The 72,089-nt window shown below is 44.0% G+C and overlaps 1 long non-coding RNA gene across 2 annotated transcripts; it reads right to left on the reverse strand.

Moving 5' to 3' along the window:
• Window positions 1–28,599: 28,599 nt before the first annotated feature.
• On the reverse strand, window positions 28,600–38,853 carry LOC144370252 (uncharacterized). Of its 2 annotated transcripts, none has more exons than XR_013430143.1 (4): window positions 38,082–38,853; window positions 33,913–34,205; window positions 33,661–33,814; window positions 28,600–33,376 (listed from the first exon to the last, which is right to left on the reverse strand). It is a non-coding gene; the product is annotated as an uncharacterized LOC144370252 (long non-coding RNA). The 2 variants fall into 2 exon arrangements; XR_013430144.1 differs by having other exon boundaries at window positions 33,929–34,205; window positions 38,082–38,851.
• Window positions 38,854–72,089: the final 33,236 nt, after the last annotated feature.

The following is a 72,089-nucleotide window of genomic DNA, read 5'->3' on the forward strand; positions in this document are numbered from 1 at the left end:
GACAGAACTTTCAAAACACCTAGAGGGACATGTAAGGTTTATGTATTGGAAAACCATGGTATAAAGACAGTAAGGACATCCTAATTGATCTATATAATCAATCCAATCTGAATAAAATGTCAACAGAATTATTTTTCATGAATTAAAAAGGTAATTCTAAAATTAATATGAAAATACAAACAGCCAAGAAAAAGCAAAAGTAATCTTGAATAAGAGATTGAAAGCTGGAGGGCTTAAACTACAAAATATCAAAATAATTATAATTATAAAGTTATTGGAACTAAAACAGTATCGTTTTGACAGAAAACAAAAAAAAATGGAGATAGGGAATAGGATCCAATAGTAATCCAAAAAGTATGTATAGCCTCCTGTATTTTGACAAAATTCTCATTGGAAAACACCAGGGGAAAATGTTCTTTTCAACAAATTGTTGTAGAAAAAATGTATATAGAAGAGGAAAAATCAGTTTTTTGTCTACCTCACCCCATATTTTTTAAAAAATCATTTCAGAGGGAGGGGAGTTGAGATATAAATACAAAAGACTGAGCAAATTTTGAATACTACAATTTTCTTCATTAGAATGCAAAAGTACTAAACATTGTTGAAAAATCTAGTATAATGAACAGAACATCTTAAGAACTTCTTTTCATCAAAAGTCAAGCCATATAGGAAAAGGGATAACTTCCTTATCCCTTTTCCTATACAATGCCTGCCAACAAAAGACCTAAAGCCACAAAGCAAATTCCACTGGTTTGTGATTTACCTATCTATTTGTCTGCTAATTTATCTACCCATCTTGTGCATCTAGCCAGCCACCCACCACCTGCCCACTCACTCTCCTACCCAACTATGCCCTTGGCCTTACCTATCTATCCAGCCAACCAACCCTCCACTCACCCACCCACCTGATTATTCATCCAACCATTATTCCAAACATCCAAGAATCCATCCTCCCTGTCTACCTATCACCTATTATCTATCATCTGTCTCTCTATACATCCACCCACCCGTCCTTCTAGCCTTCCATCTGTATGCATAAGTATACACACACACACACACACACACACACACACACGAAAAGAAGTGACTGACAGACCATAAGTACAAACACACACACACACACACACACACACACACGAAAAGAAGTGACAGATCATAAAAAGTAACTGAAATTTTGCTACAAATCCTTTGGTTAATTTCCCTAAGTCACTAAGAGAGTGAGGCTTAAAGTCTGCAAATGCAGACATTAATAGCCGTGCTGTGAGACTTGGGGGAACATGGAGTACCCTGAAGTATTGGGGAGAGGTCAGCATGCTTTCTTGTTATGATATTTTTTGAAGCTCTGGAAGATTGTCACACCATAACTAAATCCAGTGTATTTGCCCTTGTTCTCATGCTTGTCACAAAATAAATTTGACCTTGGGTCAGTGGTGTGATTTTTTTCATATAATTAATTTTCTAGAATTAAAATTATTTCGACCTATCTTAAAGCCAGAAACTTTCTGGGCATCCTCTTAGATGCATAAGCATAAAATTCTTTGTCCTCGAGACACACAGGGGTCACACTTAGGCCAGGTTCAGAGAATCACTCTCCCTGAGCAAGGACTGTTCTGCCTCTCTTCACCTTCTCACATGTTAAATGTATTCTTACAGACAGTATAGTAAGTAAAGAAATAAATATACATGGAGAGAGAAGGAAATAGCTTTGTAGTAGATGTAGTTCTCTATTGTGTGTTCTGGACACTCATTTTCTAAGAAGTACTATTACTTAGAATTAGAAGGAGCCAGTTATAAGTACATTTTTTGATTTTATAACATTTTTCCTTTATCAGATAACAATGCAAATATTTCTAAATTCCCAAAGCTATGTAAGTATTATTATTCTAAACCCTATAAAGACAGAAAAATGGAGAAATACATTACCTTACCTTTAAAAATTGCTTAATAGTCATGTCACAGACTTTTGAGCACATTATCTGACTGATAACTACTACTCCATGTGCTGACAGAAGCAGTCAGTCATAAGGCGGACAGTAAAGTTGACTTTACTGAAACTAGCTGGTAGAGTTGGACTTCTGTGAAAATAGGAAATAATAAGAAACTTTAAGACAGTACTTGTAAGGATTGATTACCATAAATCAGTATGCTAAAAAATTGACCTGGCACATTCTGATTTTCCACTTAGTTATAGAAAATAGAAAATATTTCAGGTAAAACTCATCTCAAGATGCTTGTTTTCTTGGAAAAGGACAACTTCACATTCAATAATGCTGCAGCTAAATGTTATTTTTAAAAAGGAGGTGCTGTAAGAGAGTGATAATCTCAAACTGTACCTCTGGTTCTACCCTCATCAGTACCTCACTTGGTAAGTTTTAAATTGTGCTTTGTTCTGGGTACAGTGACAGTCTCCCTTCCACCTGGACAGGAGTCATTGTTTGGCCAGGGAATCCACAGATACAGAAATCTGTCTCCATTCAGCTGTCCGAGCACCCTAGTAGAGTCTCCTGGTGAAACCACACAGTGACTGTGTCGTCTCTTCCTGAGAACACCCCAGTGCACCCTCACCAGCCTGTGGTAGGACATCCCAAGCCCATTTTCCCTATACTCTGTCTCCCAAGGTCAGGTAGCCACCTTCTTCCATCCTGATCTAAGCTAGTCCTCAGCGACATCCCTGCCCCACATGACACACTCCTGCTTTTACCCTGGCAAAGACTTGGGGTCCCTCGGGTGTGCCACAGTGCACTTTTTTTTCTTTTTTATCTTCATGCCTTCTTACACCTTGTTGTCTTTCCTGCCATCTCCCAGCCCCTCAAGGTGAGCTCCCCCCTGTCCTTCTTGATATCTCCCCTAATTCCCTCCTCTGGTCCACGTCAGCTCTCCATTCCCACTTGGTGGACATCCAGTCATATTAGAAGTGCCTCTGCCAGTGTCTTCCTGACCTGCTGCCCCTCAGGTTCCCACAGCCGGGAACGAGAGCCCTGGGCATTTACATCCCGAGACCAAGCACAATAACCTGCACCCAAGGAGGTCCAACAAAGGCATAACCAAGGAAGGATCTGCACAGGATTTACCTCTGTATCTCATACACGGAGGTTTTAATGTCACTTCACCTTGTGTCTCCAGTAACATCACAAAATTAATACTAGCAAAGAGAGACCAGCCTGTGTATATTAAAACCTTATAAATAGGGGATAGAGATTGAAGCAGACATCAAGAACAAACCAGTATTTCAAAGGAAATGCAGAGAGGGACAACTGGAGATCACTCTGGGTTAATATAGGTTTTCTTCTTTTCTGCAAAGCACATCTCACTGACAATATGTTATTGAAGTTTATTGATTATTCATGACATGTTGCTTTAATTAAAATGTCAATAGGTTTTTCTAATAGAAATTCTTTTTTTTTAATTTTCAAACTATATATGAAAAAACAAAATCTTATTGTTGCAATTTCATAGTAGGATATTTATGCATAACACTTATAACCTGCACTTTGAAGGTATAAACTTTTTAAATAATTCCAATATAAAGTTGCCATATTTGACCAAACACAATTATAAAATAAACAGTTAAATTGAATTTCAGATAGATAATGATTTTTTTAGTGTAAGGATATTCTATGTCATATTTTACAATATATTCATACTTTAAAAATTTGTTATTTATCTAAAATTCAAATTTAACTGATGGTTCTTTCTCTTAGTTAGCAACACTGTTCCAAAATGAACAAATGAAGTCAGAAAGTGCTAAGTTCAGAAGTCACAAAATCCCAGATTCTATCAGCCTGTCCTTATGCATGGAAACAGATGTAGCTGTGAATAGAAATGCACATACAAATGCAGATATCGAGATAAATTCCATGCAGATTCTTCCTTTGTTATGCCATAAAGTTATCACATTCTCAGACATCCTTTCTTTTGATAAATAAAAAACAATAATGATACTGAAATTCTATGCATCTTAAACCAAAACAGCACTTTCCTGACTTGTGGACCTCTGTATCCTGAGGAGCTGTGCCATGGTATTCTAATTATTTATCATAAAGGTTATTCTTTTGTTTTAATATTCATACTGAAGAGTGACCCTGAATCATCTCAGAGCAATTTCCTCAGAATAAATTCTCTTCCTATGTAGCCTGAACTCAAACAGCTCTTTCTGGGCCAATTAGTCTAAGTAAGTATCCAATAAAAGAATCCATGTGTTTTTCACAATTAGATTTTAATTTAATGATAAAAAGATTATGTTCTACTTAGTGCCTCTTGTCACAAGGAAAGGGCAACAAATAATTCATCTGTGTTCAGTGCCGTAGGCATCTCTGTGCACAGCAGACAGCTGAAGGCTTGTAGCAGACCCAGTCCCACCTCCAAGTAGCCTTCCACACAACCCTGAAGTCAGAGCTAGGTCACCAAGGACAGGCGGCAACAGCCCTCGGAAATGACCTGCCCTCCTTCGGTGAAGCCCAAGACCTGGGTAAAGTTAGCATGATTAAAAGATGAGTAAACAGAAACCAAAAGCCCTCGTTAAAAAGATAATCATAATCTCGAAACAAAAGGAGAGGGAAGGAGAACACAGCACAAGAAAAGGAAGGCATTTCCAAAAAGACAAGAAGCGTCTTCCTATGGCTCTGTTCACTATGGCTCTGTTGGAAGCATTTGCAAAACAACCTGTGAAATCCAGTCTTGCAAGAGCCTTAGAAAACTCATGGCAGAACATGGCCACGAGGCCAGCAAGCAGTCAAGGACAGTCCAGTTAAATGAAAAATCAGCAGTCTGTATTTAACAGAAGCAAAGGTGTGATCATGGAAATTTAACCTGCATTAGACTCGGTAATGAACAGAGACCACGACTGCAGAAAACGGAGTCGGTTGAGTGGACAACCAGCCCTAGAAACTGCCCCCATTCATGAATAAGAGAGACAGAGAGCTAAACATAATCTGAGAGCACGTGAAATGGGTGTAATGGACATGAAATGGCATGTAACTCGTGTCCTTGAAAAAGACAGGAGCCACCAGCGGCATAACAGGAAAGCTCCCGGGGGCCTGAATCTGCTCACTGAAGAGCATTCCGGACAGCAGGAGGATCACTGTAAAGACGAACTAAACATCCAGGATCCATCAGATGAAAGTTTTACACTTGAAGGAAACGGGAAAATCTCACAGGCTTTAAAGTAGAAAAATCAGATCAATGACTCAGAAAGAAAAAGTAAATTGAATTCAGATTTCTTCTTTCCAATATCAGATAACCTTCCAGAGTTACAAACAGAAAAGTTTTTGGTGTAAAATTCTATTTTCAGCAATGCATTCAACAAATATTTATTAAAGACCATTTCTTAGCAACCCCTCGACTTGGTAGCTATGCCCTTTGGGTGTTCAGACAGGTTCGAGGTCATAGAAGGGCTTGAGGTGCCCTCTGCACCCACAAGTGTCCTAATCAGAACTCCAAAGAAGGGAGGCTGCTACTGTGGCATGACTAGATTAATCAACACACTTGTCTCCACTGAGGTTGCAGCCTGAGGGCACAGAGCTTCCTTTTCCGCCAGTGTGGGAAAGGCTAATGCCGAGTCCAGATCCCTTTCCTTAGACTGGAAACGGGGAAGGAACTGAAGTAAAAAGATTCAGTTTTCCTTAAATGGCAGGAGAAAAGTTGATGTTGGTGCTGTGGGCGATGCCCTTGCTTAAGATGGGATCCTTCCCTCTCACATATCACCAGAAACCAGCAGAACTGGGCTCTCTTCTCCCAGAGGTCAGCATAAGCATTCCTTAATGGTCCAGGGGCCAGTGTCTTGAAGAGAGGCCTAGCCCCCAGAGCAGTCTCCTTTTGCATGTTTCTGTCACTGTGTCCCTTTTCTCCCTTTCCAAACTCCGTCCTCCATAACCTTCCCAAGGATCCATGCCGTGGGGACAACAGAGTGGGCCATGCTGTGGTAGGACGCACTCCTGAGAGAGCTCTGTCCTCCCCCTGCCCAGTGCCCACTCAGTGCCCTAGGTGCATACCCACCTGCCTGCAGGCACAATGCCTGCCCCCCCAAAACCTCAGACACAGCAGTCAGCCAATCAGCTGCATTCGGCTTTTGAGTTGAAGGACAGAAGAATTGATGAGGAGCAGAAAATACCATTTACACTTAATTTTTTCTGAACAGTTTCTATAATATAGTTATACACCAGAAGGCAAATATCATTTTTATATGTAGATAAAATATGTAATCTAAAGAAGTTTCATCTGAGATTGCAGAGCTATCGATAAAATGAGTACCGGTATAAAAGAAATAAAAGTAACAATTGCTCTGAATTTTTCATAGAGTATATTTCTGATCTTGATCATTAGGAAATATCATCTTGAAAATGTTTTTGAAATAAACTGAAGGTGTCAGAGAAACAGGGGATCCATGCACTTGGGCTTCTTAACAAATCACCACTGACTGTGGTGTGAACAACTGAAATTCATTTTCTCCACTTGAAGGCTGAAGTCCAAAGTGGAGGTTTGAACTAGGTTTGGTTTCTAGGGAAGCCTCTCCTCCTGGACTCCAGGTGGCCACTTCTTATCTGTTCTCATGTGGACTTCCCTTGGTGAAGAGGGAAGGTGAGGGAGGAGGGAGAAGCCGCGAGATGGGGGAGCCTGCTCTCCAGGTCCTCTTCTCTGGGACGGCAGTCGGGTGGGCCAGGACTTCCCTGTCTGCATCTTGGAAGGACGCACCAGTCACAGTTCAGAGCAAGCAGCACTTACAGTTTCCGTACTGGAGACAGAGGGCACAAGAAGAGCAAGCAGGCCGGGATAAAGGACACAAGAAAACAGAAAGAGCGTATCCAAGAATGCCAGAAGGGACAGGAGTTCAACTAGATGAGAGGTTGCACAAAGTGAGGAAATTTCTCTTTCAAGGCTCTGTGCATGGATGGTTTAGTTTCCAAAATAAGATATCAACACCAGCAAAACCCAGAAATCTCCAAGAGTTAAAACAAAGCATCCATGAGCTATGTCAGGCAATGATAACCCAAAGAGACAAGGATTACAGTATAAATAAGAACAATGTAGACTTTGAGAGACAAGGATTATAGTATTAGTAAGAATAATGTAGAATTCAAGTCAAAATAAAATTAAAATGGAGAGTTATAACTATCCACTACGAAGATTTAACAGAAATATGTATCCTTCCGAAAATATATATCATAGCAATACATAAAGAAAAACCTGATTTTCTTCTAACAAAAAGAAGAAATTGATAGGAATAGAAAGGGATTTCATGCACTTGTTTGTTATTTTGCATTTTAAGTAGGCAAAAGATAGAAAACTTCCGTTGAATGCGTTTTAACAAGTTTTCTGCAGAGCTCACAGAATGGTACGATTGCTTGCTCATACCATACCAGAGAAACAAAATGTGTTTGAATTAGTAGAAGAGCTTGCTGAGATACAAGGGTTACAAATTTTTATACAAAAATCCATGACTTCTCCACATACCAGAAATAACAATCAGGAAAACATAGTGGTAAATATCACTTCAAAATATATGTGTGTGACTACAGGAAGAAAGCCAGAGTCACTGAATGTCCTAGAAAATAGTTTGATGAATGGAAAATTCCTAAAGGGCAAGAAATAAATATGGTGAAACTGTCAATTCTAAGCCAATCACAAATTTTATGTTATTACCTTAGAGAATTGCCTTCCTTGGCTAGGGCTGCCATAGCAAATTATACCTGTCCCTCAGTGTCCCCAGGGGATAGATTCCAGGTCTCCCTACTTCCCACCTCCATCAATACCAAATTCAGGGACACTCACGTTCCTCACATGAAACGGCACAGGGTTGTACATAACCTCTGTACCTCTCCCATGTTTTTAAATCATCTCTTACAATATACTTTTAATGCCTAATATAATGTAAATACTATGTAAATAGTTGTTAAGTTGTATTGTTTAGAGACTTAGATTTAAAAAAAAGTCTGTATATTTTTGGTACAAATTTTTTTCCAAGATGGTTTTGATCTTTATTGATCTTTATTTATCCGACCTTTGATTGGACCTACTGTTGGGCAGCCTGTGGGCTCAGAAGGCTGACTCTGCTGCTGAGTGGGTGGCTTAGCAACAGAATCCATCTCCCAATCGTTCTGGAGGCTGGAAGTCCAGGTCAAGGTGTGGACGGGTCAGTGTCCTCTGTGACAGTTCTTCTGGGCTTACAGATGGCATCTTCTTCCTGTGTCCTCACTGGGGCCTCCCTCTGCGCCTGTGTGTCTTGGGTGTCTGTATTTTGGATCCTAATATCTTTTTGAAAAGATGGCAGTCAAACTGGATTAGGGGCCTCATTTAAACCTGATCTCCTTAAAGTCCCCATCTGCAAAGAATCACATTTTGGGGGTCAAGACTCTGCCATAGTGTGGATAAGCGGTGTCTACCACAAGCTCCTGCATCAATGAAGGAATATTCGTTAGTGATTTTATTAGGAGAGCTATAACTAATAAGCCCGTCCTAGTCTGAATGGACTGACCGGGTGGTAAGTGCAGGCAGGTAAGACGTGGTGTGGGGACGTGGGCCACTGGGTGGTGTGAGGAGGGGGGCCACTGGGCAGGTACCGGGAGGGCTCACCTTCCCTCCTGGCCACCAAGAGCAGAGCAGTGCTCTGCCGAAGTCTTGCTTGGCACAAATCAGGAGCCACTTGTCAAAAAGAAACTAACTTTATTTTTAGAACTACAAACGCCAAACAAAACAGCTCCAGGGAAAAACCCTCAGAGCCCAACTGCCACCACCGGCTTCCACAAGCCTCTCTCCCCCACACCAGCCTTTTCCTCCCACAATCCTCCTCCTCTTGAGGCCGATTGGCTGGGTTGCGTGGGCAGAGCCAAAGAAGTCACCCAATGAGCAGCTCCGTGGAGGAGCCAATCAGCTAGATGTTGCTGGGGCAGCTGTGAGCCAATCATCAGCTGGCAGTCTGAAGGGCAGGGAAACAGCCCAATGAACATCACCGCAGAGGAGCCAATCAGCTAGATGTTGCTGGGGCAGTCTGAAGCTTGCTGGCAGCTGGAAGTTTGCTGGGGCCCCTTTGGCTGTGGCTCTCAACATCTCCCCCTCTCTGTTTAAACAACAAGCATGTGGCTTATGGACCGTGTCTGCCTTAGGTTGTCCAATACATATGGTCCTTACCCGTCTTCGGATGAGCTGACCTCAGGGCGTCAGCCTCCTGTCTTAGGTTGGTACCATTGTAATTGGATCTTACCCGTCATTGACTACCGGTCCAGTACAGCCACACCTGTGGAGAGGTCTCAGCGGGGGGGGGGTGAGGTTCTTTGCCTCACCTCTGTTGACCCCCAAATTTTAGCTGAATGATCATGACAAGCAGAAGGGAGGAAGATATACCAAGTCAATTGACGGTTCTGTAAGCAGTTCAGTGTAAGTTCTGTAAGCAGTTCAGTGATGGCTATTGCAGAAACTGTAGATTAGTTTTATCTTTGTCTTCACCGGCACAGGGATGAAGATAGGAATTCTGGCAATAATGACTAAAGAAAAAATTAGGTAACATTCCAGAAGACACTAAAAGAAAACAATTTTCTTAACAATTTATATTATCTTCATCGGCACTGGGATGAAGATAGAAATTCTGGCAATAATGGCTAAAGAAAAAATTAGGTAAAAAATTTTAACTGTTTTGGAATGCCCACAGTGGCAAAATTTTGTAAGCAATGAGCTATAACATCTTTAGTTTTTTCGCCGGCATGAAGGGAGCCCATCAAAAATCCAGAAGAAGTATCAATTGTAACATGCAAATATTTTAATTTTCCAAATTCTGGCAAGTGTGTGACGTCCATCTGCCAAATATGGTTAGGCATCAATCCTCTAGGATTGACTCCAAGATTAACTTGTGGTAAAAAGGTCACACAATTTTGACATTGTTTTATTATTTGTCTAGCTTGTTCCTTAGTTATTTTAAAACGCTTTTGTAAAGTATTAGCATTGACATGGAATCTTTCATGAAAATTTATAGCTTCTTCTAGTACAGAGAAAATATGTATGTCACGTGTAGTTTTATCTGCTAAATCATTGCCTAAACTAAGGGCTCCAGGCAATCCTGTATGTGCCCTGATATGTCCTATAAAGAATGGATCTTTTCTGTCCCAGATTAAACTTTGTATAGTGGAAAACAAAGAGAAAACAGTAGAAGAAGGGGAAATTCTACCAGCATCTTCAAGGGATACTATAGCATTAACTATATACTGGCTATCAGAAAATAAATTAAATACAGAATCTTTAAACATCACAAAAGTTTGTAATACTGCATTAAGCTCTACCTTTTGAGCTGATTGTTTGGGTACTAAAAATGTAAAAGTTTGATCAGGTGTAACTATTGCTGCTGTACCATTATTTGACCCATCAGTGAATATATTTGGAGCATTCATGATAGGTGTTTTTCTTGTCATTTTTGGAAAAATTACAGGATGCAATGACCAAAAAGACAATAAAGGATTAGATGGTAAGTGGTTATCAAATGAAACATTAGATTTGCACATTATTATTGCCCAAGTATTTAACTCATTAGCTAATTCATCAATTTGATTCATAGTATATGGAGTAATAATTTTATGGGGAGAAATTCCAAACACTGCCTTTGCTGTTTTTATTCCTTTGAGTATTAATTGTCCTACAGCCTCAGGATATCTAGTAAGAATAGTGTTAGGAGAATAAGATAAATGTATCCATAATAATGGACCTTCTTGCCAAAATACTCCTGTAGGAATATTTTTTGTTGGTAATACAATAAATAATAAAGGCAAACTTATATCAATTCTATCCAAATGCATATTTTCCATATATGTTTCAATGATTTTTAATGCCTTTCTTGCTTCAGGCGTTAACATTCGGGGTGAATTTGGATCTGATGGACCTTTTAGGATATCAAATAAAGGTCCCAATTCTCCTGTTGGAATACCTAGATAAGGCCTTATCCAATTTATGTCTCCTAATAACTTTTGAAAGTCATTAAGTGATTTGAGTTGATCTACTCGTATTTGAATTTTTGGTGGACGGACCATGGTTGAGGATAATAGAACTCCTAAATAATTAATTGGAAAATTTAATTGCACTTTATCTATTGCTATCTCTAGATTATAATTTTTTAATAAGTTTGTAAGTGTGGCATAACATTCTAGCAATGTGTTTTTAGCTTTGTGTGCCAATAACACATCATCCATATAGTGAAATATTTGTAGTTCAGGATTTTGATTTCTAAGTGGCTGGATTACTTTGTTAACATAAATTTGACACATAGTTGGGCTGTTAGCCATCCCTTGAGGGAGTACTTTCCATTCATATCTCTGATCAGGACCTTCATGATTTAGTGCAGGGATAGTAAATGCAAAACGTGGACTATCCTCAGGATGAATTGGAATTGAAAAAAAACAATCTTTAATATCTATAACTAAAACATACCAAGTTTTTGGCAAAGCAGACAATTGAGGAATCCCCGATTGAGCAGGTCCCATAATGACCATTTCATTGTTAATGGCTCTTAAATCTTGCAGTAATCTCCATTTACCAGATTTCTTTTTGATGACAAAAATGGGAGTATTATGGGGAGATACAGAAGGTTGTATATGTCCTTCCGCTAATTGTTGTTTGACCAGATCATGGGCTACTTGTGTCTTTTCTTTAGTCAAGGGCCACTGAGGAACCCATACTGGTCTTTCTGATTTCCATGTAATTTTTATTGTCTCAGTGGCCCTTTGTGAAAATCCAACCCATGTCTGTCTGTTCCTTGATCTATTTGTATTGGTGCTGCTATACATTGTTCTTGTCTTTCTAATCTTTTTCCTTTCCTAAAACCTTGTCTAGCCATAATAGTGGGTGCATTTTGATTGATATTATTTGTTAATGTCAAACCTAATTGATCTAAGACATCTCGTCCCCATAAATTTACGGGAAGATGATCCAATACATATGGCTGTATAGTTCCTTCACATCCTTCAGGATCCTTCCAATCTAATAGCATTGCACTTCTATCGGGATTAGTCGCCACTCCTAGGCCTCGAAGCGATTGAGTGGCTTGTTGTAATGGCCAATGTTTTGGCCATTCTTGACGAGAGATGATGCTAAGATCTGCACCTGTATCCAGTAGCCCATTAAATTCATGTCCTTGAATATTTAGTTTTAGCATGGGGCGAGAATCTAAATTTAAAGAAAGCATAGCCCAATCTACACCTGTGGAGCCTAATCCCTTGGAACCTCTTTCTACAACATGACTGGAAAATTTATCATGTAGGCTTGGTATTATTAGTAACTGTGCTATTCTATCTCCTGGTGAAATTACTGATATACCCTTTGGAGAACTGGCTATAATTTTTATTTCACCTTCATAATTGGAATCAATTACCCCAGGACTTATCAAAAGTCCTTTTAGAGTAGAAGAGCTGCGTCCCAATAATAAGCCTACTGTTCCTTTGGGAAGAGGTCCTTTTACCCCTGTGGGAATGATTTGAACTCCCATCTCTGGAGTTAGTACTGATTTGGTGGAGGCGCAGATGTCCAACCCTGCGCTCCCTCTGGTTTGTCTGATGAGGGATCTGATGTGCTGGGCACTACCCTGATGGGGTTGCTGGGGTTGCTGGGTTCCTCCAGTGCTCCGTATATTTGTGGTTTGGGGCCCCGGAGCATTGGGGCCCCCTGTCCATTTTTTGGCAACGGAGCCCGATGCCTTTGTCCACGATATTGTGGATAAACACCTTGTCCTTGTTCGTTTTTTGATAATGGAGTAACCTCTATGGTGGTTTGAGGACGGTATTCATTAGCCCAATATAATGGAGTACCCTCTATGGTGGTTTGAGAACGGCATTCATTAGCCCAATGTCTCCCTCTACGGCATCGTGGGCAAATACCCGGTATTCTACTTGTTTGATACCTAGTTTTGTTAAACCCTCCTCCTATGGGGCAATTCCTTTTAAAATGTCCTGTTTGTTGACAATTGTAGCATGTTCTTGGCCTGGCATCTAAAGCCTGTTTTACTGCAGCTGCCACAATTTGCCCTTGTTCATTAATGTCTCTGGCATCTAAAACCTGTTTTACTGCAGCTGCCACAATTTGCCCTTGTTCATTAATGTCTCTGGCATCTAAAGCCTGTTTTACTGCAGCTGCCACAATTTGCCCTTGTTCATTAATGTCTCTGGCATCTAAAGCTTGTTTTACTGCAGCTGCCACAATTTGCCCTTGTTCATTAATGTCTCTACATAATTTAATATATGTGTTTAAATCTTCATGTTTCCATGGTCTAATGATATCTCTACACCAACGATTCGCTTGGTCATAAGCCAGTTGTTTTATAAATGGCATTGCTTGTTCTGTATTCCCAAAAACTCTGGTAGCTGTTTGAATAAGCCTATCTACAAATTCAGCGTAAGGTTCATTAGCTCCTTGTATTATCTTAGATAATTGACCTTGTAAACCTCCAGGTTCTTGTAAAGACTTCCATGCCCTAACTGCATCTACAGCAATTTGTAAATATACACCAGGATCATATGCAAGTTGTTGCTGCCGATCCTCATAAGGTCCCTTTCCTAACAACATATCTAGATTTCTCTGAGGATAACCAGCTGCTGCATTTCGACTAGCCGTCTCCTTGCAAAATTCCTCATTGGCAACCTTCCATAACAGGTATTGTCCTCCATTTAGCACAGCTTTACACAAACTAGCCCAATCTGCTGGCGTCATGCTTAAGTTGGTAATGGATTCAACCAAGCTTACAGTGAAGGGTGCTTGAGGACCATAGGTTGTTACAGCCTCTTTTAGCTCCTTCACTGATTTGAAATTTAAACCCTGGTAAGTTCGCTGCCCTCCTACCTCAAATACAGGGCATACTTGAGATCCTGTCTCAGGATCCAAACTATCAACTGCGGGGGTTGGGAGTCTCTTAGCATATGGAGGTGGTGCTGTTGATTGGACACTTATGCCCTCTGGTGATAGAGTGCTGTTAGTAGCAGTCTCCTGTAGAGGTGGCGCTGTTGGTTGAACACTTACGCCCTCTAACAAAAGGGTCTTATTAGCAGTCACCTGTTTTAACTTTTCCCCTGATAGATTTTTCTGCTCTAAACTTCCTTCCTCTGTCTCACTATCTCGAAAGACCTTCTCTTTTACTTGAATCTTTTCCTCTTTCTGACTAGCTCGAGCTTTTACTTGAATCTTTTCCTCTGTCTGACTAACTTGAGAGACTTCCTCTTCTACTTGAATCAATATGTCTTCTTCTTCCTCTACCTCTGTCTGAACTGAAGGCTTTGGACTAAGCAAACTAGATACCAACGTCCACAATGACAATGTGCCAACTGGCAGAGTCCCTGGGTTGTTCTTTTCTATTCTTTTTAAATCTTCACCATGATGGTTCCATTGTGATATATCTAACAACTCCTCCTTAAAAAGCCATGGGCTATATTCTTGTATTACATCAACGTATGCCCTGACTGCTCTTGGTTTTACTGGGAAGCTTCCTTCCTCTAACAATTTACTTAACACTCTTTCGGTTTGTTTTTTACTAATTGCTGATCCCGTATTTCTACTATAATACAACCCAGCAAGATGACGCCAAACAAAACCGAGACAGAATCCAATAAAAAGGGAACCACACAAAATCATTATAACAGCCTTTCTATCCTCCTGACATATGCATCCGTCCTTTCTCCCTATCTGTTCCTCAAACGCAAATAGTTTTTCCCCAGATGTGAGTGGTTTTTCTTCCCTCTCACTCATCTCCAGGGACAGGCAAGTTAAAACAAAAATGAAGCAAAACAAAAGAGGAATCTTAGAATGGCCACCCATCCTCTCGCCCTGCCCTCAGGGGCGAGCAGTTTACTTACCCTCAGTCGCTCCCCGTGCGAGCCACCAAATGCCGAAGTCTGGCTTGGCACAAATCAGGAGCCACTTGTCAAAAAGAAACTAACTTTATTTTTAGAACTACAAACGCCAAACAAAACAGCTCCAGGGAAAAACCCTCAGAGCCCAACTGCCACCACCGGCTTCCACAAGCCTCTCTCCCCCACACCAGCCTTTTCCTCCCACAATCCTCCTCCTCTTGAGGCCGATTGGCTGGGTTGCGTGGGCAGAGCCAAAGAAGTCACCCAATGAGCAGCTCCGTGGAGGAGCCAATCAGCTAGATGTTGCTGGGGCAGCTGTGAGCCAATCATCAGCTGGCAGTCTGAAGGGCAGGGAAACAGCCCAATGAACATCACCGCAGAGGAGCCAATCAGCTAGATGTTGCTGGGGCAGTCTGAAGCTTGCTGGCAGCTGGAAGTTTGCTGGGGCCCCTTTGGCTGTGGCTCTCAACAGTGCTCCCCACCCACCTTTCTGCCGTGGCGTTCTGCCTCCTCACTGGGGCCCAGAGTCACGGGGTCCACTGACCACGGACTGAGAACCTCAAATTGTGAACCAGGATGGACTCTTTCTGCTCTATGTTGCCCTTCCAGTTATTCTGGTCATCACAGCAATAAAAACCTGACTAACACAGACTCCAACCCATGAATTTTAGGGGAAAAATTCAGCCTACAACAAGAGGGTACAGGAACCCAGTGTTGCCTGCCTGCTTCTAGCCAGTTTGCCTTCTGTGCCCAGAGGTCACGGGTAGAGGTGATGTCCCCCACCTCAGGCCTGGCCGTCAGATACACTGGGCTGCCCTGGATCTCTTCCCAGCCACCCTTACTTGGAGGACTTGTGTTTAAGTGGTAGGAACACAACAAAATGTTCCTGGATTTCTAAGTAGCCACTGGGAGAATGTCCACCACACAATTGCTTCAGACCGTGATAAAATCAAGAAACAAACTGCTATTTTTGTTAACATCATCGACTCAAGAATTTAAAAACCTTCGTAATTCTTAGAGAGATCTCCCATTAACCCTTTAAACGTTTCATTGAAGGGGACTTTGTTCTGAAGTAGTGAAAAGGTTAAACCCAATCAATATCATTTACTCATGAAAAAAAAACCTGCTTTATTTGGGAACCAGTCTTATCACAGGAAATAAGTGCCTCCCTGAGGGACTTTGAGCAAGATGCTTCTGCAGAACCTGCAGAGATAAAAGGGAAAGAACACTGTGCCCACAAAGCAGAGCCTGTAACGAGTCCAAAGCATGAAGTGGTATGGAAATAAACGAATGCCTAAGATGGCCACGCCGCGTGCCCACAGACATGAAGATCTACTGACAAGGAGAGCATGCCAGGCGCCAAGCCATCCCCTGGTAAAACCCCAGGCCCCTGAGGAGGGGGTGTTTACAGTGTTACAATGGACATTTGGAAGAGCCCATTACTCTGCCGACTTCTGCTGTCATTCAGTCTAAAGTTATCCTCCAACTGAAAATATAGGGACTTTAAAACTTGTTTCCATACTTCAAAGGTAGACATCAAAGGGCACGGACTCTTCTTCACAGATCTGCAGAGCAGAGCCAAGGCCCTACGATCCTGGAGCAGAAGCTGCCTCTCAAAGAGCGAGGATGACAAAATCCACAGAGCTCCTGTGGGCAGCACCTCCGGTCATCTGTGTTAAGGACAACTGTAATCAGAACATGGCCCTGAGCACATGCCTAGGCAAAGACTGGGACACCTTTGAAAGAAGTAATCAAAATCTTTATAAAATCCAAATGCTTTCAAAACAGAGAGGCACAGGGCAAGAATAGTGCAGTCGAAAGAGTCAAAATTACGAATTTATAAAAGGAAATGAAAAGAGGTGGGTTCTCCAGTTGCTTTGCGAAGGCCATGGCAGAAGTCCTGTGCCATGCATCCACAAGCACTCATGCCCAGACTCACCCACCAAAACCTCTGTCCAAGCAACAGGGGTTTCCCCCTCAGTATCCGCTGCATTTTTCCAAACTTGTCACACCCACAGCATGTTTTAACTCACGCAGCCACGAGTGCCTACACATCTCTAACACCACAGGTATTCAAAGTCTTGGAAGCTACAAATTATTAATCAGATGTCATCCCAACACTAAAGACAAGAAGTAATGCATTGCTCTCTGAAATCACGATGTACATGCAAATAGCATGTTGTTTTGACCACGCTTGGGCATTTCCAGGAAGACGATTTATGCTTTTCCCCCTTACTAATTCCACATCAAATGTGGGACAAAGATGCCAGGAATTAGTAATAGTGGGATCCGTGCACACAGCCAAGATCATTCATTCTAGCCCCCCAAAAAAGTACTTCAAAACCTTAACAGTACTCAAATCTTTTTCTAGCCATAAGACACAGAAGTCCTACTTTCTTTTATGTCGTCTCCATCATTCTAAAAAAAAAAATTAAATTCCTACTGTGGCAAAGCCAAAATACACCCATGCACACTCCAGCCTGCCATGGCTGGAAGGAGAGCAGCAGAGCCCACCGGCTACAGAAGCTTGACTGGAAAGTGGAGTCACGATATGCAGGGTTGCCAGGGGACTGTCATTCTGAATGTCCCCAGGGCAAACGCTTGGCTTACCCACGGCAAAAGCCTGTGGGTACACCAGGGCAAAGGAAACTGAAATATAAAATATTTTGGGGGAAGATTCAAATAGCACTTCTGTACACTCTCAGAAATAAGGTGAAAGATAGCACATGAGTAGCACATGAATGGCCACAGGAATGAGACTGAGCTCCAGAAGAGGATGTCGCTGTTCCTCAGCTTTTGTGTCACTGCGAACAATGTGCCTGAGGAGAACAACTGAGAGAAGGCAGTGTTTATCTTGGCTTCCCGTTTCAGAGGTCTAGTCCGTGGTCAGCTGACTCCACAGCTCTGCACCTGAGGTGAGGCAGGGCATCCTGGTGGAAGGGCAGGTGGAGGAGAGCAGATCAGGGCATGGCAGCCAGAAAGCTCCACTCACCAGGGACAAATGTAAACCCCAAGTCACACCCCCAGTGACCCCTCCTCCAATCACACCCACTGCCAACAGTCACCACCCAGTTAATCCATATCAATGGATTAATCCAGTGACCAGGTTACAGCTCTCCTAATCTAATCATTTAGCTCTGAACATTCTTGCTTTGTCTCACACATGTCACAAGTGAGCTCTCAGGGCATCTCCTCCAAGCCATAACAATGCCCCACCCCTGTGATGACCAGGGCAGCTGGATCCCATCACCCTAGCAAAGAAAACAGCTAGGGGTCCAAGAACAGAGAATATCCATGAGAGGAAGCAGAGCAGGAAGGGGAAAAAGCACTGCTCTATAGTTCCAAAGTGACCGCGAGGCCACTGCTGCAGGCTCTATGGGCACATGGGAAGCACCAGCTGGACAGCCCAGATCTGATTCCAGCTCAGCTTGGAGCAGGCTGGAAGCCAGCAGAAAATCTCTGTTCTCTTTTGTGATATCAATTTAATTTCCCCTGTTGTGTGAACAGGGAAACCTGAATTTCCCTTGAAGAAACTAAATGACTAAGCTGGGCTTCCATGTGCCGCCATTTATTCTCTGTAGTGATGCTGATTAGACATGGGCTGGCCACCGAGGAGGCAGGAGAGAGGCCACTCCTCCACAGCACGCTGCAGCTGGGCAGGAAGCCTTCCTGGAGAGCGAGGCCCAGGCTGCAGGCCACATCTACCTCCATCTGCATGCTACAAGATGTAGAGGCCACAAATAGCTCTTTTGAACCCTTGGGAAGAATTTCATAATTCTTTGATTGACAAATCACGAAAGGGACAAATTTTGCAGACTATAAAAACCTCTGCAAAAAACACTGAATTTAAAATTAAGCTGTGTATTTTAGAAGTGCATTAGGAAAAAAAAAATGATGTTCTATAAAGCAATCAGATAAACAGGCAGGAGAGACTGGCAAATTATTTTAAAATGTATGAGATGAACTTGATGATATTCAAATGCTTTGCAGCAGACAGAAACCTTGGTGATCTCTGTCCCCACCTGGGCCACTCCCTTCTCTGAATAGAGGTCAAGAGCAAGACCCTAAAGGAACAGCATTGCCTCCAAAAGCAGTGGACATGGTGTACCTCACGTCCATTCATACGCTGTTGGCCAAAGCAAGTTGTTCTACTAACCCCAAAGTCAATGGGAATAGAAATTGTATGCCTCTTTAGGAAAGGTGTGAGAAAATCACAACAGGATCCATCACACACAGATGGTCTGGCAGGTGCACATAACCGAGGTCATAATGGGACCTATTCCCTACAGACATCAAAGTCACGTCTCTCAGGGAATAGATCCTATTACTAAAAAGTCATGGCACTGCCAAACAATAGCCAAAGAGAGCACTTGGGGGAGATGGAAAAATCCAAAATTTCATGAGTATGAATAAAGAAATTTAGTACATATTAAAGACGACACTTTGAAACAGTGGGGGTGGGGGTAATCCGATAATCATGTCAAGGTAACCAGTTAGACGTTTGGGAGAAAACGGATATTTCTTTTATGCTGACATCCAAGAAACAACAGCTGGGATGGATTTTTAAAGTTGAGAAGTAAAATAAGAAGTAATAAAAGAGGGCCACATAATTGTTTTGATAGTCCCTGAGAGAAGTCATCTTTAAGAAAGGCATGAAACCCAGATGCCACACATGGAAAGGCTGACAAATTTGATATAAAAAAAAAGATAATTTCTGCATAGCTAACAACAAGTCAGAGTGAAAAGATGAGAAACAGGTTAGGAAAAGGACTTGTAACATTTCCATAGATGAAACGTTAGCCTCCTCAGAAGACAAAAATCTAAGCATTGATAAGAAGTAAACAACCAAAAAGAAATCAGACAAAAAATAAAGCTAAGAAAACAATTCACAGAGAAAGAAATGCCCACGGATCTTAAATAAAGGGCGATGATTCTCAGCCATGACGGTAGAAGTGCCCAGTGGTGACTCAGGGTGTGTGTCCCACCTGCTGACAGGGTCTCAATCAGATGAGGACATTCTGCACTGACAGTCCTGTGAGCCGATGCGGTCAGGCGAGCCTCTGTGAGGTGCTGGAAACTTCCATCAACGTCGAGAACCCCAACGCCTTTGACCAAGACTCCTACTTGGGCTTACAGACGCACTTCTCATACATGAAACACGCATGAGGCAGCTACACATTTCCCCCTTCACACCTCAAAGCACAGAACTGGGCCTTGCTGGTGACGCGCTTTCATCGTGGGTCCATCAACAGCCCTTTAATTACTTGTCTCATCAATGTGACAACACGTAGAGACACAGGCGCTAACTCAAGGTGGCCACCCACGAGCCACTTCTCGCCTCCGCCTGGGCTGCCCACTGTCAGCACCCCTCCCTACTGTTTGGGGAGTATAAGTGCATTTAGAAGTTGGGACTTAGAAGCCACCTGTAGTCGGGCGATGTCCTTGTTTGCGTCAGCTTTTTCATCTCTGAGACCAAAAGACCTGAGGATGACTTAGAGGAGGAAGTTTTCTTGGCTCACAGTTTTGGAGGTTCAGACCCAAGTGAGGCAGGACCTCGTGGCAGAAGGCATGAGGCTTCAGTCCAGGACGATGTCGGAGGTTGGTGCAGCGAAAGCCCTAAAGGATGCCGGGACACGGCACGTGTCACACCTGCTCAGAGTGCTGCTCAGATCCTGCAGGGATCAGATTGACCAATGGTTGGCAGTCATGACTGTCACCTACAGCCCAGTGGCACAGAAGGCACCAGCCACGGCACCCCTGAGAAGGCAGGGCACCCCTAGCAGGGGAGCAGTGCTCCAGAGCCTGTGCAGCTGGTGCTCGGTGGGCACGCTCCTCCCCACAGTTGTCTCCCATGGTGGTGGTGGCTCACTGTCTGTCCTGCGCTCCGTCGACGCCAAGCCCTCTTCAGTTATCCTTATATTAAAACGCTCTGACCCTCACTTTGATCCAACGTATTGGTTCAGTCATTACGTACAGACCTAGAGTGTGCTGAGTGGTAAGGACCCTCTTGCCATTAAGATTCAGGCACTAAAATCATGGACAAAGTTTTAAGAACTCAGTGGTCTAGGACATACCAGAAGGTCCTCTCTAAGACACAGGCACGCTGCTCCATCTCTGTAATCCTACACTAACAAAGAATGATATGCAGTCCCTTTTGGATTCTTTAACAGACATCATTTGTAAGGCAGTTTAAACTGAGAAAATGATTGCACAGAAAGCAGGAAGGGTTTCCAGACACCCGTCTCTCCTGGCCAGTTCTCCCCGTTATCATCTCCCCTAGAGTGTGTATTTGCTACAACGAGGAACCCAAACCAACACCTCCTTGTCACCGAGAGCCCACAGTCTACGTAGAGCTCCTTGTTGGTGCTGTGCCTTCATCGGGCGTGGACACAGGCAGAGAGCCAGGTGCCCACTAGGGCAGCCCCATCTGAGGAGCTTCACTGCCCTAGGAATCCCCAGGGTCCGCCTATGCATCCCGCCTCCAGAGCCCTGGCCACCACTGGTCTCACACCGTCCCCATCATTCTGTCACTTCCAGGTCATCGTACAGCTGGAATGACACAGGATGTGGCGCTTTCAGAGTGGCTCTTCTCATTAATCTGCATTTAAGGTCCCTCCGTGGCTTCTTATGGTTTGATCGCTCACTCGTTTTCCTCACTGAGTAATTTTCTTTTGCTTGCATGTATATTTAGAAGTATCCTAGACATTCTTGACCATTTTCCTTCCATATAATTTTAAAATAAAATTGTTCAATTTGGTGAAAAAATCCTCTAAGATATTTATGGATTTATATTTCAGCTCCACGTCCACTTGGTAAGAATCAAAGGATGTCTCGGTTGCTTCCAATTTGGGGAGATTATGAGTAAAACTGCTATAAACATTTGTGTGCAAGTGTTGGTGTGAATGTGAACATTCAACTCCTGCGGGTAAACAGTTGGCCGCGTGGTGGCCTCCTCAGCACGCGGCACTTGGAGCCCCACTCGGAGCCCTTTCTTGGGTAACGCGGGAGGCTGGCACACTTGAGTACAGTCACAGCGAGAGATTTCCAGCAGGACCAGAAGTCAGTGCCAACCTCCAGGTCACCCAGCCCTGCTAAGCCCAGGAAATCAGGGTGCTCTGCGGAGTCTCTGCCAACTCCTCAGAGGAGGGAGGCCACCGAGTCCCCTGACTCCAGGCCCTGGGACACCAGGTGAGCACACATCTGGAACTGTGCACCAGAAGGTGGCGTCATCAGTGTCTCTGGGGTGCTGAGTCTCGGGGGCCTATAAGCAATCCGCTGCCAGAAAGGGCCTGCAGGACCAGGGGCATGAGCCACTTCAGAGCCTGTGGCCCCGCGCCAGTCACCTGCCCGTCAGTGCTGCTCTACACCCACCCCTCCACTCACAGAGGGGTTCCTCATGGCCAGGTGAGAAAACGAGACCCAATGTCTGCCTGATCCATAGATGGGTCAGCACAGTATGTCATGGCCACCAGCAAGTGGTGAGCTGTGACATCATGTCCACTTTCTGAAGCTCCCTTAAGGGGCAACATGATGAGGACCCTCAGGAGAGAGCAGGTGCCAACAGAGACATCCAAGATGGAGGCCCTTGGCCTGACTGGCTGGTCAGCAGCCAGCAGGAAACAACAGGGAGCCATTTGTGTGCAAGGTAGCCCAGGGAGATGGATGACCTCAAACGGAGAAAGGACGGAGCTGCACCTCGTGCTCCTGAGCACTCTGAGCCTGCACCACGAGACACTCATGACTAGGCAGGGGCTGCCGTCTCCAAGGGCTATTAGCCTCTTTTAACCTCTGCAGTGCTGGGGACATCAGCCCATGAACTCTGACCCCATTAGTGGCAGAGACAGAGGTTATACATGAGACCAAGAGAGGGGCTACCACAGCAGCCAACACCACCCTGTTTCTAATCTGGTAGCAGCACCTCCCCCTGAGGAGCTCACTAACATAGGACGTTGGCAGGTCATTACATCTCCCCTTCTTCACCCTGGAGAAAGTAGCAAAATCATTCTCCTTGGAGTCAGTCTGTACCCTACATACATACTGGACTTCAATACCCACCATGCTCTGGCCAGCAAACCATCCAAAAACTATATGATGCTTATATAAACTACATAAGGCACTTTATTCCAAATAATTTCTCAGACAGAGGTAATGATGGTAATTATGGGAGACTAAACATGACTTACCTGTGCCCAGCCCCATGACCTGATAAAGGGCCAGATAAGATGCCACCTAAAGGGACAGTGTCCTGCTTCCCCAGGGGCTAGAACACATGGGCCCAGCAGTCAGGAAGTGTAAGCAAGATCCACAATTTCCACCATCTTTCCGGTGGGCAGAATCTGCTTCCTGCTCCCCAGACGTAGACTTTTCCAGGCTAGATGTCCTGGGAGGCAGGTGGGTGTTCAGGTGTAGGCGCCATTGACTCTGAAACTCCAACTCCTACCTGGCCACTGTGGGCTCATCACATGGACAGACCCACAGTCAAGGAAACAATAGAGTCCACCAAGGGAGACAACCACCAGACCACAGTGAGGAGGTAGTGGTGCAGCCACACCACAGACAAGGCTGAGGATTCGTGGGTCCAGCCCAGGATTCTTCACAGGGTTCTGGATGCTTCTCCATCAAAGGAGAGCAATAAATGAGCCCTTGCAGCACACTCCGCTTAGCACAGTCACAAACTCCTCAGGAATGGTGGTCTGGGCCACACCACCAGCCAACCTGTTCTGAGGAGCCAAGTGCTGAGAATGAGGAAATCTGTCCCAGTGCTCCACTGTTCCCGCCATCTTTGTCCCACTGCTTCAGGTGCCTTCGTTGCGTCCAGAGATGGTCTTTGAAACAGGAGGATCTTGGGAAGATTCAGTGTGCTCCCTGCTCTTAGAGCTCAACGAAGGACATTCCACAAGGTCATTCTAATTCTTGTAGCACAAGAGTTGAGAATAGCACAAGGGTTGAGAATAGCACAAGGGTTGACAATAGCACAAGGGTTGACAATAGCACAAGGGTTGACAATAGCACAAGGGTTGACAATAGCACAAGGGTTGACAATAGCACAAGGGTTGACAATAGCACAAGGGTTGACAATAGCACAAGGGTTGACAATAGCACAAGGGTTGACAATAGCACAAGGGTTGAGAATAGCACAAGGGTTGAGCAAGAACATTTGCTGTCCCCTAGAGAACCGGCTTTAGTCTCAGCGACAAACCATAATACCTGTGCACAGATAGATCTCTGCTGAGGATTCACGTGTCCAAACTGCAGTTGGGGCGTCAACCTTCTAAGAATCATGGAGGTAGAGAGATGGAAAAGGAGGTGCAGATGCTCAGACATTTCCTCTAGAAGATAGGTCAGATTAAGGGAGTTGCTTTACCAATAATCCTGTTTCTGGATATCAAGAGATATAACCAGAGTTTAAAGGGCCTGAGAAAGAGCACCTTCTAGTCTCACAAAGCCCTTGACCCTAAGTGAACAACCCCCAGAGAATCCATTAACAAGGTCACCCACCGGCACTAAATCCAAGCTATACACCCAGAAACGGCTGGGCTCTGGAGAGCCCTCCGAGGGAAAGGAAGGAGCAGAGACCAGCTCAACTTGGGCTTTCACCGGGTCACTGTGGCCTCCACGTCCAACATGGGGAGCAGGTAGGGAAGCAGCAGACCCCGGGGAGGTGATGGGAGAATTCTGAAGGGGCAACAGCAGCTTTGCCCCGAGCATGGCCTCCATGGCGGGAGCCGGGGCAGCCGGGACACTGAGGAGAGAAGCAACAGGACTGAGGGCGAGCTTCAGGAGGGAGAAGGAGGAGCGCAGGGAAGGACGCCGAGTGTTAGCCTGAGTGACAGAAGGGGGAGTGACTTCAAAGACCCTTTGAAGACACCAGAGCCAAACCCTCACAGCCCTGAACCTCCAACAGACCTGACTTGTCTGGAGAAGGATCTGAGCTTGCAGATCAAACAGGGCTCCTGAGTTCCAGGAAAGTGATGCAAATGTCAATCCAGCCCAAGGCATCCTGGAGCAATTTTGAATTTTGAGGACATAGGAAAAGAATTCTAAAAGTATCCAGGCACTAGCCAAAAACAAATGTTAGATACAAAGGAAGAAAATCCGACTTCTCTTGATCTCTAAATGTGAGAAGACAACCACAGCACATCCAAAGAGATTCGGTGGGCAACGGATGAGATCCAGGAATTCGCCACACAACCCAGTGATCTTTTATACATGAAAACAAGAAAAAATACCCTCAGATATACAAAGAGAGACCTCAGGAAATACTTCACCTGTTTAAGTCTGCAAAAATTCCTTGACTATATAAATCTGAGAATAGGGAATTCATAGGGTTAAGTAACCGATATTTATTTTCACCTTCTCAGAATCCATTACAAGAAAATATCGGTAATAGATTGTCAAATATCTACATCACATTTTTATCATCAGTAGCAAAAATTAGACAAAAAAAATCTCCATTCCAAAATGTGGGTAATATCTCTACAATAACGTATACTATTCAGCCATTAGAAACTCTAGTGTGGTAAGCAGAAGCTAAAAAGTGGATCTCGTGGAAGCTGAGAGGGGTAGGTGCAGGTCAACAGGTACAATGCTACTGCTTGACCAGAAAAATGGGTTCTGTGCTCTACAGGTAAATAATGCATTATGTATCTCAAAACAGACGAATTTGAAAGTACTCACCATAAAGAAATGATAAAAGTTTTAGGTGATGGACATGCTAATTATCCTAATCACTAACCAGTGCATGTATGAATTGCAATATCATGCCGTACCTCATAAATTTGGACAAATATTACCTGTCAGTCAAATTTTTTTAAAAGTTTAAACCTCTAATGTGGTACAACTTTAATACTGTTGGAAAAAATATTGCAATGTGATGTTCAGGAAAATACAATGCAAATTATTTATAAGATACATACATATGCATATATATATTATATAGTATCATACTAGGTAAAGAAAATTTCTAAAATTAAAAAAACATAAGAAAGAAATATCTCAAAATATTAATAGTGGCATTTCAGAAAGGCGGGACCCTTTGTACCCTTTTCTCACTTTGCTTTGACACTTGTGAAACTTCCTGATGTACCGCTTTTATAATAAGGAAAAAGAAGTGAAAGTGTGAACGCACTAGCTCAGAAGATGGAGGAGAAAGAAGAGATGGAACGTGGAAACAGCAGAAGCTCACGTGTCGGAATCCTGAAGGAGCAGAGTGGAGAGAGTGATCCAGGGTGAGACCAAAGTAGGCATCTAAGGCGTCGAGCAGTGTGGACATGAGAGGGGCTGAGTAGCCCCAGCCTAAATGAGCGAATGCACACAGAGAAAGGTGTTGAGAGCCACAGCCCAGTAGGAATGGACCCTGGCTTTTTGCCAGAAGTAGTGGTTGAGAGGCGAGCCACTAAGATGATGCTGGATTGACTCAATTGTATATAGACCTCTGCTGTCTGCCTCAGGCGCCCGCTACTTTGGAGTTCTCGGGGATTTCCTGGGGAGTTGGTTGGGGAAGTTCCGGTGGAGGGAGTTCCGGTTGGTGTGTGGGCCGGGGAGGAGCCACGTGGGTGGCGTTTGGGAGAGTTCCCGGGGAGCGTGCGAGAAGTGCTGTTGGAGTTCAGGCAGTAAAGTTTCCTGTTTGAACATACAAGTGCTTTGTGGCGGCTCGGTGATTTGTGCCCAGCCAGACTGCAGCAGAAAGGGACCAGAGGGAGGTGAGGGGCATTTTTTTTTTTTTTTTTGAAGCAGGATTGCTTTGGGTCTCTTTATTATGAAACTTTAATGTCAGAATAGAAGGCTTAGGCAGCCTAGGACTCCTTTACGAAAATGTCTGTGACCCAAGAAGGGCTGTAATGGGACCAGGTCCAACAGGAGCAGGTGTGAAGGCAGCAGGGGCACCCAGTGGCCCTGAGCTGTCCTGGTGCTCTGCGCTCCATACGCGGAGAGGAAGGAGGGGCTCTCGTGGCCTGCAGGGTGGAGGGCCGGCTAGGGAGGCCACCAACAACCTCACGTGGAAAGATTGCTGGAGGACCTTATTGACAGCCATGAGCCACAAGTCCAATACAGAATCTGGAGAAATGGAAGTGTCATGAGCGTGGGTGGTCTGTTCCCTACAGAGGCCCGAGGTCAGTGGGTCTCAGCAGAGGAAGGTTGCTGATAGTGTAATTAACTGTCAGTGCTGATGAGACAAAGGCGGCATTTGAAAACATTTGTTTATATATTTTAATTAATTCTTTATAGAGATACGTAAAGGTGAAGTCTCTGTGGCATATCCACACCTGTGCATGATGTAGTGGGTCAATTTCATTCTCTGTTCCTCCTTTTGCCACCCCTCTTGTCTTTCCCTCCACCCCCCTCCTCTACTCCATTGGTCTCCCTTCCATTTTCATGAGATCCCCCACCCTTCTCCTCTTATTTTTTGGTGGCATAGGAGAGAAGCATTGACCCTCACTTTGTGAGTCTGGCTTATTTCACTCACCATGATGTTCTCTAGTTCCACCCATTCGCCAACAAATGCCCAGTGCTTCCTACTACCCTTTGCCTGGAGGGAAACAGAATTTGCTCCTGGTCCTTCCCTAAGCCTCAGGAGAGATTCCCTGGGTTTGTACCAGGGGGAAGTGATTATCCTCAACTGCTACTTTTCAATGGGCCAAAAATTCTCTAGTTCCAAATCAGGAAAGAGTTTGGATCAAAACCCCCGCCCCTCCTATGCTGGGGCCTTCAGGCTCTGCCTGCTCCCAGCTGGCTGCTGGGAGGTGGCACAGGACCTGGGCCTCTCTGCACTGGATGGAGGGCTCGTCTTCATTCAGTGCTGGAGTTCAACATAAACCACACCATGGAAACCCAGATGCCCCTCAGGCCAGGGCATCGCTCCCTCAGATCTCCATCTGTCCACCCTGTGCATTGGCCACTAGCTGCATGTTGCTCCTGAGCCCTGGACATGTGGCTGGTGTGGATAGAAATGAGCCATGAGTGTAAAATGCACTGGATTTCAAAGACAGAATACCAAAATACATCTATTAAAACTTCAATATTGATTACATGTTAAACTGATATTTTGAGTTTAATTCATTAAATAAAGTATACAACTGAAATAAATCTCAGCCATTTTTGCTTCCTTTTTTGTTTGTTTGATGTGGCTATTAGGACATTCTCTGTGATTTGGGTGGCTCATGTTCTACTTCCATGGAATGAAGTGACTCTCAATAGTACCCAGTAGGTCACCCACGACAGCAAACAGCATTGGTATAACGTTCTCAACCGTTGCTGTCTCCTGGAGCAGGCAGGAGGACCACCATGGCTGGGCCTTTACACAGCTTGCTGGGCCCGCCTGCACTGCTTTGATGTCAGTGACTGGGACAAGCCCAGGTGACTGCGTCTTTAACAAGTTCCAGGTGACATGCTGCCACTGGGCCAGGGACCACACTTTGTGTTACAAAATATGGTCAAATGTATACTATTTCCCCCAGTGGCCTGAGCATTATTTTAAGAAAAAGTTTTTTTTTTAATTATATGGTTCTTCTATTTAATTAACAGCAAATTTATGTTAAAAAGGAAAAATGGAACAGAGAGACCCGGGAGAGGAAAGACAGAGGCACAGACAGTCCCGATGCTGCCACAGCCAGGCCACACCCAGGTCCCCCAGAGCTGGAAAGGGCCGGGAGGAATCTTCCCTAGAGCCCTCCCTCCAGGAAGCACATCCTGCCAACACCTCGATTTGGGACTCCTGGCCTCCAGAGAATCAATTTCTGTGGTTTTCAGCCAAAAAAATGAAAGCACACAAACAAAAAACTTGACAAGGCAGTCAGTTCATGAATTTATTCTGTGATATCACAACGAGTAGGGTCAAAGTCATAAGCCACTAACAAGCATTCTAAGGGTTATTGTCAGATAAACTGTTGTGGAAAAGAAGATCCCATTATTCTAGATTAACAGAAAACACCTACGTAAAGAGCAGGCCGGACTTAGCGATGAGACAGCAAAAGTTGGTGTGGACTAGCGCAGAGGGCATCTTTTCCAACTTGGACTGGGACCCAAGCAGAGTCTCTCTCTCCCCCGCCCAAGGCTGGTGGCCAGCATAACACTGAGTCACAGAGTCTGCCTCTCAGCCCTGCCTGGGTCAGAATCCCACTCTCCCTTCCTTCAGGTTATAGTCTGAAGTTACTGTGGAAAACAAGTCCCAAGGCAGGAAGGGTTCCCAGCGGCAAGTCCCCAAGGGCCACGAGAACACGTCACTGGAGCAGGTGGGTGGGAACGCCCATGAAATGCAGGGCACAGGTGAGACTGTGCCAACTGTGCCAGAGAGGAATGAGGCTGGGTCACCAGGAGCCTTAAGTCACCCCAGGCTTAAGTCCCTCCACTGGCTAAGGGACCTTGGGCACTCAAACCAATCAGTTTCTTGCGTCTTTGCAAAAGGAGGAAAAGAACAGGATTGGGTTGGAGGTCTGTGGTGGTTCCTGGAGACAGTGGCTGGATGAATTTCTGGTGGGGTAAGGAGGAAAGTGTCCAGGGCAGCTGTAGGGACAAGGGAGAATGTATGCGCCCTGGCTGCTGGCTCCAATTCTTCCATGAGAGGAATTCCAGGAAATCAGGGGCAAGTTTGTGAGGAACTTAATTTAATAAAATTATTTTGAGTAGCAAGGTTGAGGTCATGTCATAGAAGGAAATTCAAAATTGGTCCAAGAAGTAAGATAATCCAACTGTAATAATGTTAATAAATATGACACAGCAAACCAAAAGAAGGTATTGGCACTGTCATTTACTGAATGAAAATTAATAATACAATTTTTATTTTAGGAAGAGAAGACTGTATGTTAATATTTTTTTTTTGAAAACCATCCTAGAAACCCTGTGTCTGAGTAGGTAAAGTTGGATGTCAGCTGTGACCTTCTCCAAGTCTCTTGAACTTCTTGATTTTCCATTACCTTGTTTTACAATGAAGTTTAACATAACTTATTTTCAAGTTCATTGCAATTAGTACAGATCTGATAAGTAAAAGATATATCACATGTGGTGGCATTCACATGCTTTCAGAGAGGTCATTACTGCATTGTTATATTTTCATTATTGTCATTTTTATTACTTTTTTACTCTTAATAGCAATTCAGAGCCCAATTTCACGCCTCACTTTGTCAACGGATTTATGATAAAGCCTTTTCTTATCAGACTGGAAATGCTAAGGGGCATTAATGCAGTCCACGGGAGCCACCAACCAGCTGAGGGAGGCCAGTCAGTGACCAGGAGCCCCAAGCCCACTTCCCCTTCTCTCCTCCAGGGCCTCCATCTCCTCCCCACCCTCTACTTGCTCTAAATAAACAGCAACAAAGCCCAGGGATACAGAGTTCCCTGGACAGGTGGTGACATCAGTCCTCTGCTTACAGAAACCCACCCTCCCTACAAGGGGAGTGCAGCTGTCCCCAGAGATGGCTGTCTGTCCCTTTCTTGAATATCAGTGGCACTAACCTTTGATGCCAGTACACTTTAACCTGTTGTTGGAAGCCAACTGCTTGATGCTCAGACTAATGAATTCTCAAACAGCAAAGAGACATCTTAAGTGCTCAGAAACCATCAGGCACGGTAGTAAGGGATACCCCTGATCTCCCCCATCCTCTGTTTGCCTCTTCTGATTTGTCAATAAGCAGAGGCATCTCTGGGAAGATAACTGAAACCTTCCATGTGTCTCAGGGCCAGTGTCCTACAGTACTGCTGAACTGAGTGGACCAAGGGCCACAGTCACAGAGCCATTGGCAGGCTTCTGAAGGCCAGATCATCCCAGCAAAGAGAGCATCATAAAACAGGCTTAGCCATTGGCCAGGGAGAAGCCAGGACCCCAGGATACCATGCCTGCTTCTACTTCTCCCAACCCAAAGAGTGACCATGGGTGCTCATGCCTTAGGGGAAAGGCTGTGCAAAAGTAGTGAAAATTCTCTTTGACCTCATACCCCGCCACCCTGTTATAATGTCCTCTAGGAAGACAGGACAGGAGAGATTCAGGAAGAGTCAGGAGAGATTCAGACTTATGTCCATCAAAGAGGTTGCCCACTACACTCTGGGGCAAAATACCAGTTGAATATAATGCAGAGGACTGGATCTCTGCTATGATCCATGGACCACTGCTGTCATTCATGCAGGTAGTCAACAAAATGGGGTGTCATGAGAAGAGGAATAGTGTTGATACAAAATGTAAACTAGCTGCAAAGTTAGGTGTTTATTGAAGATCAGCACTGGAGGAGGTATCAGCTTGGTGACAATGCAGTAACAAGCATCCCCAAATGTCAGTGGCTGAAACAACAAAGTTCTTTTCGCTAAGATTGCATGTACACCTTGGGTTGCCAAGGGACTCATTCCAATTCTCCCTCAAAGCAGAAGCCAGGTCAGAGGGATCCTGATAATCACCCAGAACGTTTCCTATTACAGTGCTCAAGAGAAAGGTGAGCACAGAACAGAGAAAACCACAGGTGCAATTCCTGGAGCCTCCTGGGAAGGCTGAGGATAATGCGAACAGGAACAGAGGGCCCCAGGAGCACGTGGAGCAAGACAGGTGGACTGTGCACAATCCTGATGGATGTGGCTGCATTTGCTCTAACAGACCAGTTCTTACGTAATTACTAGGCAAAACATTTAGGCATTGGTCACTGCAGGACAGGTCCTAAGCTTAGTTGCATACCAGGAGCCCTAAAACAGCTATGACACTCCAAAGCTACTGCAGAACAGCTGCGAAGAGCATGAGATACTGGGCTAGAGAGGCAGGACCAAGTGGCCACATCCAAGTGTCCCTGGAAAAGTAAAAATAAAATGGGTTTTCTTCCCCCAGGATGCAGCACAGATCCACCACCTACAGTTGCTTCGGCCATGCACGTGTGAGGCCCTGAGTTTGTTCTCCCGTGGCACTTTAAAAAAAGGAAAGTTGCTTGAGCTGTCAGTTTAAGCTCAAAAGTGGGATTCCCAAGGCCCTCAATGCCACCGGTCCTGCAATCCCCCCACATACACAGAGCAGCAGCACCTCAGGTAACAATCCCAGACCCAACAAACCCCCAAGTGGTGACATGGTATGTTCTGGGTAAGACTTAGCACTCCTCCTTCCTCACGGAGCTCCTGACGTCTTGGAGTTGCCTTCTGCACAGCTGACCACACCCGGCTGGTACCACACCTGGCCCACCTCAGCTTTGCCAACCCACTAAACTGAGAGCACAAAGCTTAAGGCGCTCTGAGCCTGACCCCTCTCTTGGGATTTCATGGAGGATATTAAAATTAAAGTGCTTTGCCCAGCATTCTGGCTCTTGGAAGCAGAGTGTCAGTGCCGCCTCATTAGTAAGTAAACTAATCCGGACCTTGGCGGGCAGCAGGATTTGGCTCCCACCATTCAAATGGACTCAAGATGGTGAGTCCCGGTGCCAAAGTACTGATTGGTTCCCACATTACCCTCAGCCAGGGCTTCCAAACAATCCTCAGCGACACAGCGCTGCTTCCTGAGCACACTGAAAATCCTGTAAAAAGAAAATAAAAAGAAGCTAGCTCTGCCTAAGCGGTTCAGCATTTGTTTGCTGCCTTTTTTGATAAGGAAATGTGCAGAGCGGAGTGAGTGCCTGCGCCAGGGGCCACGGAACGCCACGGAAACTTGGAACAAAGCCCAGAAACCGCATCCAAAGGGGCGAGAACGTGGAAAGGCCGAGCTGAGCCTCCTGCTGGAGGGCCAGGAGCTGTCATCTGCGGGCAGAGAGGCCTCGAGGACTCATGGAGAGGTCTGCAAAGAGGAACCCCTGGTTCTAGTCAGAAGCTGGTATGTGTGCGCCTTTCCCAGAGAGAATTTCTTCTCTCTCATCGGATTCTCAAAGCGATCCAGGATGCAGAGCCAAGGAGGAAGCTGAGAGACAGAATTCAAAGCTTTGGAAACAAGTGGGAAGCCAGCTTTGCATGTCAGACTTCTCTGATTAAAATCGTGATGCTTTAGAGTAACTCGCCCTCTGTGGCTAGACTCACGGTTCTCCAGCCAAGCCCACCACCCTCCATTTCACTGTTCGCCCGGAATTTGTTAGCTTAAAATCTCTCCTTCCTCCAAGTCAGGCTAACTAGTGCTTGCTCTCCTCACAGCAGCCCGGGGTGTCCGTCACTGGTCTGATGGGAGAGCACCTTTGAGTGTAACGCCAGAGACACTTTTTGTCTTTTTCTGAGGTCCCTTAGGCTGCCTGCGAGGGGCCCAGGGGACTCCAGGATCAGAGCTGAAGGACTTAATCTCCCTGCTCCACCATGCAGTTGCCCTACATTGCATCTCAAAAGAGTGCCACATTGGTCAGAGCCAAATCCCCCAATAATCAACCACCTCATCACCTGGGTATACCCTGCTCCTATGTCCATGCTTCTTCTTAATTTCCTTTCTCCTGGCACATCACAGAGATTTCTTTAGTGAAACCACTAGTGTCTTCTTTGCACGTTTCCAGTCTCCATCTCCTGCTTGATTTCATCCTCAACATCCATAATAGTTCAGTAGGAGGCGCACTTGCCGAGTGACTTTGTACATGGGAGAGACGTGCTGCAACCAGGCACTGCATAATTCAAACCCTTGGCCACGGTGGAATTCTCATCTAATAAACATGAGGGCAATTTCACAAGAAATTAGTACAAAGAAGATGCAGACTGTATCGTAAGAGATATGCATGTGAATGCTCCCGGGGTATACTCAGTGCGGTTCCCCCTTGGTGGGTGTGAAGCCCATCAGCCCAGCCAGGAGATTAAAGAGCGGAGAAAGGTTTATTACTTGCAGCAACTAAGGAGTGTACTGGGGATAATTCCCAAAGAGTCTCTCCCGCAACAAAGAAAACAAGGGCTTTTACTGGGGAGACTTATCCCTACGGGAGAGATGCCTCACCCCAGGCAGAGGCGGGCACGTTCCTGAGCATGCTCAGTTGGAAGTCACACGTCTTCAAACATGGCATGTTTAAAAATGGTGCCCAGAACACCTCCTGGTAGGGCGTTTGGTGTCAGGATGGGCCAGGTTCACCTCACCTCACCTCCAGGAGTGTCTGAAACAAAACAACGAAAGAGAAAACTTTAAACAAAGGACAGCAGTCGTTTAAAGGAGCAGCGGCATCCTCCCACGGGTGCCTTCCCCTGAACGTACCTGCACCGTGGCTTACCCAGGATCCCACAGGAAGGAACATCCTGGTCTATATTGTGGATAAATATTTGGTCTTCATCTTGTTTTCTGTCACATAGCTCCTAAACCGCTTGCCATCTCCAGAGACAAAAGCTCTTTGGAAGACTTTCGTATGGTAATGAGGTAAGTGGTGTGTGGCTGGTGGGTGGCCTGGGCTGGGGCTGGAAAGCCTGAAGACAGGAGCCAGACCCAGCAGGGTGATGGCTGGATTAGAGGGCTGGACTTCAGCCCACTCTTCAACTTCCGGGGGACAGAGGCTGAAAGAGCAGCGGTGACAATGGCCAATGGTTGATCAGTCGTGACTGTAATGAAGTCTCCATCACAGGACGGGGTTCCTGGGCGCTCCGGACAGCTCAGCTCTGATGGGGTCTGTCGAGCAGAGCGCAGGCCCCTGCAGGCTCCATGCCTCACCCTGCACCTCCCTGCCATCTGGCTTTGCTCATCTGTACCTGTTCTAACATCTATCATAATGAATGGGTAAAAGTGAGTACCATTAGCCCTCCGTGACCACGGGTGCCACACGTTCTGACTCAACCAACCACACATCAGAAATATTGGAAAAACATTCACATCTATGCGGAGCATGAACAGACTGTTTCTCTTATTATTCTCTAAACAATACACTACAGCAGCTATTTACGTAGAATTTCCATTACACTAGTATCATAAGTGTGGTTTAAAGAATGTGGGAGCAGGATGTGCATAGTTTATATGCAAATGCCTCAGCACTCTGTATGAAGGATTGGAGCCTCTGCAGACGTGGAAATCATCAGGGGTCCTGGAACCCGTCCACTGGGCACCAAAGGACAATTACAGCACATTTCTCTGAGCTCCGTGAGCCTCTCTGGCAAATTAATCTAACGCAAGGAGGGGGTCCGGGGAGTTCCCAGTTGAAAGCCATTCATCAAAAGCCCAGGAGACAAACTGGAACTTGTGACTCACTCGTACCTGAAGTGGGGGCAGTAGAGGGGAGACAGAGCGTACAACCTGAGACGCTACCTCCAGGTAGATACTGTCAGAACTGAACAGAATAAGAGGGCACCCAACTGGTATCTACCAGAGAATTGCTCAGTGTTTGTGAAGCAAAATCCCCACGCACCAGGTGTTAGAAGTGTTCTGCGGAGCGGTCAGTGGTGGGAAAGCACTCCTTGGTGTGCACCCCCTTCAACATCATCAACGCTTGGCCGTAATAAACACAGAGTTAACTGAGGAACGCTTGAGTGAGGTCTTCCCCATAGGACGTTCTCTCAAACTCATGACTCCTTTCACACAGGGTCTCTTTGCACCTCCATGTCATGTGGGTGTTTTGCTTTCCCTACCATCCCAAAAGGCAAGAGCTGCCCAGTCGAGCTCTCTGAGCCCCTGCCTGACCCTGGGTGTGGGTGATCTGAGCCATTTCCCTCCCCACTGGGCTGTCAAAGGCTGCCTCTGTGCTGATTCCCTCGTCCACCCAGGCTCCGTCCCCTCCCCTGCACTCGAATGGCCCTGCCTGTTGGGCTTTGGTTTGGAGACACATCTCAAACTCAGTCTCTTCAAGGCTCAGCAGGTTTTCTTTCCCCATCAAAGCTTGCTTCCTCTCCTTGGGGATAGATGGTGGTTCAAACTGGACACCCCATTGTCTCCATGCCCCTGCAGCCTTCCTCAGGGCTCCTGGCTAATCTGTCACCCAGTTTCAGACTCCATCTGTTAGGACACATCTGCTCCCCTCCCACCTTCATCTGAGATTTGAGGTGAATTCTGTGTCACTCTCCACTAATGTCCATGGCATCCTCGTGATGGATCCCTGGTCCTGGGTCAGACTCCCTCAAATCCATCTCCACCTGATTGCCAGAAGAATCCTTCCAAAGCATTATTTATTTACACTGCCCTTTTCCAACTTAAAACCCATCCACATGTCCACAAGGAGCAAAATTCAAGCTTCTGAAGGTGATTGACAAAGGCCCCATGACGGACCATCCATGCCCCCCACCCTCAGCCCCATCTGGCTTCCTGGTCAGGCCAGGTATCCTCATGCGCCTTGCTCTCTCCCTGGCTTCCCCTGCCCCATCCCCGTGGAAGATCCAGGCCAGGGCTCCTCCTGCTGTGCTCCTCCCTGAGCACCCTGTCTGTGCTCTTTTACACGAAGTGAGAACCTCATTCCATCTCCCCTCCGCCCACTCTCACTCCACATCCACCGTACAGTGCACGTCAGGACCTCCCACACCCCAGCAGGTCTGTGGTTGGCAGACACTCGGGAGCTGAGTGACTTCATCCTGTTCCCGGACTCCCCACAGGGAAAGTGGTGGGAAAGGGTTGCTGCCCTCGTGTACATCCAAGTGGGTCACCACATCCTGTGATGCCATCCATGGGGCGGAAGTCTGACTTCTGAGTAACCACAGTAAATACTGTCTCACCGGGGATTCTCAAGGATTGTTCCTGATGGGGAGTGAAGCCACTGGCCTACAAATCCATCTTAGAATCTAGGGCTTGACTCATTTAGAAGATATTCAATATCCATTCCTGCCCAAATTTAGCTACAACTTGTTGAATGTTGAATATACACCAGGCATTATTTTAAATGCTTTTCTAATACCTCCTTTAATCTTTAAGACAACTCCGGGAGAAAAACAATTACTGTGAATAATATTCTCGTTTTAGACTTGAGAACACCAAGTCAGAGTGTGGTCAAATAAATCTTCCACCACAGCATGGCGCTGAGATGGGAGAAGGGGTGCAGTCCCTGTCCTCAGGGGTCCACGGCCCAGGAGTCCCCGAGCTCAGCCCCTGCTCTGCTCTAGGGCATCTTTCTCGTGTGTAGCTTCCTAGTTGCCAGTTTCACTGTTTTTATGCAATATTTCAACAAGCATTTTTTCATGTGCTCAGAAACCCACGAAGTAGCTGTGTGTTCACATTCCAAATAAAACAGAAAGTAAGTGATGTTTTAAAAGCCCGTATATGTACTACCCTTGTTTGCTATTTGTGATATTACAAAGTGACATATCCATTTTACTAAAGTTATCCCCTTGAATTCCTATAACAAAGTCCTGGCTTATCTTCTTTCTCCCCGTGTTTCAGATATGTTGAATCCTATTTATTCTCCTTTTTATAACGATGATATAAAGTTTCAAGACTCCTCTTTGGAAATGATAAAAATGTTCCCTAAAAAATCATCAAAGTTAGCTTGCATAATTTGTTTTAGTAAAAAGTCTTATACTTTTTTATTCAATTATAGATCAAAGGATAGAGACATCTTTTTAGAATGGGTAAAAATCTGTCTTAGAGCAGGATAAGTTATCCACTTCATGGAGACACATTATCAATTAGTAAAGACATTAATTAATTAATCAATTAATTAATTAATTAAGTCCCCTATCCCATCTCCTTTGGAAGATCTACGTAACTAAGGTTTTAGTAAATATATAACATATATGCAAGGGAAATTTGAGCAAAAATGTCAATTTTGAAAAATTAAGTTGACAGGTGCCAATCACAGGAACAAGAATTGTTCATGCAAAAATTGTGGCTTCAAAACATGGTCCTCCTGATGAACACGGTCCTTGCATTTTCTTTGCACCTACAACATGTTGGGTTCCCAGAAATGTCCTCCAGTTGGGGTGCTTTGCACCTGTTGTGCAGGAGAAATAAACACAGGATTCCTTCTTTCAAACCCGGAGGCAGACGGTTGGCCCTTTACTATGCTGAGAGGACTCCTCCAACCCACCGGCCTAGTAATCTGGGTTGAAATGTTGCTGGGAAAACTCCCAGGAGTCATAGGAGTAGAGAATCAAGACCCGTGGGGATGGTTGAGAATGTCCCATCCAGTGCCATCAGGTCAGAGAAACCAGCACAGCAGGAAATGAGTTCCGTGCCACCATGTGACAAGCACAGGACAAACCCGGGACTCAAGCCCTCCTGGCCGAGGGACTCTCCTGCCACTCCAGAAAAGCAGAGCACAGCCGACTTAGAGCTCTGTCACAGCGTCCAGACCTGCAGCCCTGTCCCCTGGCCCCTCGCTCCTTGCTAAGGCTTTGAGTCATTTGATTTCAAAAAATAAACCCGAGGCCCAGGCACAGGCAAAGTCACAAAGGAGGCAATTAAAATCACTCGGGCTTGGCGTCCGCCATCCACTCCCAGCAATGTCAGAGGTGCCTCACCTGATTTCACAGAAGCCGGGCTCACCTGCCACAGAGCCTTCTTGCTGTCTCCTAATAATTAGCTCCTGGGAGACCTGCCTCTGATGGGGCCAACCCTGCCCGAAACCGCCTCTTTAAAGACTCCCCCAGGCTTCCAGTACAGTTTTGTTCAACTTTTATTTAAAGCCGTCTCCCTCTAGCAGCTCATTTTTCCCTGGTCTCCTGAGTGGCCCCTGCAGGCAGACTTCATCATCAATGAGACGCGCACCGATCAACAACTTTGAGCAGATGACAAAACCTAAATGCGTCTGAAGTGCGGTGGACACGGAGGAGGCAGAGAGCTTGAGAGAGGGCAGAGTCTCCCACAGCTGTTACAGAAATAGCAGAGCCAATTAAGATTCCAGCTGCAGAGAGGCAGAGATGCAATCTGGAGCAATAATGACTCTGGACTGTGGATGTTAGGAAAACAGATTTGCCTTTTACTCCCAGGTTCGGCCGTAAAGACTGCGAGCAGGGCCGGCCAGCTGGCAGCCCTAGCAGGGCTCCTCTGCCTGGTCCTGCAGAATCCTCCCCACACCGGTGCAGGGTCCGGACTTGGACTTGCAAAGCACCTTTTCATCCTTCTGCTGCTCTTCTCCAGTGAGGTCAAAGAGCTTGCCTCAAATAGTTCTCCAGGGAAGAATTGGCCTTCGTAAGAAGAGAAAACTGGAGGGAAAAATCACATCTCTGGAAACGTTGCGGCAGCGTGGGAGCGTGGTGGGAACTTCTCTGTGGACAGGAGCAAACTGCCACCAGGAAGCCAGCATCAGTGTCCCGGGCCTCCTGTGCCTTAGCATGCACACCTTCAAGTCAAGGGCTGCCATCAGCACACCCAGGGCATGAGGCCTGTCTTCTTTATTTGTTCGTTTTTGTTTTTGTTTTTAAGATACCAGCTTATTAAAATAATGAAAACAAGTCGGACATGGCCATGCACACTTGCAATTCCAGTGGCTCAGGAGGCTGAGGCAGGAGAATCACAGGTTTAATTGAGCCTCAACAACTTAGGTAGGCCCTAAGAAACTTAAAGAGACCCTACTGCTAGATAGGTAGGTAGGTAGGTAGGTAGGTAGGTAGGTAGATAGATAACAGGGCTGGGACTGAGGATGTGGCTTGGTGATTAAGAGCCCTGGGTTCAATCTCTGGTACCAAATAATAATAATGAAAACAATAATTAGCAAGGCGGCATTCAGCACCTCGTTCTAAGTGACCTCTCGATTCTCTTGCCCTGTTCCTTAGGCATTCCCGAAGCACGTTGACTCTTCCATATATTCCTCTAACGTCAGTATCCGTCTGACTGGGGGAAACTTCAAGAACACAAAAGATCTATCCCTTTGGTTTTAGGAAACGATGAAGCCAAGGAGTCTTGACTGACAAAAAGGGTTTACTTTGTTGTTTTTATACTTTGTTTTGATTTTCTTTTGTTAGAAGCAACCTCCGAAATCCTTTTAAAGTAACTCTTAACACCTTTTTAATTTTTATTTGCCAGTGTCCAGATTAGAAATGCAACCTCCTCACTGGGCTGCAAAGGATGAAAAGGTGCTTTGCACTTCCGGACCCTGCTTGGGTGTGGGCAGGATTCTGCAGGACCAGGTAGAAACCCTTTTGGGGCGTGGGGACTTCAGTGACATGGGCTTCTTGTGCTTCCTTCCTGCCCACTTTGATGCACTTTCCGAAAGTCTTCCCTGCTGCCCGACCGGGACTGCACTCTGGTTTTATTCCTAGAAGTTTCTTCTGAGGCTGAATCACGTGGCTGGCTTCCTGCCCTTGGGCTGCAACAGACCCAGCTCCCTCCAGCTCACCCCATTCTGTGAGCTGGGTGACATGGCTTCAGACCCACGCCCTGTTTGGTATTGGAGCCAGGGAGGGCACAGTGCTGCCCAACGCCCCCTTTGCGGGAGAGCAAGTGGCACTTCCATCATTCCTGCAAACTGCTGAGCTCAGGTAGCATCCTCAGTCCACGGCAGTGCTGCCCTCAGAGCTGCTGCGTTGCCGGCATTGTGTTCCCCTTGATTCTTCCTCCCTAAAGGGTTGTCTCATAAGCTGATTATCTCACTCCCCAAACATGTGCTGTTTAAGTGCCTTTGTTCCCACTGCTTCAGCTGGCTCCTGCTGATGTCATCTTGCCTGGACTCTGTGGCCCCTGAGGTCCCACTCACTGAGACGGCCATCAGCCCTGTACCATTCCCTCATTTGCATATGAGTCAAATCAAGCCCTGCCCTTAGGCCACAAAACCTTTCGGCATCTTCCCATTATCTTTGGAACGAATTCAAACTCCAGTGGTGACCCTCAAAGCCCCTGTCTGGTGCCTTCAGTGCCTCTTCTGCACTCACCTGCTGACCTCTACAGTCTGGACACACCCACCTCATTTTCCCCTTAAGACCTCAGGGTTCTTGGTCTGCAGGATTCTGTACCACCCTTGGTTATAGGGAGCTCTCTCAAGTTAGCAGATGGTGTGACATCCTTCAAGTGTTCAGTAGTGTCCTGTCTCCCTCACGCATTGGCCAGACCACAGTATGTCTAGGAGTTTGCTCCCAGAGGATCTTGGTTGGAAGAACCACAGACAGGGACGTTTGGTACTCGGCACCATTTCATCTTTGGTGTGGTTGTTGCTATTGGCTGTGAGCTCCCAGGTTCCTAGGCATGAGTTCTGCCCTGGTATCTACATGCACATGAAGGTTTTAACTGACTGTGCCTACCTGTCATTGCCATAAGATGTGAGCGGCTGTTCACACCTGACTCTACCCCCAGGCACAGTCCCTCACTGCTCACAGGAAGTTCTCAGCACAGCTCACAGGGATAATCCCTGCAACTATTAACAAGGCAGCTCAAAGCTGTTTCTAACTCTTAGTGATAAGGCCAGGTGTTTGTTCTGTCTCCATGCCAGGAGCACAGAGGATGTTTTTAAGGTAACTGTGGACCTAGCTAGTGGCAAGGATATGGATGCTATGAGCGCCTCAAACCTCTTGCAAGACAAGTGGTCTAGTTCTGACATCCTTGATGGGTGGGTCTTTATTTTGCAAGTTAAGAAAGATAGATCCAAAACAATCATTAATTTGCATAATATGATAGGCAAAGAGTGCCAGAGAAAAGATGTGAGCTCAAGATCTCTGGATTCTTCTAAGCATTCTGCTTCCTCCCTATGGATTGCCTCGGTGACTACAAACAAATGGAGGTGTGTGATTTGGTTTAAAAAAAAAAAAAAGGAGGAAGACGCCATTTATCAAAAGAGAGTAGATATTGGGACATCCCTGAGCTATGAGTCTTCTTGTCGGTATTGCCAGGATCAGAAAAGGCTCCAGGTGTGGATGGAAAAGGCCCTTCTCCGCCAGGTGGTGGGGGTGTGGAGAGGTGGGGTCTCGGTGGGAAGCTGCCCTGCAGTGTGAAGTGGGAAATGATGAGTGCACAGGAGCCCCTACTGTGTGTTGCCTGGGGTGTGGCAAGAGGCTAGAAACTACCCACTGACTCAGTGAGGCCAGGACCAGGAAAACCAGGCTTCCACACAGCACAGCGTGTGCGACTTCGGAAGGCATTTCTGGAACATCACAAGGCCGTGGGGATAGATGAAGGGCAGGAGGATAAAACGTACCTGTGCTTTAGTCCTCATGGAGAAGTTCCCGGAGGAGATCAGGTGGAGAACAGGGCAGCAAGGAACAAGTGGCTCCGGCTGCGACTGGATGGGCTACCCAGGTGAGTGGAAAGCCAGTTTGCATTCATCTTGTCACTTAATCTTATGCAGTTAGCTGTACAAAATGAAAATCCGTAATGCTTACAGAGAGCAGAAAATAAGGCCACTCAGCAATGGCCAAGGGGACGCCTCAGTGCTGTTAAGGTTGTGGGTCTGCTCCCCATCTGGCACCTGAGAGAAGCCTGCTGGCAACCGCAGGTGGACGTGAACACCTCTCCTTCTTGGTTCTTGCCCTTGTTTTTTGTCCTGCCACCTCCTACTGTACAGAAGTTTTGTGGTTTTTAACAACTACTCTCAGTCGAAAATCAACACGGGCATCCGTCAGAATTGATACACACATCACACCACATGGATTCTTGTAAACTCTCTCCTAAATTTCATTGATGGATGAATAGATAAAGAAAATGTACTATACATGGGATGCAGAATTATTTGACCATAGAAACCATTCAAGACATCTTCTAATGTCCACGAACCTACTTTACCAGTCTTCTGCAACATAAGTTGTACAATAGGTATTTTCTTAGAAACTGTCTCAAAATATTTCTGAGCAGGAAGCCATGTATATGTCACTATAGCAAATCCACGGCTGCAGGAAGAGATCCTGAATGTTTCCTTCTCTTAGGGCTGAATGGTCCTCTACTCTACGCATAGCCACATTTTCTTTATCAGCGCCTCTGTTGGTGGATGTGCGTGTAGGTATCCAACCTCGGTGTGAATTGTGCTGCGTGCATGTGAGAATGCAGACAGCTCTGTCCGATCCCAGTCTCAATCCTTTGGGATACAACAGAGATGAACCTGGAAAACATTAGGTTAAGAGAAATAGGCCAAGCACAGAAAGACAGGTTCTGCATTGTTCTACTTATGCAAAGCATGTAAAGTAGTCAACTCACAGAAACAGTAGAATGTGGTTGGCAGCAGTCGGGGAGGGAAGAGGAAAGCTCTTTTCAACAGAGAGAAAGTTCCAGTTACAGAAAATGGATATTTAAAGATGAGCTGTGCAACACCATGCCCGTAGCTAAGGATACCGCATTGTGCACTTTAAAATGTGTTGGGGGATGGAGTTCATGCTCAGTGTTGACAACACGGTCTGAAAGAACAGGATGGAGGATATCGTGAGGGAACGAGCTGGAGAGAGCCCCAGAGAGACCTACGTCCACACCATATTTTCCATTCCCCAAAAAACCCGTGCTTGAAACATGCTCGTAACACTTTGAGCTTAGAGAGTTCAGAAGACACTGAAATGTGCGGAACACGTGCTTTGCGTGCTACCGTTTCCTTCAACAGTAATGCAACCACTGACCAGGACTCAGGAACTGTGTCAAGCTCAACTCCAACGGGCAAAATAACTTGTACCTGAGTGATTAAAACATAAAAAGGTAAATATATCTAGTTCCTACAGCATCATGACCTCTCCAAGATAATCACCAAGAAGGATTCCCCTCAGATAGGAAAAGACTGGGCTTAAATTCTGGTGATATTTTGGTCAAAATACAAGTCTCTCCAAGTGGAAAGCCAGCCCGAGTCTGCTGGCCGAGTGGACGGAGCCCTGCTGGCAGCTCACGGTGGCTGTGGACTGACGGGGCCACCTCCGTTTTCAAGGTGGTCGCTCTCTCAAGATACACTTCAGCACCTAAGAAAGAGACTGCCTGGCCTCAGCCGCCGTGACAACAAGTAGAAACATCCCATAAACAGAGGAGCATCACAGACCATGAGAACGGAAAAGATGTGGTCCTGAGAAGTTAGATCCAGAGGGATCATAAATTACTCATCCACCCAAGAAATGACTGGGGAGGGAACCTAGATGCTGATGGCTTTTCCTAGGTGACTTCATGACTGTTACTAAATGATTCATATTTACTGAGTAACTATTAAATAGATCAATATTACTCTCTGTGACATACACCAGGAAATTCAGTACAGGGAGACTTAATTCTTAGACCCAGGTAATTTATTTTTCTAAAAGTGCAGATATAAAAAGTTACCCAATTAAATAAGATGGAAATTGACAAGTGTGATTTCGATGTTTCAAATTCTACTTAAATCAAGAGAAAGAGGTGAGCTTCGCTGTGTCAACCACATTTCTAAGATGCCTTATCCCAACCTTTCACTTAAAAATCTCATTAGAGAGATCATTCCTTTGATATACTTTAGAGATTCAAAACACTCAGGAAAGTTAACAAAAACCACCCAGCTCCTAAGGGTAGGGACTAAAAACAAAGGATTTGGGTATGAAAATCTAAGAGTGCCCTGGAAAAATCCAGTTATTTCTTAGGATGGAACAGAAAGAATGGAATTGCAGAAAGCCCCTGGGCAGCAGGAGCAGGACCAGAGGAGCTGTCCAACAAGGCCTGGAAGGAGGAAGAGATTTTCTGGAACAAAAGTGATGCATCCCTCGTGACTGCGTGAACTTAACATCTGGAAAAAAAAAATGGAAGCATCTGTTTCTACTGTATCTGAACAAAAAGAAAGAAAGGTAAAGAAGGAAAGGAAAGGAAAAGCTTAGAAGCATGATAAAAAGAAGCAAGAAGTAAAATTAAGCCATGGGGAAAACCAACAGAATTGCTCAGCCGCTGAGCGGATCTACGTTGACTCCCGTGTTGTGCCCGTGTCTGTGAAATGATCCATTGCTGTGAGCTTCATCTGGGGTGCAACCAGATGTGCTGAAAGGCACCGAAATGAGGCCACTCCACGTCACGTGGAAGCTCCTGTTGGCTCTCACAGAGAACAAAAATGAAGGAATTTACAAGACCAACATTTATGGACGATAACTGAGACACAAACAGTTTCCAAATGAGTAAAATTGAATCTTCGCTATCAAGAGCTTAGGAAGAATTTAAGAAAGACCTAAAAAACAATTTGCAATGCAACTGACATTCATTTTGAGATACCATCCCCAAAATGAATTATGCACCTGGAAAAAATAATGTGCAATTCTATCTAGAACACGGAACAGTTGTTGGCATCTACTAAATGTGTTGCATTGAAGTGAGCTTAATGGTGCTCTCCTGCTTGAGATCCCATCAACAGAAAAAATAATCCTGCTCTAATGGGCCATAGATCTGTTCCCTAAAATTATAAAAATGTAAACAGCTAAAAATTGGTGTCAGAAACATGCTGACTAAAGTGTTTTGAGATGGCAGATCAAGAAACAAGTTAACCTTTTGTAATTCAAGAAACATGAAATTATTATTTTTTTAAATTGTGGATGCTTGCAAAATGATCACCCAAAAAATGAACCAAACTTAGCAGGGTTAATTTATCCACTTATCAGACTTTTATTTGCAATGGAAATATGAAGAAATTAAAACCTTGATCCCTGCCCTCAAGGAACCCACTGTTTAGTAATGCATTTACAAATGAGAAATTACAGAATAGAATTCTGACACCAACAAAGTGTGGGTGAACCTTGAGATTACCCCATGTGAAATAAGCCAGACATAAAGAGACAGAGGTGGTGTGGTTCTGCTTGTATGAAGTACCTACAGTCATCAAATTCAGAGAGACAAAATATAATGGTGTTTGCCAGGGACTGGAGGGGTAGCAGGGATGAGAGTTCAATAGATACAGAGGTTCAGTTTCAGAAGATAGAGGCAGTTTTGGAGATGGACGCTAGTGATTGTCAGCACACACACAACTGTGAGTGTTAATGCCACTACTCTGTATACTGTGTGTATCTGTGTCCATTAGATAGACTAATTTACATATACATATCTATACACACATATATTCAGTATATGTGTGCAATTACAACTAGTTGATATCCTGAACTAGAAAATTTACTCCATAATAGAAGCAACTCATAAAAATTTGCTGATTTTAAAATCGAAATGCTGATTTGAATAAAAATCTATTTTTCATTTACAACTTGTCCTCTTTTCCCCTTTTAAAAATGACTTGAAAGTCAGTTAAGGAAAGAAAATGAACCAAGATCAGAGCAGGGAGGAAGAGCAGGAAGAAAAGATCAACATTAAACAGATACACTAGGTGGGAGGGAAAGGGAGAGAAAAGGGAAATTGCATGGTAATTGAGGGAGACCCTCATTGTTATACAAAATCACACATAAGAGGTTGCTAGGGGAACGGGTAAATAAACAAGGAGAGAAATGAAATACAGTAGATGGGGTAGAGAGAAGATGGGAGGGGAGGGGAGGGGGGATAGTAGAGGATAGGAAAGGTAGCAGAATACAACAGTTACTAATAGGGCATTATGTAAAAATGTGGATGTGTAACAGATGTGATTCTGCAATTTGTATTTGGGGTAAAAATGGGAGTTCATAACCAACTTGAATCTAATGTATGAAACATGATATATCAAGAGCTTTGTAATGTTTTGAACAACCAATAAAAAAAATTAAAAAATAAAAAAAACAAAAAAAGGAAAGAAACTGAGTAGAAATACTTTCAAGTTTCTATCTTCAATTTATATATTTTTGAAAAGTAGTTATATATGAGTAATATAAAAAATCACACATATGTAATAGAGCCTATGTGATATACTGTATTATATATATATAATGGAGTCATCATGAACAAATACAAGTAAATAATTCTTAAATACTTTAAAATAAAACTAGAGAGGAGAAAATAAAGCGGAATGTGTGATCTGAACGACTTTTAACATTTAGCTTCGACACCTACCTTCTATTGAAGTGCAGATGCTGAGAGGGCCTGGGGTCCCCCAGCTCTTCCAGGACGTGTTGGTCAAACGGCACAACTCTTTGCCTCGCAGAGGTCAGGCAGAGGCTGCTACTATCCTCCTGTGTGAGCTAATTCAGATTTAAAGGCAGGGTGGAAGGAAGGAAGGAGAGAAAGAGGGAAGGTAAAACAAAGACAGACATCACTGGGAACACGGGGTAGCTATAGCCTCTAAAAAGTCTCCTCTCCATAAAAGCAATGAGAATGCTGGAAAATTGGGAAAATCAACTTGAGCTCCTGAAACTAACCAGAGGCTTTCAACAATGTAGGGAGGATTTGTGCAGGGAAAATGCCTGAACGTCAGTAAGAATAGGGGCATCTTTGAGGCGTTTTAACTTATCCTGAACCCATCCCCTTTTCTTGGCCCCAGGGTACCCTAGAGAAGGGACCGCCCACACTGTGGTGGAAACCAGCAGCCAGGCAGCACTGGAGGGTCAGCTCAAGGTTGAGGCCTTCCCCAGTGCCCAGCCTCAGACGACTGTCATTATTTGACATGTCTGTCAGTTCCCTGGAAACCCCATTCAAAGCATTTTTCAGGGCTCAGCGCTCTCTCAGTGCCAATAGCCATTTACCCAAAGCTGTTTGATGAAAATTTTAAAATCAGCACCAATGGTTGCCTGAGGCATCCAGGGTGAAAATAAGAGTTGAGGCAAACAGAAAGCACTACAAAAGATAAAAAGAAGGCTGGGAGTGACGTGTCCATGGAGAGCTTTGAAACTACTGAAGGTGCTCCTGGGATCTCAGAGGTTATGTGAATGCACAGGACGGTGCCCATGCCTGAGAAATGCATGAGCTTGGACTAGAGCTGAGAAGGGGCTGGGGCTGCAGCCCGGGGAAGAATGATGCCCTGGTTCAATCCCCAGTACTGGAAAAAGAAATGCCAACAGGGCACTAAGCTCTCCTGCTGGCTGGCTCTGAGGGGCCGAACAAGCAGGAGGTAAAGGTGAGGCAGAGCTATAAAGTTCACAGAGCACTAAAGGGTGTTCCAAGACATAGACGCCCCTCGGGAAAGACACAGAGACGTAAAGAGCCCAGCACGATTATTAACTGACCATTAAACTAACCATGAAGAGACTTCAGTGGCCACCTATGTCAACGAATATGACCTGAACAGAATCTAGAAAGTTAGTGAGTACACAAACAGCAAAAAATGACTACCCAAACCCAGGGAAGGGTGGAATCTGATTTTAAACATTATTTAAATGTCCAGTTTTTCACAAGAAAAGTGACAAAGACATATGCAGAGTGACACACACATATGCAGAGTGAAAACATGATCAATAGAAATGTCTCTTCAATGAGTCAAGTTGGAAACAGTCCACAGAAGTATAGATGTTGGACCTACCAGACCAAAGACTTTAGATCAGCGATTATAAATCATTCCACAGAACTTAAGAGAACGCTGCCTACAGAACTAGGATGAGTCACCAACTAGAGAATACCAGTGAGCAGGTAGAAATTCCCAAATAGCCAAATACAAACTCAGGAGTGGAAGTTAACAATTCACTATAGGAGCTTAAAATAAGATTTGGGCAGGGAAAAGGATGGGAGTTTTAGAAGGAGAGAAGAAAAAGAGGTAGAAGGATTATTTACCAAAGTAATACCTAAATGCTTTCAAACTTTATGAAAAATGTTAATACAATCCAATAATTGAAAAAGGTCCACTTCCTTATGCATAATAGTCACTTCCGAAAGACAAAAAAAAAAGATAATTTTGAAAAGAGCTAGATAAGTGACTTATCATATAAAAGAGACTCTCAAAAAGATAAATAGCTATTTCTTATCAGAAACCTTACAGGACAAAAGATAGTGATATGGCATATTCAAACTTCTGGGAGAGAGTAGCATTCTATACCAGTCAAGTTAACCTTGAGAATGGAGAAAGTAAGACAGAATTTTTGCTAGAAAAATGTTCTTAAGATAAATAGTAAAGGAATCCACATGAAGAAATCAAAAGAACTTTTAAAGGTACATGCATAGGAAGAGATAAAATATGCATACACTTTTTTCTTGTTCCTAACACTTTTGCTTTCCTCTCTGATTTAAAAGAAAATAGTGAAGCCATACTCACCTATGTAAGCATACAATGTACAGAGGTTTAAAAGTTTGATAGCAACAGCACAAATGAGGGAGAAAGGTAATGGAGCTACATATAGCAAAGTTTTTCTATAACACTAAAATTAAGTTGGTACTAACTCAATAGAGATTGTTATAAATTAGTATGCTAATTTTAATCCCAAGGGAAACCACTAATAACATTACTCAAAAAGCACCAGAGTAATAAAATAATTAAATGGCATGTTAAAGCATTTATTTAAGTCAAAAGAAGGCAATAATGTACAAATAGTAGAAGGAAAAATCTTAAGTCTAGAGAAAACAAGTATCAAAAAGACAGATGTAAATCTTACCATATTATTAATTACATTAAATGTAAATGGATTAAAAACTTCAATTAAGACAGAAATTGTAAAATTAATTTAAAATGCATAGTCCAACTTTCTAATCAAGATACAATTTAGATTCAAAGGCAAAAATGCATTGAAAAATAAAGAGTTCAAAAATATATATCTGAAATCAATAACCAAAAGATTGTCGTAGTGCTTATGCTAATAGCAGGCAACAAAGACTTTAAGACAAAATGCATTGTAGATAGAAAGTATATAAAATCACCATTTTATTATTATAAAAGAATGTATACAGCAAAAGGTAATAAAAATTATACATGCATTTAACAACTAAACAACAGAGCTCCAAAACAAACCCTTACATTTACGATCTACTGATTTAAAAAATGATGCCATGACAATTCAATGGGGGAAATCACGACTTTTTCAACAAGCAAAGTGGGACATCTGCAAAAGGATGTCCATGTACAAAGGAATGAAGCTGAACGCTTTCCTCACACCTAATATAGGAAAGAAAGCTATAATTAGAAGAAAAATCAACATAAATTTTCATAACCTTGGATAAAGTAGTGGTTTCATCGCTAAGACACTAAAGGACAAGCAATAAAGAAAAATACATAAGTTGAACTTAATTAACTTACAAACTTTTACACCTAAAAGCATATGGTCAAGAAAATGAAAATAAAACACAGAAGAGGGAAAATATTGGCCAATCATCTCTCCCATAAAAGACCATTGTGTCTGTCTTATTAAGACCGTTGTGTATGTGACGTATTACTGGAATGAGCTCCCTTGGACCTAGCAATGCCACACCTGGGTTTAGAAAGCAAAAGGATTAAAAGTTGAGGTCCACACATAAATTTGTAAGCAAGTATTCATGGGAACATTATTCAGAATAGCCAGAAAAAAACAACTCAAGTGTCCATCATTTGAAAAACAAATAAAACTGTACGTCCATACCAAGGAGTCTTAGCTAATAAAAAGTGAATCTCACAAGATGAACGGATCTTTAAGATCTTACAGCCCAGTGGAATAAGTCAGACGCGGAAGGCCTCCTGTGGTTCAACTATGCTGTTTTGAAAAGTCAAGGATAGGCGACTCCATAAAGAGAAAATCTCAATAGCACCCGCCAGGGGAGGGGGAGGCAGGGCTGAGCCGGTGAGCACAGGCCTGTAGGCCCCATGAATGTAAGTGTTTCTCTCTCACCCAAGCTAAATTTCAAATTTCACTATTAATATCATCTTGCTTAACAAAAGGAAGTCAAAAATTACTGCCCCCAACCCATTTTCTTGCACTTTCTTTTCTTTGTTCAGCGTTGTTGGGTTTGGGGATCACCACCAGGGCCTCCACTGCTTCTCCCTGGGAGTCGTGGGCATCAATCATTCCTATTCCTTAAGGCAAAGTCATGCCTAGAGCAGCTCTCTGCACAAGGTAGGGCTTCTTGGTCCGCCCCGTGTGGTTTCAGGGTGGAAATAAAGTGACTTGGCATGTGCCACTGCCGACACTGGCCACAGGCAGGGTCAGACACACAGCTTAGGAAGTGAAATGAACAAGGAGAGAAATATGCAGGACTTCCACTCTCCCAGGAGCTGGGGGTGCAGAACTGCTGTATGAGGTGCACTTCGTACACCCGACTTTGCCTCTTGTCCTTGTTCCAGGGACTGGTATGCACATCTAGTGGCATCTTGAGGCCATGTTACAATTTAAGATAATTTGTAATTAATAAATACTTAAAATATACAGGAAGTGCACCCATTAATTTAATAAGCCCACACAGAGTCTCCCTTCTTAGAGGTAAAACACCATCACACTTGTTGAGACAGTTTTTAAAGGACCAAAATCTAATAAATGCCCTTGGTGTTCCCTTATGTGGGGTTTCCTTGATCCCATTGTCTTTCTTTCCCAGAAGTGAAGAAAGGGGATTATCCCGAGTTAGCATTTATTATGTCTTCATGGTGGGTATGTAGGTGATGCACAGGTACCTATTTCCCTAACAACACAGGGAAGCTCAGAGCACCTAAACTTCTACCACTAACTTTTTCATGTTCCTTCATATTTTTTAACAAGTCATTCTATTTTACTAATGTAGCTCTGGTTCTTGGATGTTTATTGCGGTTTGATTCAATTTTATGAGTATGCCATGATTTTATCTACTTATTACCCTGTTCATGAATTTTTCTTTTTTTTTGCTATTTTTTCTATGTTTGCTTTATTACTTTGTTTTTGCTTTGCCTGTATAATTGTTTTTTGCTGTTATGAGCACACTGCTAGGAACCCTCTCTGTTTTGCCTTATCATGAACTTCAAAGACCACTTCTTGAGGAGAGTCCTACGAGATCAGGTGTCCACAAACTCCATACACCTCGTTCCTCATCTGCAGAGCCTCAGATGACCTCCTGCATCCCTGAGCCCCCGCCCCAAGCGGCTCTTCTCTCCCTCTGTGTCCCCTTGTCCAAATCACAGGGGGATGTATTCCCTTACTGATGCAGGACAGGAAGAATCATGTAGCAGAGCCATACTAAAGCCTTAGGCATCCCTGGCATAAGCTCCAGGTCCAAGCCTGTACCTGTCCTTAGGAAGTCTGGGCAGGGTGGACCCGTGTGGAACCGCCATTCTGCATGGTGTGCCGGGGAAAGTGTCCCTAAACTGATCCAGCATACTCAGAGCCATGCTCTGTTAGATCTGTAATATATGTGGAAATGAAATGTTTGGAACCATAGCAAGATGAACATTGAAAGGGAAAGGAGTTACTGTATTTTAAGAATTTGGGTTCATTGGGAAGTGGTAGAGATGTAGTTTTTAATGTGCTTGTAAGTTCAAGTCACATGTGGTATTGACTCAATTATCCACCAACAGAAGGACACCTCCAGACAAGTATTCTAAAGAGTTAATAGATTAAAGAAGTAATTAAAATTATAATAAAAAAGAGGATATTCTATACAGGAACAAAGAACAAATTAGACCAATTTTTAAAATAAAGAGCAGAGCATTACACCCAAATCCAACCACATTAATAATCACTAAATGTAAAAGGATTAAGCATAAATTGAGGCAGAGATGGTTGAATGGAACAACAACGAAAACAAAACTAAGATACCAATATGTATCTATAGGAGATACATTTAGAAGAACAGATCAAATTGAAGTTGAGAAAGGGATATACAGTATAAAGAGATGCTTCACAAAAACAGTTTCATAACCAATCCACGAAGAAGGTGCAGACTAAAGCAGGCCAACGCAAAGTAAAAACAGAGTGATATCCAGTGTGACCGCCCAGGAGTCCCTACAGACCAGCCACGTCAGGCGTTGGCAAGTCAAGAACCGCAGAGGACTGTTCCGCAGCATCTAAGGGGGCCAACCCCAGGTCCAGCAGAGGACCTAGAGATCCCGCCCGGTGTGTGAAGGTCCCAGAGCCACAGTGGTGCCCATGGGCACGTGCATCTGCAGTCTATCTCAGGGTCAGTAAGAAGCCAGCACTTCTGCTCCTGTACTTCTGAAGCGCTCTGTTCTTTCCCTAGTCCACCCTCACCCGGGCGGATGCCTCCTCAGCACTGAGTAGCCAACACAGTTCCTGATCTGGTCACCATGTCTAGGTCCCCCTGCAGCCTCACGAGTGCTCCCCGCCTCCGGCTTCCATGCCCACCCCCATGCTCTCCACACCAGTGGTCTTCGCAATTCCCATCATCTCTCCTCAACCTCCAGTTTCAAACTCTTCAGATTTTTTCATAAACATGGTTTTTAGTTCTCAGAAGTAAAAAATCAGCATTTCTAGATGTTAAACCTACTCCAGATTAAACACAAACAAAAAAATCTCAAGTCCCATTGTTCCCTGGAGTCAGAATGTGGCAGGGTCAGACCCGGGAATCGGCCTTCACTGCAGCAGACTCGGACACCCAAAGCAAGAACATGACCAACGGGGATGGTTGCCCTGTGACCTGGTATAAGACAGTGGAAGTCCACGTCCATTGCCCTCTGCTGAAAAAACAGGTGGTGGGGCAGACACACCCGAGAAGAGGACCTCCTATGGAAAGCACAGACAGGAGCCCTCTGGTGGTCCCCTCACCGCGCCCCAAGAGTGCATTGTTCGCCAAACACCATGCAGACCTGTGCCGGTCACCTGACGGTCCTGTCGTTCAAGGCTTCAAGAGCACATGCAAAGGAAATAACTTACTAGGACGTTTCTCCTCGGCTCAGAAGAAAACAGCAGTGTTCTTCCCAGTTCTTTGGAACTGTGGCTCCCAGCCAACGCCTCTGACTGAGCCTAATGTTGCAAAAATCTATAAGCCACTAACTCTATTCCTATTAAGTACATAAAAATCGGTTTGGATGCCCTGTTCTCCTTCCCAAGGGCCAACCCTCGACTGGAACTAAACAGAGAAGACTGCCCCTCCCCAGGGTCCTCTGACCAGGAGTGGGCTTCTTCTCAAGGGTCAGCCGGACCCCTTCCCATTGAAACCATCAGGAAGCAGGTGGCATCTGGAGGCGCTGAGCTCCCTGAAGGTCCAGAGGGAAGATCTGCTGGCCCAGAGGCCACGCCCAGCCTCTGGTCACAGGGCTCCCACATCCCATCCATGGCTCAGGGGAAAGCCACCCGTGTCCAGGGCTTCCTTCTGTTGGCTTGATAACCGGCTTCCACCCCTCGCCTGGTGCCTGCCACCTGGTCTGGGCACAGGCACTTTCCCGTCCTGAAGGCTCCCAAAGCCCACTTTCTCTCCGCCTTTAACAGGGCTTGTCTCCCGCGGCAGAGTCCCGAGGCAGAGTCCCGAGGCCAGGGGCAGCATCCTGCCTGGTCCTTACCCATACTCCTGTTTCTAGTTCTCTGTTCTGGACGTTCCTCATTCTATCAATAAAACTGGAACCAGACTCCTCCCCAGCCTTCTCAGGGCTCCCTTACATACAGACATTTACAAATTTACATCTCTAAACAAGTCCCCGGTTAGCCCTGTGTGTTGATGGTGGATATGTGCAGCCTTCCCAATCATTCTGTTACCAGGACCTCATTACACAGACGGTATCTTTTTCTCATAAATGAATGAGAGATAAGATGGCTTTGTTTAATGTGTGATCGAAAATGTGGGGCTGCTTGTAATTTATTTCTGAAATCTACTCTGGTTCCAGAAGATGATCTTTTAATATTGATTCTTATAGTTTACTGGGTCTTAATTTTGGCTTAGCAGATAATCTTATAAATGTCCTTTGCATTGTTCATACAGTGATTGTCAAGTGCAGGGATCTGAGTTTTCAAGGTGCAAAATGGTAGAATGATTAAATTAAGTTAGAGACTCTAAATCTTAATGCCCACATTTACCAGCTGAGGTCTTGGATGAGTTACTTCACTCTCTATGGCCAAATTAGCACACCTGATAAACATCCAGCATTAGATATTCAGATATCTAATAGATATAGATTATTAGATATAACACAAGGTTTAACTGCCTTACACAAACACACGGACTTAAGTCTATTGGTCATACAAGTATTCTTTATCCTTAAGATTCACTGTGTTTTATTTACCGGTTACCGAGGTAGATGTTTAAAAGTCACTTCTTATGATGTTAATTCAGTCTTATTTCTTCCCAAAAACAAATCCCAAACAAGGATAAAGGTTCAAGTGCTTTGCTTGGGAGGCAATCCTGAGAAGCATTGTGGGTGAGTGGACAAGTGGGTCAGCAGAGGGAGGGCACCCATGCACTTGTGTTAATTAGTAAAACTGCATGAATTAATGTTGCCACGTGGGCCATTCTCTCTGGAGACTGAATAATGACTGACCCCAATGATACTCACATCCTAACCTTTGGAACCTGTGGCTGTTACTTTATGTGGCCAAAAAGAAAACTTGGAGATATGCTGTCAGGGAATGAGACAGGAGTAGGTTCCCCTGGGTCAACCAGGTGGACCAGGTGTGTTCTTTCTTGGAGGGCCGGGGGGTACTAGGGATTGAACCCAGGGCAGTTTACCACTAGGCTACATCCCCAGGCTTTTAAAAAAAATTAATTTTGAGACAGGGTCTAGCTAAGTGGCCAAGCCCGGCCTTGAACTTGAAGTCCTCCTGCTCGGCCTCCCAAGTCGCTGGGGTCACAGGTGTGTACCACTGCTCAGGACGTGGGCTGTAAGAGGAAGACTCACTGCAGACAGAGAGGAGGGAAGGTGACCTCGGGGAAGGCAGGGTTGGAGTGCTGTGGCCACGTCCAAGGAGGGCCAGCAGCCACCCAAAACCAACGGAATAACCCTCCGGACCCCTGTAGCCATCTCCACCCACCTCCCTCCTCTTCCATTAAAAAAGAGAGAGTGAAATAAAGAAGTTTTTAATCTCCAGATTGTAGTCACACTTGTACCACTTTCTCTGTGATCTTCATCTAGTATTTTAGTTCACCTATTCCTAAAATCTAAAATTGATAGGACTTTTAATTCTCCCTGACTGAATTTTGACTTACTAAACTGTGTCTGCACTTCATTGTTAATCACTAAGGCTTGGTTCCACTTCCTGCTTTGGGGGTTCCTACTTTTCTTCTTTAATATTTCTTATGAGAGTTTCTGAATAGTCCATTCTCTGTCTTTAAAAATATATTTCTTTCTTCCTTCCTCAAAGACAGGAAGGCTCCCCTCCAGGCAGGGAGAATGATGTGGGCCAGTTCACTCTCTGAACAGCAGGTCTTTCCCCTCTCTCCCTCCTTCAAACAAAAACATGCTTAAATAAATATGTATATGCACCTACATAAATATACACCTGCATAAATATGCATGTTATATGCATACCCTTTCATGAACATGTATGTGAACATGTGTGTGCATACATACACATATATATACATAATATATATACAAATAAATAATTGTGCATATACATACACATATGTATACATACAAATATGTACATGTATGAACATGTAGCATAAATACCTATCTATATTTACATAAACCATAAATATGGTGTAAATATGGTCCTGTTTCCCCAAGTCACTGTTCACCCAAAGGGCTCCATTTGCTCCTAGTGGTGCACTGAACCCTCGTGGCCGGTGGAATTGTCACCAGAAGAGAGATCTGTCTAGAAGCAGGTCCTAAGGAGTTCCCCAAGAGGAATGTGGTGGTGGGGGATCAACTTAGGAGCAGGGGTGTCCTTGACATACTGAGGTAGAGAATTTCCCCATGTGTCAGTAGAGACACAGAGGTTTATTTAGGAAATTAAGGAATACTCATTCAAGGGAGAACACGGGCCATCTTGGGAGTGAAAGGCGGGTTTGGTTTTCCTTGGTCTTCTCTTCAAGGACCTGAGGGTGGGGTGGGCTTGGGAAGGTGGGGGGATGACACGGTCTGGGCATTCTCAGAACCCTCCAGCTCATGCAGTCCCTGCTATCTGATAATAGACATGTTTGGAAGGTCCCCTACATTTCAGGTTTCTAAAAAAATGTTCAGTCCTTTTTACTTAATCTATCATTGGGCTGACTAACAGTGCACAGGGTAATTATCATCAGTGAGTAAATCTACAGGTTAACTTTAGGGTTCGAAGATTTCCTGGAAATTTGGAAGTGACAGGCCTGGGAGAGAGACCGGTGTGGAGGGTGACAGGCCTGGGAAGCTCGGCAGAACCTCAGATTAAAATTGTATTTCTCTGTCCTTCCTTTCTGTCTCCTTCTGACCTGTTTTCAAATATTTTCTGTTCCATTTCAGTGTCATGGGAGGTATCTGGTCTCCAAGCTCCTGAGACCCTCAGACTTCCCTGAATGCTGAGAGTGATTGGAACATCCTTTGTCCTAATGACGCTGTTTTTGGTGGCCTCTAGATAGCACCAGGAGGGCAATGGTTGCCAGAAAGATGAAGTCCCGGTCATAAGCTTGGAGCTCGCTGTGAAAGATGAAGTCCTGGTTATAAGCTTGGAGCTCGCTGTCCAGCCCCCAACCTCAGGGCACAGAGAGGAGCTGGCAACTGAGTCAAGCGCCAAGGATGCATGCTTTCATCCAGCATGCCTGTGAGCTGAAGCTTCCACAGGATTCTCAGCAGCAGGGTTTGGAGCTCAGGCTGGGGCCCAGGCCAGCCACAGGGCTGACAGGCCTCTGCAGAGGGTGTGACGCCATTCCCTTCAGCTCCCCCTTAACAGCTGATGAGCCGGAGCAAAGCTCTTCCTGAGTGCTGGGAGTTATTCAAGGACTCACCGGTGGGGAGGGCTCCTGGGAACCTCTGATAGGTAGTCAGAGCTCAGCGTGGCCAGGGACTTTGTGCTTGGTATCTGAGCAAGGGGTATCTGGGGTCCTGTGCCCCTGTACTGTGGAGTCTGTGCTCGGTGTCAGAATGGAATTGAGTCGTCAGATGCCCAGCTGGATCCAAGAATCAGCGTTGGCTGAACCCCTGAGCAGGTCCTGCGAAGACAGCAGGAAGCGGGGAGGAGGAGTTTGCAGCCTGAGCAGAGGCTGGGCCATGGGATGGACCCGCAGATGGCCTGAAGTACCAGGAGAGGCTGCTGTTCTGACCCCACAATTGCATGCGTAGCCCAGGTATATGCTGCAGCAGGTACAAAAATTAGAAAATTCTCCAAGACTCCAGAATCTGGTTTGATTCCTTTGGCTATGGCCACACAGTTTTAAGGAGGGTCTTCAAATAGAACTCGCATGGCTGTCTCCTCCTGGGAACCTGCATCCCATGAAGATTCGCACCTTTTCACGTGTTTTTATGGAAGAAAATTTCATACATTTCTTTGAAATGTCACATAGTTGTATCCCTCTGTCTGGTGAATAACAGGTTCATAAATATCAAAGAATTACTTTCATTTCAAATAAAATGTTGGTATTAAGAATCCTTGAAGCCAAGGTACCCCAGCAGAGAAGTTAACCATTGCTATGTGAGAATGTGTAGTCCCGGGAGATAAAGGGGAACAATCACAATATGATGAGAAAATTGTGAGGCAGTGTGCTCAAGGTCACGGGCAAAGTCAGGCAGCCGCATCGGGACTAAGCCAGAGAGCAACGGGTGCGTGGAACCACTCTAAAGCAGAAAATAAAATACATTTGTGAACTTTAAAAATCATTTGACGAAATAATTTAAGATGCTTTAGAGTCCATGGTACTGTGGTTTGATACATCTATTCTCAAGGTGTAAAATACTATTTTTTTTAAAGTAGCTAAGAACTCAGTAAATTTTCCCTACATAAAGGCCAAATCCTTTATTGAATTATTGCTTTCATTAGGGACTTCCCAGTGTAGCTATGTTTTTCCACCAGACAAAATAATTTATCAGTTGAGGACATTATATATGTGAAATCTGTAGGATATAAAGTGTTAAGACTGTGGCACAAACTGAATGTTTGCGTTCCTAAGATTCATATGTTGAACCTGATCCTCCATGTGATGGTATGGGGAGGTGGGGGCTGAGGGCGTGATTGGGTCATGACAGTGGAGAATCATTGACAGAATTGGTGCCCTCAGACACAGCCCAGAGAGCTGCCTGCCCGCTTCGCAGTGGAAAGACGCTGGAGAAGGTGCCATCTGTGAGCCAGGAAGAGGACCCTCACCAGGCACCAAACCTCTGCCTTGATCTTGGACTTCCATTCTCCAGAACAGTAGGAAGCAGGTTTCTGTTGTGTATGAGCTACCCAGTTAGTCTTTGCTATTTTGTAAAGACTGGCTGCCTGGGTTAGAATTTACCATTTTAATCTTTTTGTAAGACTGAACAAATTATTTAGGATCAGTTACCCTCAGCTTCTTTCTCTGTACAGTAGACAATAATAACACATAGATGATAATAATGCTGCATACACAGGATCACCGTGGGCACTCTGCAGGGTGATCTGAGACGTTCACCACCCTCCCTGGCACAGTTTGAGCTCTAGTAAAGGCTTCCTGTTTATTAATTTATTTAGTTTATGTATTTAAAAATTCAAAAATTTAACAGAAAAGCAAAATCTTCCTAGTTCACACACAAAGAAGGAAGAGGCAAGAGCAGCATCAGTGCTTCAGACAGTCTGCCAGGGGGATCCCTCAGCAGTGGCCGCTCGGAACACTGAAGGAGGGACCCTGGACACGTGAGCGGGGAGCGGCCTTGGCAAGGGCAGGAGCTGGGGAGAAGGAACAGCGCCTGCCCCACCCTGCCCGTGATGATGTGACAGATAAGTTGGAAAGACCAGACCTGGGGCAGCAGCAAGCCCAGGCTATCGAGGGCACCATTCAAATTGACCTGACTGGCACTAGGGGACGAAACGTTTCATTCGCTGTCACCGTGGACAAATCACCCACCTGCTTTTGGCAAAAATTGTGGTAATGACTTGTTCTTTTATACCTGATGTTTAATATTCAAACAAAATACATACATGTAGTACATAGAACCCTATATATACGTGTAATATAGGAGTGTAACATATAGAACCCAGTAATCAAGAGAAAAGCATGGAAAATAAAGTAATCAAAAGAAAGTACAGACAATAAATGTACCACACAGAGTATGAATATTGGAAGTAGTAGACAACAAATTTAAAATATCTAGGAACTTTACATTCAAAAACAGAGAAAATGTAGACAAAAGAGATGTAAAGATGAAATTTTGATCAAATTGTAACCTGTGAAACAAAAAAAAAATCAATACACATTTTATGGGTGCAAAACACGACCTTTAAAATTACAAACTCAACAGATGGGCAGATTAGGACAGAAAAAAAATAGAAGCCATCCCAGGAGACATGAAAAGGGGGTAAATTTAAAACAAAAACAAACAAACAAACAAACAAACAAAAAACCAGCAGATGAAAATAAAAGAGAAACCCAGGAAATCTTGAGGATAAGAAAACTGAAGTTCAAGAAACAAGGAGCAAACAGAAGACATGAAATGACCTAAAAATGATATCCAAAAGCTTCCCAACCTGAATTATAGGACTTTCCAATGGAATTCCTTTTTCCCCTGCCAAGTTAAAAAAAAAGACTCAAAATAAGGCACATTATAGTGAAGTTTTAAAATACAGGGATAAAAAATATTAAGACAAGTAAAAGCTTTAGTGAGAGATACAGGACACGAAACAGTGGGAATGGGAATTCTCGATCACATCAAAAGAAGCAGGGGAAAAAATGAGAAAAAGTTGGACACAGTTTAAATCCTCTCCCTGGCCAGACCGTCGGACGAGAGGAAGGCTAGAAGTTTTAGAATGTTGAGATGCACTCTTACCCCGCTTGCACTTCCCTTTAGGAGACACTGAACATGTCCCTCAGAAACCGAGGGGGTAGACCACGAAGAAGACCTAGGAGTAGAGCAAGACTGGATCATGCCAAGAGAGAGTGAGGTGAACCAGGCTGCGGTCATCGTCCTCCTGAGCACCCCCAGGTGGGCTCAGACCCTTCTCCAGGAAAGATGTCTTCTGGGAGAAAGGGTGGGTGGAAACCATTCTTGGTGAACATTTAACACATCTACATCTGCTGGAGCAGCCAAGCCAGGGTACTGACAGTGTCCACAGTAAAATCTGACCGCGTTCCAGATTCTATCGTGCAGACAAAACAGCAGCCCGTAGCTCCAGAGACCTCGGAACTAGAAACCACAGGCTGTGGATCTAGAGCAGTTACAGACACTACAGAGCACAAAGGGGAAGCTGTCCTACTTCCCCAAATGGTGGCATATATTCTCTAGAAAGGTCAATGGAGCTGGTTAGGCTGATCTGTCTGCAGCAGATTGGCTCACTTTCAAGGAAGCTCAGTGACACGGACAAACAGCTGAACTTTGCATTTTGTTTATGTTAGTTTCCAAGAGATCAGCTAGGCTTAAATTTTGTTTATGTGGCTATGAGCAGTAGGTCCTGGGGCATCTAAACAGTGGCCCCATTTGTATTTATTTATTTATTTATTTTAACAATGAACATAGAAAACTACACTAAATTGAAGCAACTAATTACTGGAGGAATAATGAAAAGGGGCATGAGTCCACACTTTGCTCAGCCATGAATATTAATAAAAATTATAGTTTTTACTCTAAAAAGTACAATGCAATGCAGTCATGAGCATGAAAATAAAAATCATGAGGTTGATTAATAAGAGAGTTAAATCTTCATCACAGAAGAAAACTAGTAAATAATACCTAAATGGATGTTCTTATAAAGCAGAAAATAGCACTTAAATATCCAATTAACCAAAAGCAAAATGATTTCCATCTATCCAGATGGGTTGAGGAAGGGATCATGTGCTTGCTAGTTTTTATTACAAATTTTTAATACTACCAACTTTCCAACTATTTTTATTAGGTATAAATCTAATTAAAAAAAATAAAATATATTGGCATATATTTTTAAAAGTCATAAAATAATTTTATGATCCCCATTCAAAATTATCAAAATAAATTTTCAATCCCAAAGAACTTTTGTTATGTAAAAATTGCATTTGTATCAAAGATCTAGGAGGGATTTTAATATATATGATATGAAACATGTGCATTCACATAGCATCTGAGAAATGAAAGAATCCCATCTCTTAGATCTCAGTGGTTATGCAGTATACCTTGGGAGTTCTGGGAAATAATTGCTTGCAAAACCAACAAACAACCCAAGACACAAATTATGTCTAATACAGCCCAGCTTTTTAAATTGCACCAAACAGCAACTCTATATTAAAGTCTTCAAAATAATGATGCAATTATCTTTCCAAGAACGTTCATACATGTGTTCAATAAGTATCCATTGAGCACTTACTAATTTACCAGGCACTTAGAGTACAAAGGTAAAGTTAAAAACAGGTTTTGCCTCGTTTAAGACCAGAGTTGCTCACAGTCTCTCACATTCTACATTATCTTCAGGCACCAAGCCTCTACATTGGCCTATACTAGACTTACCTTACAACTCAATCCCAAATCAAGCCAACATAGATGACTCTGTCCCTAACAGAAAACCTATTTCAGGAGTTTAGTGTGATGATTGCAGTAGGAGCAATATAATTCCCAAACAGCTCCGGCCAGTAGCCAGAATTCCTAAAGGGACCGTGACATGAAGTCAGCAGGTGCAATAGGAGCCATGTCACTTTGTTAAATGGAAAACAAATGGGTCTCTCCAGCTGAAATAGAAAATATCAGTCCTTTGAACGATCGCAAAATAACCAGTGTTTTTCAACTCTCAAACTGTTTGTAAGAAAGGAGTAAGACCAATGCCTTCTCTTCCAGAGCCAGGGCATAAATCGCCACCTAAATAAGGTCTAGGTTATTGGAGGCATGACAATCGTTAATATCCATGAAACCGAGAAGATAGAAGACGTTTTCCACAGCCTCATGTGAAGATCAGTAGAATATCTCATAGTTATACTCATCCTTGAGGTTGTCTTTTCTTTATTAATAAAAAGAACCGGAAGAACAGGAGGAGAAAATCTAACAAGACCCTCAAGCAAAAATAAATTCAAGTAAGACTGTATGTAAGATATTGTTATCTGAGGAATCCTTTCATCTTGATATAAAAATAAAGTAATAACAATGAACTCATTTTATCTTGTTCAAGATAACTCTGTTTATGTTGGATATAGAACAAGACTGTAATCATGTATAGTTTGCAGATTAGTAAGTATATTACTAAAGAAAAGGAAAATTTGGGTCAATAAAATTTTGTTTAAGGCAAACTTTCTTCCTTTCTCCTTAAGGAACAGAAATATGAATCTGGTATGCAATATGAGCTTGACTTTTAAACTTAGAAACAACCAATTAAACCTTCCCTCTTACACTAAGGAGCATTTATTGGGAAAATACAGAGCTCTGTCCCTAGGAAGTCCACAATGACCAAAAGTCTAGGTGTATCAGGCCCTATGACTTGATTTTCCCGCATTAAACGTTACAAGGGAGGAGTCTCCAAAGTGAAAAATGTCGGTTTGACTAGAAAAGTCCTTATTTTTGTAAAAGTTTACAACTAATTCACTTTAAGAGACAATATTTCAAGAATTAGCCTGGGTCTGATTCCAGATTTTGCTATTTTGTCACCTGAAGTAGTTCACTTGGCCTCTCTAAAGTTTAGTCAAAATGGAATAATAAAAATGTGTTCCATAGAGGTTCTCAGAAAATTATAAGGTGACTCACATAGCAACAGCCAATTTTCAAGTATCACAGAGGATGAGAATAGCAACAGCCAATCCACCTTAGAGGATCAGAATAGCAACAGCCAATCCAGGTCATGGGATGAGAATAGCAGAGCCAATCCACATTAGAGGATCCATATTGCAAGTAGCAAATCCACCTTAGAGGATAAGTGACTCATTGTAGCTATTATCTCTATCATTATGATGAAACGCTCTTCATAATATATCCCTTTGATATTTTAAATCTACAAATCTATACATTTTCTTTATATTGGGAAAGTTGTGTATTTTCTCTTTTGAACAAGATTTGAAAAAGGTTATTTGTTCATTAATATTCATCTATTCTGCTTATTTTTTAAAGTGCGATCTTATTATTTTTTAGCTGTATTTTATTTTATGAAATAAGTCAAATGTTATTTATTTTTAACTTACTAGATTTTGCTTCTATATTCATGAATTTCTTTAATTCCTCAGTTACTGTGTTGTTTTTCTTAATGTTTTCCTGAATGTTGGATGTTCAATTCATTCACTATGATGGCATGAACAAATGTAATCCCCACATTTTTCAAAGTAAAAATGTTAGAAGAAATCTTATCCATTATTTTTCTAACAAATGTATTATTTTTCACAATAATAGAGGGAAAAGCCTCAACTGTGAACAAACAGCCCTGATTCCATGGCCCTGACCTCAGTCACATGACGAGAATAACAACGTTTGCAGGATGCACTCCATTCTCACCCAGGAGGCATGGAATGGTGAGAGCCTTCTCAGTGTGCAGCGCCCCTCCCTTCTAATCCCCATGGGCTCTGGGGAGGGCTGTTAGCAGAATCCTTCACATTCCCTTGTCTATTTTTAACCCCATGGTACTTGAAAATTTGACCTACCTGGCAGTGCATGCTTAGGATTCACTGAGGGTTCCCCCACATTTTTGTAAATATTTCCTGTATTAGTTAAGCTCCTTTATCTTTGCTCATCAGTTGTCTGCCTGGCCAATTGCTGAGACAGGCGTATTTAAAGTCCCCAACATTGACGTGGCTTTGGCATTTTCTGAATTCTGTATTTTAATATGTCCTGATGCTATGATGTTATGAAAATAAGAATTTTGGAATTTATATCTTCAATGAATGTTTTGAATTTATATCTTCAATGAATATTTTGTCTCCTGAAAATAAAGTTAAAGTATAGGGTTGAAATAAATATCAACAAATTTCTAATATACTCTTTATGCACTTCATTGGAGTTCTTTGAGTGCCACTCTTACTAATTAGTAGGCAGATATAGATGATAGGTGATTGATAGATGATAGATGGATTTGGCTATTTCTTTAGGTACTGATTGACAACAAAGGAAATAAATGAGGAAAATCTTTTGTTTAATCTTGGAATGTGAATAGAATATAATTTCTAGTACTTTAACTACATTAATTCTTTTATGTGACATATGAAGATGTGAAATTAATTCAGACATACAGAAAGGTACAGCTGTCACACACAGTAACCAGTGCCCATTCCCATCATCTGAGTTAATTGCTTGGCTCTTGTCCTCTGACCCCTACCTCCACACTCTCCAGTTTCCTGAAGTCAGTGTGCATGATTCACGCTCATTTCTGTGTAGCATTCTATGTATGTCCTCTGAGCATATGTTTGGATATTTTTAAGCATGTTCCCAAATGGGGTGATGATCTAAATGGTTGGCAACCCCACGACACACTCGGAAGCTTTGGTATTCAAGTGTTATTTCTAAAGCCTCCATGTCCTCTGCAAGTCAAGAGAGTGCCAAAGAGTAACCAGTCCAACTACCATGACAGGGGAATAGTGAGCTCAGCACCTGTCATAAAGAAGTTTCTCAATATTCAACAGCAAATAAGGCTCTATCCTTGAATACCAATCTATTATTGGCTCTAAGAGTTCATAATCATGGCTCGAAATTTCCTTATTCACACTAGACAGTGTGTTAATATATAGAGAACAAACGCATTTATTTTATCTGCCTATCTTAACTCAGCCTATGATCTGCCCTAATTTTTTTATTTATTTTGTTGATGATGGAAATGTTTTGTATTTCTTCTACCATAAAGTTGTTCCGAACATTTTTGTACACATACTTTTATCTAGGAGTTGAATTCTTTTACTTTATCATATTTGCATATTCATTTAAAAATTTATTTTGGTTGTAATTGGACACAGTATGTTTATTTTATTTGTTTATTTTTATGTGGTGCTGAGGATTAAACCCAGCACCTTGCACATGCTAGGCGAGTGCTCTACAGCTGAGCCACAACCCCAGTCTCCTGGATCTTCATTTTACTAGTTGAAAAATAGTGCTTGTGCCAAGTCACACCCCCACTAGCTAAATTTAAATGTTCCTAGTGCTTCTTTCTTGCCAACACTCGATATTATCAGACTTTACATACTTGCCATCTTGGTTTCTGGGTTAAATTTTCTCTCATGTCATTTCATGATGACCTATAAGCTTGACAGTCCTTCCACATTTGTTGGCCCTTTGATTTCTTCCTCTGTGCATTGCTTTGTTTTATTTCTTGCATATTTATTACTGAAATTAAATTTCTAATAATTGGTATGTAACAGGTTTGTTTGTTTGTTTTTCTGGTGCAAAGTCTCTGTACACAGATATATCCTTCCTGCATAACACATCCCCTGCACTTTCTCATGTTCTTGGGAACACCCTGGGCCCACTGTGCCTGTGCATCCTGGTTGTCCTCACAGCAGCCACAGAGTTGAGTGCTAAGATGCAGACATTTGTGTCTGAAAACCGAACATGTTCACTTTTATGCTTTGGGGAAAACCTTTGCCAATCTCTGTTATGTAGTAATAAGGAAGTGCCAATTACAATGACAAGCTACGGATGGTTCTCCCAACACTGATGGGGGAAAGAACAGCAGACTCTCACTGAGCCCTTGATTGTGTAGCATTCCACAGGCTATTGATCCTCAGTGGAGGAAGCCAGGGTAACAAAATCCACAGTGGCAGGGGAGGGACCCAGGTAGCAATCTGGGTGCTTCACCTAAACACCCTTACACCCCTGTGATCACTTTGTAAATGTCATCACATTGTTGATATATGATTTCTCTCTGTTTATATATATATATTCCCATTAAAAGTATTTAACTAAAAGAAAACACAATTTACTAGGGTACTGTTGGGTTGTTCTATTGTGTCCTTGTGAAGGGATAAAGTAGTATCATAAGAAAAATTAGTAAAATAATTCTGGAAAGAAAAGCCAGACCACAACATGGAGAACATTTTCTTCCAATCTTTTCTTTTTTATAGCTAAGGAAACTGAGTTTAATCAAAGTTATTTGCTTTGCCCACATTGCTGTGACTCCTGTGTGATAGATGGTAAGTCAGAACCAACACTCCAGCTTAAACACTACCCCCTTCCCCACCACAGCAGGCTCTGCCATTCACTTCATCCAAATAGAGGAAAATAAAACAACTTATCAATACTAAGTTCTGTGCCTTGTCATTATCAAGTGCCCTTCTGAAATGTACCGTTTACTTTAAAGCAGCAAATATTTCTAAGGATCGTTGCTTTAGCCTTGATGTACCATTTTAAAAATAGGAATATAGAAACAAAGATAAGCGCATCACAATATAGGAAATGGCCAAGAGCAACTTAGAAAGCAGGACCAGACGATGATTCCATCATCACACCATAAGGAACAGAAACCTTGTTTTTAAACATTTAGCCGTGGAATATATCCATTGTGCAGAAAATACTATGACAGGCACATCTTGGAGTCTTACCACCTTGGATTCGCTAGCTGTGAACATCTTGATCCATATATCAATACTGATCTTATTAAAGATGTCGTAGATGGAGCGGATGGCCCCTATTCCACAGCATTCCCAGCTGCCCAGAGAGAACCACTCACCTCTAGTCAGTATTTATGCATGCTTTCATGTATGATTTTTCAAATTCTTTAAATACCTAGGTCCTTCTCTAATACTGTTCTGTGCATTTTAAAGTATGTAGATCAGTTTTCTGAATCTATCTTTATCTTAAGATTATTTAAAATGGAAAGCTCTAAATGACTTGCCTCGGGATAATTTTTCTAACACTCCCAGGACAAGAATCACTTGGCTTTCCTCCTCAGAGTGCGCTGAGAGGTGGACTAGACCTGCAATGTCTTGTTCTGCCTGTCATATTTTATTTCTTAAGCTGCCCACATCTAAGTGCAGTCTCGTGCCTGTTTATAATTAATTACATCTCAAAATAGAAATGGCAGCAGAGAATAGGATTCTGTTGTTGAAAAATACCAGAATTGGTTGGAGGTTTCTCTGTATTTCCTCACAGTCTCTGCCACCATTTCTTGCTTCACAAAATCTCAATAAGAAAGAGAATTGTTTTTTATTCCCCAACTTCAGCAGGAAGGTCATTATTCTTTTATTGGGTCTCTTTGCAGCAAATAGATTTCATTTCTGAAGCTCTGGCTTTCTGAGCTCTGTTTTCACTTTGCTGCATTGTGGGACACGCACCGTCCTTTTCTCTGTGGTCCTGACACCTCCCATCTCACCTCCCAAGTCAGTCTCATCTTATGAGATGGGAGCAGCTCTGTCCCCAACACCTGTCCCTCTGCTCTGTCCTAACCTCCTCCTCCTCCAGCCAAGAGCCGTCAGTCTCATCCCGACACAGCGACTCACCCACATCTGCTCTGTTTTTCGAATCTGTTCTCATTACAGCTTCTCCAAACAGAAAGGAATTTCAAGTCTTAACCTGCCGTGTCTCCCTGCATCACTTGGCTCTTGTCACACCCCCACCCTCACTTGGGGTCTACCTTCCTGTCAGCCTCTGCTCTTGAACCGTGGAGTACCTGTTCAGGTATTCCAATGCCCTGAGCCTCATCCCTCCCCCATGCCTCTACCTAACCCAGAATTCTGCCTTCTGCTCCCCACGCAACCCTTCCTGGCCCCAGGTCTTCCCATGGTCCTCTGCTCTTTCCATGTACATACCTGTCAGTGCACAGGTGCACGTGTCTTTCTCTCCAGCTCAACATAAGCTCTGTCAGAGCCAGGACTGTATCTGTTCTAACCAGACTGAGCACTTACCACTGAACCCCCAGCACTCAGCAAACTCTTTTCTTGAGTAGCTGCTTAATGAGCAGTCTTTGAATTGTCAAGTATATGCATTTGTATCCCTCAGGTGTGCAACTAGTGGGTAGTGTCTTCAGTACCTACAGTGCCAGGTGCCCAATCCCTTGTTCCATAGTCCCTTTGGCAAAATGGCATGTATTGGCATGTAACCTAAGCTGCTCCTCCGTGTTCTCTAAATCCTCTCTAGATCACTCGTAGTCCCTAAGGCAGTGCAAACGCTATGGAAATAGAGGTCACACTCATTGTTTAAGCAACAGTGACAAAGAAAAAGCCCCACGTGTTCAGCACAGGCTTGATTTTTTAAGTACTTTCTGTATTCAGAAATATATATGCGAAGCACCAAGCTCCCCAGCTAGAGAGCGAGCAGCTGCCATCCTGGCTCAAAGATGGCTCTCCCACTGCCCGCCTGGGGACGGAACACCCTGCCTCCCAAAGCGCCTTCACGCAGGTGAGCGTGCCCCGTGCATCCACATGGCCTCGCCTGTCAAGGGAGGACCCTTGCAGAGGTGAAAGAGCAGGAGTATGATCAGGACAGGAAAGCGTCCCTCTGGATGCTGGGGATGGAGGAGCCCGAGGGTGCTAAGGGAGTGTGTGGTTTGCCATCCCCTGGCCTGGGCCAGTCACAGTCTGGCAAAGGCAAGGAGAGAGGAGGTGGAGAGCCGTGGTGTGAGCTGCCTTCCCAGCACTGCGCACCGCCCGTGCCTGCTCTGCTTCCTTCTCCCCCGCCTCCTGTCCTCACAGTGGGAGCAGCGTCCTCTCCCTCATTGAGAACCACAGGCTCCCTACAGCTGGCATGTCCTAGACCACTTGTAACAGAAAGCTTTCCTTAGAGAAATCGTTCATCCTTACATATGTGTACATCGAAAAGAGCAAATTAGGAAGTACTCTTTGCACCTAAATGATTTGAACCTATGAATACATGTGCTGGCAGCCATTAATCCTATGAATACATGTGATGGCACCTACAGATATGCATGATAATTTGGTTCTCCCCTGGTACATATTCCATGTGTTATTAAGGCATCTAAAAAGCAGAAACACTTAAGCTTTTTGAAAATTCTGCTTTCTTATGGATTTACAGCATTCTGTCCACATTTAAAGGTAATAACAAAGTGCTACTAGAGGCAACTTTGACACCTTTTGAAATTGAGCAAAGAGTAGTATAGTTGTTAGCCATGAAATGAGGTTCATCCTTGAGGTGAAGCCCTTGTCGCCTGGAACAAAAGATGCATAGAAGCAGATTGTGCAAAGAATGTGTACAGATCCTACAAAGGCTCAAAAACAAAAACAAAACCACAGAGGCAAGATGAACCCGGCTTCAGCACTCACGTCTCTGTAGGTCTCTAGGCGTAGAAAGCACATACTCTAAATGAAACTGAGATGAGATTCACCTCTCCAATACCAAAACCTATGTGTAAAGTCACATTAACAAAACAGTTAAATTTAGAGCAAAACATACAAATGGAACCAAACAGAGAATCAAAAATTAAACCCACATACAGACAGGAACTTGATATATGACAGACAATTCAAAGGGGTTATCTTTTTTAAAGTCATGGAACATTTGCTGTCTTTATGGGTGAACATTTTGATAAGCCACCGCAGGATGGGCTGGCTACTCACAGAACTTCTTTTCTGGTCTTCGTGGACCATGGCTGAACACCACCCCAGCCCCAGAGCACCTGGGTATGGCCTCATGCCTGAGTCCTGGCTGATGGGACCTGGGCAGAACCAAGAACTCACAGCACAGGCCCGAGGCTCCTGGACTCCTCTGAACATGTGGTGCCCTGTGCAGCTGAGAGAGCAGCAGGGCCCAAGGAGCCCGTGTCTGAGCCTTGTCTTAGAGGCCAGGCCCCTGCCGATCCCAAACACCCATTTTGGACTTACTCGATAGAGCAGACTTTCATTGAATTAGACCACTGAGGATTTGTTTGTTAAAGAATCTGGCATTACCTTCTATAATATGGGTTCCTTCTCTTCCCATCAGACACAACCTAACTGCTGTCATCAGAGATCTTCAAGGTGAAAACCTTTGAATACCTCTAGATCTAAATACAAAAACATACATCCATGACCTCAGGACAAGAGTGGAATGCCTGACCAAAACACTACAGTGAGACCACCACTGTAACAGAAAAGCCTAGCCATGTGAAAAGTAAAAGGAAATCTGAATCACAAAATGCACTGTAAGCATTCTAATCAGATGAAAGCAACGTGAGACAGACAGGGAGAAGATGTCTGCAGGGATTTTCATGTTTCCCTTTGTAGTTTGAACTAATCTGGGGAAATGGGGAAGCATTCTGGGAATCACTGGCACTCCATAGGCCCTGTCCAAGAAGACAAGGTAAGTGGCTGACACCGTCTGAGACAGACATGGAGTAAAAGGAACCCACACGCGGAGGGACAGCCGGAATTCAATGTGAAGAATCCAAAGCACCACTCTGGGACAGGTGCTCTCTTTCAATTAGCTTGAAACTTGGCTAATTCTGAATGATGGTGATTAAAATCATCAGCTGGGCATTTGATGGTGTTCCATAAACAGCATCCAAACCAGCCAGGAGGGGTTGACAGCCTGGCACACAGTGAGAGTCTTCATTCAGTGCTTGGCCTTGGGCTAGCAAGCCACTAAGCCCTCTGGACCAAGGAAACACACCTGCAGCGACAGGGCAAAGAGCCAGCTTGCAGAATCAGTGTGCACAGCTGTAGGATGGGTTATCCAAGGCCTCTTTCAATTTAGACACCCCAACGGGACTTCGCCAACAGGTGATCACCACCAAGAGCAGGAGGGAGGCCCATGGCACACACCAGCTGCCTGGTCAGTGCTCCAGGGACTGACAGGACTGTGGCCCCACACCACTCACTCCCCAGGAAAATGCCTTTCACTCAGCTAAGGACTGTGTTACGTGATGATTCCAAAAGAAGTGCACATCCGCAGTGCTCCTTCATGGAGGGCACCTGTTTTCTCTTTGCTCCTGAGTTGAGCTGCCTGTAGCTGTCACAGCCCCCTGAAAGCACTTATGAACTCATTTGAAAGAAGAAAAAAAGTCTAGATCCTTGAGCAGCACCGGATGCTCCCAAACTGTGAGAAATAGTGGTTCCATGGGCTGGTACCATCTTCTTCCACCCGGGCCTATTTTTATCCATTTAAGATGCTGCTCTGACACTGGCCAGGATCCAGGCCTGTAGGGATTGAATGGCAGAAATCACTCCAGAGAGGGCATGTGGCTTCATAAAGTACATCTGCCACACTAGTGCGTGCACATGGAGTCACTGGCGAGGACCATTTTTTTTTTTTTTTGGGAGGGGGAGACTAAAAACAAATAGAGCTTCTTTTTAGGGTACAAGAAAGAAATGCAAATTCAGAAGAAGAAACTGGCAGGAGGGGGTTAATGTGAGGTCATCACTTCAAAACTTTGAAGAGACTAGACTTTAGGCAAAAAGGGAGACTGATGAAGTTGCAAGACTGAGGCAGACGGCGGTGAGCATAGCTCCAAAGTTCCCACTCACCAGCAGCCTCCTGGAGGGACACGGAGGTCAGGGCACTGCCTAAATTTCTTGCCTTGGTATTTATTTCTGCCAGAGGAGAGAACATTTAGATAGAGCAGGAGTCAGAACAGTGAATCATGTGGTTTATCGAGTAGAAAGCCTGATAGTGGACATCCACTTAGTGACCACAGAAAGAATTCTACATCTATCTCTTTCCTTTCTTGTAAAAAAAAGTGTCCTTGGCAGGGTCCGGCAGGAATCCCCACTACCTTGATCTCTGCGTGCAGAAGAGACGGGTGCACAGGGCAAGCAAAGTGCCATCACCATGCCTGAGAGAAGACGAAGCATGAGGGACCTAAGGCCAAGGAAGTGACCACTTCATATTTTTTAAAAAGAGCTGATCTGTAAAAAGAGAAGGGGGAATTTTACCTTGCCTCTCATGAACAAGGTCGTGGGTTCAATCCCCAGCACCACAAAAAAAAAAAAAATTAAAAAAAAAAAAAGGAGAAGGGGGAATTTTAGAGGTTAATGACCTTTCAGTTGTGAGATTTTTATTGATAATTATAGCACAGGATTATCTGTTTGGCAAGAAG

This window comes from Ictidomys tridecemlineatus, chromosome 14, assembly GCF_052094955.1.
Source record: "Ictidomys tridecemlineatus isolate mIctTri1 chromosome 14, mIctTri1.hap1, whole genome shotgun sequence".
In the NCBI taxonomy this organism is placed as follows: Eukaryota; Metazoa; Chordata; class Mammalia; order Rodentia; family Sciuridae; genus Ictidomys; species Ictidomys tridecemlineatus.